Genomic DNA, 70425 nt, shown 5'->3' with positions numbered 1-70425 from the left:
TTAACCTTCCATGCTATTTGGCTTGATATCCGACTCCCTCCGAATGTGAAAAGCCGTGATAGAGATACCAGCAAAGGCACAGCAAGAAATGGTTCAAAATATTGTTCCATACTAGGCTTCAAACCTCAAGAATGGTATAACGATTGTTTTTCATCATGACACACGTTTCAGTTGGAATGCGGGTTTGTCCAACTCGTCCCAAAATGCCACCCCGTCGTGGAATCACGCCCCTGTCATGTTATTCATTGAGTGTCAATTTTTTCAAACAATCATAACACTATACTAAGGTGATTGGAGGAAGGTCTTTTTTGTCTCTTTGTTTGGTAGAAACATCAGTCTAATACTGGACTGCGCATCGTTAACAGAGCAGCAGAACAAATGATGAGTAATATTGTTTGTGGGTTTCGGTTTCGTATTTTTCAGTCCATTGCAATGGCTTTCATTTGTTGTTGACATATTTGAAGCATTTTTTTTGTTTTAGTTATTTTTGTTCACCTTTTTACATTATGTTTTAAGCTTCCTATCAATTTCAAATATTTTATTCAACTTAGAGAGTTGTTATAGATACATTTTAGTTCAGTGTTTCAATTATGTCAAACTCGTGGTTTTGAAATTCCTTGAATTTGTATCGTGGCATGGTGGGAAGTACAGGAAAAAATTAAGTAGACTAAAGTATTTACGATAAGAACAATAATAGTTTTTTTTTTAATTCATCGAAGAGCAGCCAAAATAACGGTCACAATAGTAAAGTATAGTAGGAAACGAAGGAAAAAAGCATACAGACGTCAAACAGACGAATCACTCCCAAAACGACCAAGCACGATCGAAGGAAAATTGCTAACGGTATATGACGCGGTGATGTGCTAAATGATGGCCTCCGCAGCCTACGTACCGTACGCTTCTGCAAACTGTACCGACTGTCCATCAAACGTATTTTGAAGCATTCGGAAGCACTGCAATATGCCCTCTGTTGAAGGAAATCAGCCCACACATGCCGGCGCTCCCATCTCCGCGTTCCCTGAGCATTCCCTGAGCATGCGGGAATATTTAACAAGGTGATGTTTTTTGTTTTTTGTTTTTTTTTTGTTTTGGGGAAAAAACGAACAAAACAAAACACTTTGCCCGATAGCTTCCCAAAACAATCAAAACAATAAATCGAAACTTTTTGACTTTTGCGCTGCAACCGAAGACGAATAATAAATAAAGCGGGCGGACGCCATCCCAGCGCTGCGGCGTTTTTTCACGATCATCTGCGCACCTCAGGGGACGACTGTTGGCCGCTCTTCTTCTCTTTCGCGTTAAGTTGTGCATACTGCTTGCTGCCCGTCCTGCCTACCGAACTTATGCAGGAAGTTGACCCTAAACTTGCTTGTGCCCCGGCTGTGGTGTGTTTGCGAAATGCGAACACATTCCGGGCACGTAGCGGCATAACAATCGAAAAATCTCGCCAACGTCGTCATTTCGAGCGAACAGTAAACGGCTCGCTGCCGGTATGCAACCCGCAGTACGCCGAGGGTTATTAATGGTTGGGGTGGGTTGGAGGGGAGAGGGCGGAAAGGCTTTTCTCGCGACAAGTCAGCAGTATTTAAGAGCCGTATGCCGACGACCTCCGAAGGCAAGAAAGGCAACCGCTCACGTTCGATGCAATCGTGGTACGATAAACTCAAGGCAGAAGACACTTAGTACGCTCGGTAGTAGAAAAATAACATCCTTCAGGTGATACTAAGAAGAAAGAGATATAAAATATTTCTATGAAAGAAGTGTAATCTGAGATAAAAAAATTCTTATAAAAGGTTTGACAATACAAACAGAAAATTCATTAAAAATATCAAATTCACCGAAACGACTGAAATCTGCATGACAAAAGTGCTTAATGTTTTTGTTTCACTGGAATTTGATTAAATTAACCTCTTTTTTATCACAAGATCAGAGCTAGAAACAATGTTTAAAAGTACAATCTACTCCGCCAATCCACAAACTCATTGAAAACTGCAATAATAACAAATTTGTGCTTCTGTTTCGATCATCGACAATCACCACTTACAGAGCCCAATTACAATCTCAATCCCTTACTGCACCCTACTGGATACCCACAGCAAGCACAACAATTCAATACCGTTCACTACAACCACCAGAGTCGTCCTGTGGTTTCGAAAGTTTCACTGAAAAACGCTGCACAAAACAGCAAACCCAAACGAGAGGGGGGACTCCACAAATCCGGTGTTGTGGATGTTGATCGAACATTACTTAACAAACAAACAAGTTCAAAAATTCCTCCCCACCATCTTCGATCCTTCCGGAGCTCGTCCGGAGTGAGAAATTTTCACTCGGACTGTCTTGCCATTCGTCTTCTTCACAGTTTCGGCACTGGAGCTGCACCTGAGCGTGTACACTGCTCACTGTCTTCACTGGTGGCTTGTGGGTGTGCTTTTTCTTATTGTTGCCGGAAATGTTTCGCTCGTCAGGCTGTTTGCTTCCAACCTTTCGCCAAAGGCTGGGAAAGGAAAAACGAGCGACAGCAAACGGTACCCTTGCCGGATAAAATAAGCCAACAGTCACGTGACGTGTACGCTGAAAATAACGTGAGCACCGACGTCCTCAATCTCTCGCTCTCGTCGAATTTCACCCATCAACACCACAGAAACACCGGGACGCCCACGTGTGAGCTTGGTTGCTAATGTTGCACCCACGGTTCCCAAGACCTGTCCCTTCTCTGTGCCTCTGTTTCGAAAAGAACCGGTAACCAAGCGAGTGGTGAAATTGCAATCGTATCACGTTTCACGGCTTCATTAATTGGTTATGTTTGCTTTCATAACCTCAAACACGGGCATCACCTCAAGAAAAGGGTGAACCGAACCGATCTCTTTCCCCCCGCGATCGAAGAGAGCAAAGTGAAACGAGCTTGCCTTTTTTTTTGTCGGTGTAGACAGGGAAGCAAACGCGCTAGACTGCTGTCGCCAGCATCCAGCTGGCAGCATCCTCGTCCTTAGCGTACGAAAGCCAAAGTTTAACTCACAACTTGTTTATGGCAAATCGGTGGCGGTAACTCGACAGCTAAGGGGCAAGTTTAAAATAAAACACCGGTGGTTCACGAAAACACGAAATAAACCAACGACGGTGTACAGTGAAGAAGGAAAAGATCGGAAGCAAAATAAAAATAAAGTATGCATAGAGAACAAAAAAAAAAAATACACCAAACAGCACCACAGCTGCATACGACGAGTAAAAAGTTGTACTTTCTTCAGCTACTGTCTAACAGCTGCAGACTGTAGGCACGTTCGATTCTTTACAGTCACCGTATCATGAGGTGATGGCAGCTAAAAAACGAATTCTCACGCGACAGTAAAGTTGGAAAACAAATCATCAGGATGCTCTTAAGGACGATGAATTGGAAAATATTTTTCCAGTGCGAATATTGATATTTTTTAAGCATTTTGACTGTATTGTGTTATTATATTACTTTCAAACACTATCTTCCAGCATTATTTTCCAATTGTTTTAGTAATTCTAAATATCCGATTACTTATGCTAGAATTCGGTCGTTTTTAAACCATTTATTACTCATTTGAAAATTACAGTATGAAAAGACCATGTTGACTATAGCACGTTCTTAACAAATTCAATGACAATTTAAATTTTATTTAAAATAAAAATTTCCTTTGCTCATAGTCATTTGTCATAGACAAAAGATTTCGCGAGAACTGTTACGCCCTTCTTTTTCTGAGTAACCAGCAATGGAAGGCCAACATTACCAATTAATAGTATTTTGACTTGAAAATGAACAGAATTAATTTAAATGATTTACATTTACAAAACTGATGAACATTAATCGATCGTTCCTATCCATTGCTGACCGGCAATTACAGTTTACTTTTTATTCTACTCCTTCTTTTTGGCTTGCTCTAGATTGAGGTCTCCAGATCTCCAATCCGTTTCTAGGAAACTCGGTCTAACCTTGCAGTCCTCCATCCATGGATGCATCAAATTTCCGCCAGATTTGATTCCACCAGAGGACTCGCTGTGCATTTCTACACCTCGTGCTAGACGTCCTGGTGATCCATTCTCCTTCTCGACACACCCTGACCGCACACTTCGTCATATACAGTCCTTAGCATTCGCCGTTCGAAAATAATGAGTGCACTTTGTCAGCACATTCCAGGACTTATACTTACCGTAGAGGATTACCACACATATTAGTGTGCGAAATATCGAGCATTTTGTGTGTTGCTAGAGTCTTCTAGATCTCAGGATTTGGTGCTTTAGTAAGCACGATTTCTTTTAACAATGCGCCTTTGGATTTCTCTGCCTACCAAAGAATAGATTCCGGACTCCGGAGTTGACGACTGACTCTTTGCACCGCTGCTCTCTTCTTATAAAAAAAAACTCTAGTCGTTCTTCGATCAAACGGTCTCGTATCTCTCTTTGAAATGTTTGCTAGAGTAATATTACGTTAAAAAACAGAAAAATCTGTCATGCATTAAGCAAAAACCAAGAAGCTGCTAAAGTGTTTTTTTTAAATCCAACGAAAATCTCAAATGCTTTTTAGATTTGGCAGTCAACCTGCTTACAGTTATTTTCAGTATTAACGAATAATTATCAAACATAATTTATCCGCTGTATCACGCAAATATGAATAATAAAAATAGAAAATTTATCAAAACCTTACCTATTAGATCTGTTACTTTCAAGTCTTGAATGTTTTTTTTAACCTTTTTATGATCGCCTTCTTATGTCAACCACTTGCAATCCAACAACAACCCCCCTTAGCGACAAAACTCATTCCGACAGGTGAAAATAACTGCCTTTTCCCTTTTCTACGCCTTGTGCAACCTGCCCTGCCTACACAAAGTGACTTTAGCAGCAAATGGCTACACACCTTATGCTTTGCACCGAACGTGACTCATGACTCTTAGCGCCAACGCAAGAAGTAGAAGAAGAAGGAAAAAACACTTCCCAGAAGGCACTGCGTCAGACCGGAGCAGACGAACTTGTTGATAAATGACATTTTCCAGTCCGGTATCTGATACCGTTTCGCAGCTGCTCAAATCCCTGTTATCCAACCACTACGGCGAAGGATGCACATTTGATCAGCCAAACGAAACTCATATTTCTTCCCATTTTGTCGAGCCGAACCGTCGATGCACTAACGCAGCGAAAGTTTGACTCGGTGCCGAATAGAGCTGGTGAATAAAATTCGATTAAATCTGCATACCGAGAGTGTGATTGTGCTCGCACCGGGTGACGGCACACAAAGCACAAGGGTAAGTGCAAGGGATTGTCGGGACGTTATGGGGGGGAGGGAGTAGGGCGGAATCGTTTTAATCCTGATAAAGCTTAGCTCACTTTATGCCGGGTAACGAGTCGAACTGCCAAGGTACTAATTATCTAAATCGCAATCCTCGGGGAAATCTGACTTCATTCCATTTAATTTTGAGCAATCTTGCTCCGGTTGCTGCTGCTGGTGTTGCCGCTGTGTCTCGCACCATCACGAGAAACCACCGTTTCTCAGTGCGAGGGCTGGTTCTGATTTCCCAGAGCCAGTGTTTGAAAATTGGAAACCAAACGAAATGATCCTGGGAGGGCTGAAGAACAGGTACCGGGGAACCGTAACCGATGAGGAAGTGTGCTTATCTGTAAATATGTTTTTCCAGTGCTTGTCCCCCCTACCTGGGAGGATGGGTGAAGCGAACGCACCTACACAAACACACATCGGCACGAATTGGTTTAAGTATTTTCCACAGGTATGGTGCAATTTTTCATCGGAAATATTATTAATCTTTCGATTGGATGGCCAATTATTGGCTTCGCAACGGTCAGCAAAAAGCGTAAGAGCGAGTGAATGAGAGAGTTTGGTGGAGCAAGTTATTGACAGCTGATTAAAATTAATACGAACAGGCTAATCAGCATGACGGGGCAAGCGTAAAGGTGACGATATGTGGGTTGTAATAAATCGATTCCGAAGCATTCCCGCCTGGGAAAGGATGATTTTTGAGGGGCAGGTGTGTTGGATTTTTCGATTGTAGTTCGTTATAATTACAGCAAACGCATAAAAGGTTCGGTTAACTTTGAGTATAGGGAAATGATATTATTTACATTTGAATACTTCACGCGAAGATATAATAATTTGCTTCATCTACGCAATAGCTCGTTAACATCAATCAAAAGAGTATCATGATAAAATTGCTCTGTACAATATTCAGCTCTGTGTTATTCAAACGACAATTTATTGAGCTAATTATGCGGAACAAACCAAAGAACGACCATAAAGAGCAGTTAAAAGATAAGTTACCAACGTTAAAGTTATTAATTTTTACTCTACCGTTGCATTGTTTTCTAACTATTATAATAAAGTCTCTCGTTGTTCTTGATCATTATCTTGTTTGTTATCCTTCTTTCAAACTCGTTACATATTAAATCAAACATTTTTGCCCTCTAAGAAATTTAAAATTATAAAAGCTTTTACGTGAAGTTCGAACAAATTTTTATTGATTCTAAAAGTTTTGTCCATATAAAAGGGTGTTGCGAACAACATGTTCATTTTTGACAGTTTAAAACACTTCCATCATCATGAAATTCTCATTACTACTTATGCCAGGATCCCCAGTTCATCGTTAAACATGGTCAAATTTAAAAAACCTAACGGTGTTAAATCTGCAAACCATCGGCAAAACCATCAACACCCTGAAAACATCGTTAGCTGAACAAACGATTTCACCTGCCATACGGTTGTTGGAAGTGATCCAATGCAAAATTGGGCCCAAAAACATACTGACGCACAAACACGCGTTGAAAGCGACCCCTAATGACAAAAACAGTGAAGAACCGTGGTTCCATTGCAGCTGGTTTGTCTAGCCTATTTACCATGTGATAAAAAACAGCAGCCACCCACCTTTGCAGCATAGCTTCTAGTTCAATGAGCTCCACAACACGGAAGTCTGTGTTAGCTTATCCCGCTGTGTGTCTGCGACTAAAGAGACTCAAAATAGACGATTCAGGTGTGTAAATTAATCATCTAAATTGTTATTTGATTACCGGGTGCATTCGTCCGTATGCACGGTCAGCGATAAAGAAGGAGTTGGCTTAAGGTAAAATGCAGCCTGGAGACACCCCAGAGCTTGAAGAAATATAAATCAATTATGTTTTGAAGGTAAAAATAAAGGTTTTTGTGCGTTTCTTAGGTCATTTTTCAATTGTAAACATCATTATAATAGACTATATTGATAGTTGCGAAAATAATCAGGGAAAACTTCAACTGTAAAGTGTTTGTTTTTGCATCCTGCTTACCCTTATTATGTCGTAAAAACTTCAAATAACCCTTACACACAAAAGTGTTCCGAGTGATATGATTCGAAAACTGAAACGACCCTATCAATTCCTTCGCCGCAAAAAAAAAAATTCCCAAAAATTTCTCAAACAAAAGACAACATATTCGAAAGGGAGCATTTTGGACAGTAGAAATAAAAATAATACACACTTCAGGGAAAAAATCAGCCAGCATCATCCGTCCATTGACACGAAATTCTGACGCATTTTGGAAACCCAACTGTGCGCCAAATCAAACATTCGATCTGCAGTATAAAGTTTTTCCACTTTTTTGTTTTTCTCTTCCTTTTTCTCACTGTCTCTATCTTCCTCTCTCTCCCTTCTTCTTTCTATACCTCTTGCTTTCTGTTCTCAATTTCATACAATTCTTCTTTCCATTCCAACCCACCATCCACCATTATCCATCGCACCATCGTTATGTATCGAGCCAGGACGCGTCAAGTGGCGCGTTTCTGGGACCGTATTATCATTATTAGTTTTGCGCCTTGTTCCGATCATGCTCACCTCGACTCTCGCCTCATTTCTGTACGGATGGCAGGCACGTGTACAGTGTGCCCAAGGCACAAGGATGATTTTTGCCTCACTTGTGTCTGCTTTGTCCTCCTCCCTGTGCACCACAACATCGCCTCATACATATGTGCCACGAGACTGGTTGTTCAGTGGTAGGTTTGCCCATACCTATGGGCACCATCATCATATCCAGGCAGACACGAGAATGGATGTTTAATTTCCATCCCAAACACACAGTCCCAGCGTGGTCAGCCACCCATCTATACAACCGCCACCATCCTTCGGGGTGCCAATTTTCCAACCATAGGCTATCCGGTTCTAAATGGGCTGGAAAAAAACGGACAGCACCAGCAACAAAAGCAGGAAAAGAATCGTATGAACCTTTGCAAAATGAGTTCAATTAAATTGTTTATTAAATAGGTTTGAATTGAATCAAGTGACAGGTCCCTACGATAAAAATGCTCGGTTCAAGCCGCTGCACCGTGCGTGATGGAGGTGCCATAAAGTGACCATCGGGCTGTTGTTTTATTCTTTAATCAGAAAAGCATAACGTTGTAGCACAAAACTATTGAATCGGCGCTTTTCGCCTTATGAAAACTCTCTAATGCCAATTTACGCAAAGGAATGTTAACTATTTCTTGTGTGCTTTCTCTGCTTTGTTCTAACACCTTCTGTTACATAGTACGATGCCGACCGGTGCCCTCAAATGCTTATTTAAATTGGTTCTGCTCTGTTTTTGAGAAGGAGATGATCTTTTTTGAGAGCGCCTTACCCATTTCGGTACAGAGCGAGCTACGTCTAAAAATAAAACTTACTGACAAGGGTCACTTCATATTGGACTTGAATTTATTTAGAGTATTTTGAATTTTTAGGGAACGATTTCAGGCGCATGTATTGTGTTTAATTTGGTTCGTCTGTTTTCCGTTTTCATTAACAACGACAGGAGGCTTACCAAAAAGGTGTCGAAATGAGGAAGTCGGACCTTTTCTGCCAGCGAACAGGGCAAGTAGCTTAGGATTTCCAAGAGCAAGAGAAGGGAAAAAATAACTTGCAAGTGAAGCTGGTATATGAATAAGGATGTGAATGAAAAAATGTTCATACTTTTGTTCATGTCAAACCTTTAGGTAGAGAGTTTTTTAGAAAGTTGAAGCTCTATTATCTGAATAAGTTTAAATTTTAATACTTACTTGAAATAATATAATGCAATAACAGTGTTGAATGCATTTAAACAATTACATTAAATCACATTAGTGATATAATCGATTTGAGTTCTACTCACAATCAGTTTGTAGCTTTGTTATGTTACAGTTTTGTAGCTCTGTAGTCATTTTGTAATCAAAGCAGAAGAACAGTAGCTCGTCAAAGTCGTAGAAGGGGTTAAACAACCAGCGAAAGATCAAATTTAAAAATCTCTTTTACAAAAAAAATTAAACAGATCTCTAACAGTCGACTATTTTCGAAAGAAAGACCACGAAGGAAAGCCAATTTGAAGTTGAATATGTATGGATGGAGGCGCCTAGTACTTGATTTAAACAAATTTAGATTATATTGCCTTCAAACTGTTAACGTTTTTCCCACCGCTTTATTAAATTAGCTTCAACCACATTTTTTTTGAATTAGTATGTTTGTTTGAATTGCGGTTGTTATTTGAACTAGTAGTATTAATTTATTACTTGTCCATTTCTTGTGGGTCGTTTATAAAAGAAATCCATCCTATAAAGCTTGTTGAACAAAACACACAATCGTCAACCTATGTTAGGTTAGCAGTTACCAATAAAGTCATTTTGATGCAAAATCGGTTGTAAGAAATCTTATTTATTTATTTAGTTATAATTAATTATGACGGTCCAGTGCCGTATTGTTCACACCTTGTGTAAACGTATTCACACACACTTCAGTTGAACAAATTCTATAATCATATTGATAAGGCATTTCCTCCTTATTCCTTGCCTTATCCCGGGCATACTCGGTTGTGTAAGAAATCTTAACTCTTATCTAAAATTATTTAACAGATGACTAAAGCATGTAAAAGACCCACTATTGCATCTTCATTAATCCCACCATCGAGTCAAATGGTAAAATTCATTCGTTCCTTGTACCCTAATGCATTGATGCGTAGCTCCTTAGACGTGCGACGCAAAGGGATCCAACATTTTTGACAACTCTTTTCTACGCATCGAACTTTCTGCAAAAGAATCTTTAACATCTTCAACCTACCCATCTCACGCTTCATTAATCACCGTCAAACTTTCACTTCCCCCGTTTCGAAAGACACCACGCTGCTGCCTCAAAAAAATAAATAGCCCACAATTTGCAATCAACGGTTTTTCGATTGAAATCGAACTTTTCTTACAACTTTAGCATTCCTTTTTCTTAACCCAACCACTTAACCGAATGCGGCAATCGAGTCCCGGTGTCAAATCGTTGTTATCGAACACGTCCGGGTACACACAGCAACCCCTTCAACAGCAACAAATACGGTTCCGTTCAATGTTGTGCTTCCAAGACGACCGTTTTGGGGGGTTTTTGGAATTTGAAATTTTTGGGGAAATGCACCCAGCAATGGCAAAAGCGAGCAGATACCGAATGGGGACGGGTAAGGAAATTAATTAATTTCCCAACATTGTCGCATGACCAGTTTCAATTCAGCAGCATCCACCGAAGCAGTGAGGCAGTACAGCACAACACAAACCAACCATCACAAGCAATTGCATTCACAAACCGAAAATGAAGTCCATCTTTTTCGTTACACACAAACGGTGCGCGATGTTCCAAGGCGCTCTTCCCTTTTTTACGATGCTGTGAAGAACTCCTAGCACTGTGTGTATTTGCAGTTATCTGAATACGAGTATGTGTGTGTGTGTTTGTGTGAGAGAGGGAGGGCGGTCCAAACCATTTAGCGAAAAGTGGAACAATTTTCGGATGGTGTTGTAAAATTTAAACTAAAAACTTTTAATTACCACCAGCAACAATCGGTCCGCACGGGAAACTACTACCCACCACTGTGGCAGGACAATGACAGCGACAGCGACAACGACGACGGTTTAATAGAGACACGAAGTTTGTCGTTTACAGTTTTACGGTGCCGAGCGGCTTGACGTTTTTGGGCAGCCCTTTTTTGGGATCCCACTAGCGAATCCCTGAAACACACAAAATCTCCGACTCCGTCAAGCATCAATCATTGTAATTTGGGTGTCGATTTTCTTCAATTTTCTGTGGTCTGTACGTGGACGGTAGAAAGTTCTTATGCCGGTAACTGTTGGTAATGTTTGAGTTATTGGTATAAAAATGCAAACTTTTTCCAGTTGATGGAACGACTTTCCATTAGTCATGTTCACAGTGTAAGGCCAGGGACAGGGGCAGATTAAAAGAAGTTTACTAAATTAAGGTTCTCACTATTTTGTACATATTAAAACAATTATCTGCATTACCGCAGATAGGTGACAACATTGTATTTTTAGTTTAACACAACGATAGACGATTTCAACGAAATGACTTTGCTCAACTGAAAACGAAACGTGGCTAATGAAATAATAAACATTTCCTTACAGCTGAGCAATACCGTAACGGGGAGGTTAAAGTACTTTTCCTTTTTAATCATTGCAGCGTTTTTTTTTTTTGTTCTGCCTCTGAACCCGAAAATGGATGCCACGATGCAGAAAGTTTGACATTCAATTACCCCAGCGAGACACTTCGAATGGTGTGGAAAGAAGTTTGGTTGAGGTCGAATACGAAACGGTTCACTGGATGGTTGGATGGTCAGTGTTAAAGCTTGACTTGATTATTGTGTTATCAACTGCTAAACTGTAACTAAATTGATGAAATTCACTACCGATAAAATTCAAAGAATTAAGATAGCATATAATCGAAGAACTTAATCAAAAGCAACCTCCGGTGCTACGAATAGGTAACCTACAACATAACAACATAAAACCTAATTCGAAAAAGGAAACACCATTAGATGCTATCGAACAAGGGTAGAATTTCAAAAGCTGTTTAAACGAACTGAACTACGCTATCCCACTGTGAGCATCTTGCATGCAAGCGTTAATACGTTGTTTGCAATACTTGCAACAAAGAAAAAGCCAAAAACTTCCGTTTGAGCAACGAACTGTTATGGAAGCTTCGGACATAATTGCGTTTTTTAGAACAATTTAGTTAAGATTTTTTTTATTTCGTTAAAGTTTAACTATCATGAGCTTTCTTCTCTTCTTTTTTGGCTCTACAACCTCAAGAGTGTTTGGCCTGTTATCACTGACATTCTTTTACTACGTTTTACCCGTTGCTGGGCAGTCAATGTTGCGCCTTATCAAACTTCCAATGGTTTTCATTTGCAACATAAAACATAAAGCATACAATACAAAAACTTTCAAGGCAATACTTTCACTAGTTTTTTACATTTTCTTCAAGATAATGTAATTAATTTAACAGTTATTGATATCAAACATGTGGTAAACCGCAAGGTACTAGGCGCCTCCATCATCCCAAATGATGGTGAATTATATATAAACTTGATGCAAAAATTTCCTTCAGCTGAAAAGAACAGAAAACTAATCACACGCAAACAACGTAAAGAATAAAATTAACTTCAAGTTTTTAATTCCAGCATACTAAAGATTGGGTAACAGCAAGGTCCTAGGCGCCTACATCGTTAGAAAGATCGTTATTTATAAACTGGATACAAATAAAAACTAACTTCATTGTTAATGAATGAAAATCATTAATGATAAAAAAATAAAAATAACAAAAATCGTGTTAGAAATAGTAATTAAAAATTCAAGAAAAACAACTAATGCGCGTTAGTAATACGACCTGGAAGTTTTTCAAGAATAAAACAAACTTTCTATATTTAAATACAGTAACTAGTTAATCTGGAACTATTGAAATGATGCATATAAAATTTCTTATACTGTAACCTTCCTTGAAATTATATTTGAATACTGTTTAACTATTTTAATAATCCACCTTCAAACGAAAACAACAACAAACGAAAATAACCCATTTGTCAGCAAAACACCGATTCCAAGTAAGCTCGGAAAAACAAACCCAGCAGCACCCCGACTGTCGTCTGTTAGTCTGGCTGATCTGATCCGACGGATTTACCGTCACCATCACAAACCTACCAACACCCACTGACCAACCGCCATCATTCGCTCTTCATTTGCAAAACAACTGTTCGCGTGACATCGAACACACACTCACACAGACGCTCACTATCTTCTTACGATCGTCAAACGACGATCACGACGGAACGTACGATGGAGTACGAGATCATTGACCAACTGGTCGGTGATGACGTCCAAACGAACCTGGGCCGGCGCTTGGGACACTTTAACCGAAACGCCAAGATCACCTCCACCATCCCGCCTAACCCATCCCAATCGGTCAGTCAGACAAAACGGACCGTATATCAAGCTGGGTGACAGTTGCTGCGACTTGCTTTCTCTCCCAGGACAATCGCTGGCCAAAGTCGCACACACGTCAACGTTCCCGAACGATCTTGGCCGGTCTTGGCCGGTGTACAATCTTCCGTAATTGTGTCTTTTTTGTGTACACGATGTTCAACAAACGTCACCATTTAAAAATATCACCATCTGGTAACCCATCGCTTGGTTGTACTTTTTTTTCTCTCTAGGAAAGCAACTCCAATCGGTTTTATTTTCTACCCCGCTGGTTTGTCAATCGCAAACCGATCGTTCGTACTAGCCAATGCAAAATGGTTGCGGTCAGTTTCACTGTCAAAACACACCGTGCTTGAAAAAACAGTATCAAGTTCGCACAGCGCGGACCCGTGTGCACGTTACGGTCACGATCTAAATGGAATCGTAAAAAAAAATACCCACAAGAAAGCTAGACGCGAAATTGAAAACGTTAGTAAAAATCGAGAGAAAAAAGTCAACAGGAAAAAAAGGTACAACGATAAAAAAAAATCAAAACTACAAAACATGCAACGTTTCGCGACCAATGGGGGAAACGTTAGCCGAAAACCGACAAGAAAAACAAGTAACTTTAAACGATTGATGATGATCGTAGAGGGATTTTCCCTGCCCAAGCGGTGGAAACCGAGACGAGCACCATCTGAAGATTTAAGCAACCGATCGGTTACACTGAAGATGATGAGTTTGAAACATATTTTTCCGGCCACTTCCTTTGTGGGACGCGAAAATCATTACAGTTCGAAACAACATGCAGAAGCTGATGCTTTCTGCTCTTTGCAGCTATGGGGTGGGTGGTTTGGAGTGGTGGAGAGGAAAACATTAAGGAAATGGAGTGGACACAGGCGTTTGTCGTGAGGGCACTGTTAGCCACCCACAAACTTGTCACACGGGTGGGCCATAAATCACTACAAGTAAATTGAGGAAACATACTGTTTGCCCTTTGTACAGTGACGTAAGGGCATGATGCGTCGTGAATTTTTCGTTTTACGTTTTAGCCTATTGTACTGAACAATTTACAATTTACCTTTTGTAAAAACGTTCACAAAAGGTTGCGATCATCCGTACATCCGTTTTTGCTGTTAAAAGACAAAAAAAGGCGCTGGAGACGGCAAAGTAGCGGCGACAAAGAGAAATTATTATTCTTCTTTCGACGGCGATGCATTCAGGAAAACGGTCATTTTTTCGTTCTTTCAATCAGTTTTCGAAATTAACATCAAAAGAGAAGCAATTAATAATAGAGCTGTTCCTATCGTAACAACCTGCCAGGCATGCTGTCCGTAAAATGTCTCCTTAATATATGGCTCCTTACAAGAGATGAGGTCCTTTATTGAAAGTTGATGCGATTTGTTTTACGATCATGTTAAGTTTTGTTCAAGGTAGTCGCAGGATGGTCGAACCACCATTGTTACTATCTAAACTACATCCACAATTTCGTATACTTCATGACAGGAATAAAAAAAATGTTTTTCACACAAAACTTATCAAAATACTTTTATATTATTTTATTTAATTAAATTAATAACACTGAATCATTTTTTTTTCGAACAAACTTGTAATTGTATGAGTTTTATCTGTAACTTATATTCAAGCAGCTGGGCCATTAGATCCAAATTGAGAAAAGACTAGCTTATCTTATCTTTTCAAATATTTCTTTTACTTAAAAAAAAAGTTGTTCATTGCTGTATAGCACTATAGTGTTTATTTAAACTTACTATTTTTCTTATTTTAACAATTCGACCAGTCCTTCAAAAAAGAATAAAAACAATATTGCTCATTAAGTAGATTTTGGGTCATAAATAATTTTAAAAAATATATAAAAAATTCTAAACAAAACGTGAAATAAAAAAACACCAAAACAATTGCATTAATAACACACGAACTCTCAATGCAACTCATCTACATCCATCGGTGTCCCATTTCGCGAACCGGCCGCCCCGTCCTTCGGCGATCATCATTTTCCACCGAAAAGGAAACAAACAATCGCTTCACACGGTTTGGCAGCTCAAGGGCACTGGCACTAATAGATGGCAATATTCACACGCCCGCGTCCGCAATTTGTGTTGATGCGTTCCCCATTCACGCTCCAGGGGCAAAAGCTAGAGAGAGGGAGAGGGGAACCACGTCCACGTGGTTGCTTCCCACTGCGGTCAATTTGCATACAGGCAGCAACCTTGGCAAGTTGGCTGGCGTTATACGCCTCTCCGTAAACGGTTGTCCTACTTAGGGGGTGGCGTGAGCGTTACACCACACAGCACTCATCCGTTCATCCGTCATCTCTGATCATGGTCAGTGTACTACATTCACCCAGCAGCACCGAGAGTCTTCCCGAGTCCGACCCGTTCTGACCTGTCAATAGTGTCGTCGGTAGGCGTTTGGTGTTCCGACTTCCGGGGTGACACGCGTACAATGTGCCGATGTTGCATGTTCACACACAAAAGTGAGGAAGAAAAAATGCAGGAAGGAATGGGTTGGCGTGTGCCATCGTTGTACTAATGCGGCAGCAAAGAATGTGTAGTACCAGTGTGCCTTACAACACAACCATGCGAAACATCCCAAGAATGCCCACCTAAATAAGCCAACTTTTGTCTTTGATCGACGCTAGGAAGGTTCATCAACGGATTGCACATTACATTGTGTCGTGCATTCCCTGACACGATGTATATTTAAAGGATTAAGATAAATGTTGTTTACTGTGCAAATTATGTCACATGATGATATATTTATCAACATGTTCAGTTGATCGTGAGCGATCAAGATACAAAAACGGGAAAATCAAATCTGGAAGACAAATTCAAACCAACGAACTTTCTTTTTCTGCTGTTGACGAAAAATCGCATCTTTCTCTCTCTCTCACACACTCTCTCGTGCGTTGCATTTTAAACCCGCTTCAACCACCACTTGCGGATGGATGTATGGATGGATGCAAATGGGAAAACCCACTCCCCCTGACAAGCGGTTTTCGGCAAGCACATACACCCCAAAATTCAAATCAATGCCAAAACAGCGGTACTCCACTGGGGCTACCTATTTTTAGCTAGCCGAGTCTACACACAGTCGAATTTATCGTAGCTGCAATAAATCGTACCTCGCCCGACTCAGACATCCAATGCGTTTTGATGTCTTCGGAGGTTTTTGGCTTGTGCAGCAGCAGCTTCCTCTGGGTGAAATCGAGCGTAAGTCCCCTTGCGCTAGCGCGGAAGGCAAGGCACCACCTCATTGGCCCGACTGCGGTAGTAGAAAGGTGATTTGAAACGTTTCTAAAAATACACCACCGCCATTACTCGATGGTACCAAAATCCTTACCCATCCGCATCTTGGCACCATCTTCACAGCAGCTTTACTACAATCTCGTAAATGTTTATCTTAAGACGCGCATCTTAACGCATCGTACAAGAAAAAAAAAACTTCACCAAATCGGGCGGGATGTAATTTCATTGAACTTGAAAAAAAAGGTAAAACCACGGTGAAAGGGCATCCATCGGGACGGTATGTTTCACTGCCAGACGTGCATCGATCGCGATCGATTGGCGTGTGTTCCGCTTCGGACGCAAGGGTCAACTCATGTCTGATCAAAGCCAGGTAACGCGAATGTCTGGCGGTGAGAAAGATCACGATCGATAGCAAACACCGGTTGCCGGAAGAGACGGTTCGATTGTTCCGGGAGTGGTTACTGAAATACTAAGGAAGGTATAAAAGGTTTTTAATAGCTGAAAAGCAATTAAAATGAAGATGTTATTCAACTTGCACGTTTCCCTTAACGCCTGAAACGTGGGAAAAATAGATCATCCCGTATAAAACCATAAACGTCCGTGCAATCACACCCAATTAGAACCGAGACAGCTGACAGGAAATCATCGTTTTTCTTTCCTTTTTTCTTGGCCCGTTTTTCGATTCTAATTTTTGCGAATAATAAATTTAACGCTCGTCAAAGCATCCAACTACGGTACTACGTTAGCTGGCAGATCGAGTTGAGCATTTGCCCACTATAAACTATTTTGCCTGTTGGCCTGCCTGCTGGGCTAGCTACCCACACGTTTCACACTACCCCAAAAACAACCGAAATTCGTGTATCTTTTGTTTGGCAAATAAATCGTGCCCCAAACTGTATGCTCCCACCCTACACGGAACAGCACCCTAGTGTTCACGTGTGTGTTGACAGGAGATCTTGAGCTTGTTTTTCCACTCCACACAATACACAATATCTATATTCTGCTCCAAAAAAAGAAGGTTGCTCTCCACCGTGCCGAGGAGGTTATTTTTAAAACTCTTTCCTTACATCCCCATTCTAGCACCTAATTCACTTCCAATCGTTTACACCGGACACCAGACGAGCGATACACTTACACTGCCTATGATTGGGTGTGACGTTGTGCGTCGATCGCCTAAATTACCAGACAACACAACAAGGACATTACTGGTTTGCTTTTTTTCCTGAAACAATTTAACGCTAATAACCTTCCAACATCCGCGTACAGAAGATAAACGAGCTACAACGAGGGCGCACGAGGAAAGCTATGGAAAACAGATGCAGAATTCTTAGAACCGTGCAGAACCTACGCAGGAAAACCACACGATGAATTATCCAAAAACCCGTCTCTCGTCTCACCAGCGTTGCGGGGAGTTTAAAAAGGAAATCACACAAACAAGGATGAAGTAATCAACTTATATTGGGTATATTTTGTTTCAATCAACTTTTTTTGCCATTTGGCCTAACACTCACGCTCGCTCACGTGCTCTTCTCTGCCCCTAACAGTTTCAGTGCGATTATCGTAAACAAAATAAAACTGAGGTATAGAAACAAGCTTCCCTTTTGGTTGGTGGGAAAACTGCCGACCGACAACCGATTACGAATCGGTACAGAAGCAACAGAAGTACGTGGTAGTGAGTCTGCTTAGCATTACCGAACAAAGTAGAATAAAAAAAAAATAGACGTATCAAATGGGTTAATTTTGTTTTTCTTCCCTGTCCTTCCCCATTTTCCCCACTTTACCTCCTTTTATCATTACATCATTTAATGAATTAGCTCTCTACGCGTACTACAACTCTCGAAGCTTCTCGCCGCGTTTTTTTTTTTTTTGCAATCAGAAAACAAACTGGCAAGCCTGTTTTCTATTATCAGCAACGGCGCGCTCATCGTCTGACGCAGGTTTGATTGTCGGCTCGGTGGTGGATTAATTGCTTTTTCTGTTTTGTTTAGGATAGGAAGGTAGGTAAAGAACCGAGAAGTAAAGCCAGTTCACTCTTAACACTAGAAAACCAATCTTAACAATCTCGCTCTAATCTGTGCATTTGGCGAGCGTGTAGTTGTAGTAATAATAGTATTAGCAGCAGCAGTAACATCTGTGCAGTATTAGTGGTAGTAGTAAGTAGTAGTAGTAGTAGAAAGTAGTTTTATCACAGGTTTCTTTCCCGACCATGGTGCTTATCCGCCATGAAGGGTGGAAATGAAGAGAATATGATCGCCCGGCTGAAGGATGTACTCGGTTTCACCCTGCGAGAAGGAAAAAGAAAAACACGAAACGGATGGAAACAGGTTCGTAGAACTTTAACGGCACAAGTTTCGATGTTCTTTGCTTACCATCAGATCCCAATCGGTATCGTTGATCATGACCAGAATGCCGGGTCGGACGGTGTGATCCTGGAGGAACAGATTCGCATCACCGGTCAGCAGATTGTCCCTCAGCCATCGGAGCATTTCCTCGAGCAATACTACGATCGGTCAAAGTAAAAGCAGCAAAAAGACGAAACATTATGCGTTAAAATTGCTAAAAAAATATACCTTCCAATAGCACCTCTTACGGATAGGGGCATTGAAGTGGAACACACTTACCTATTTTTGATCCATCCAACGGTACGATGTGTTCTTTCACACCACCGAAAAGTGTTTCCGCTCCACCACTAGGGTAGGATGTTGCCGTGTTCAGAAATGGAAAAAAAAACACATAAAAATGAAACAAACTCGGCCATGGTAATGGGTTGGCGGGGCGAAAAAGGTGAACAGAATATAAAAAACGGCAAGAAAAACACACGCGTAGGTATGGTTTTGGTTTTCAAAATACTACTGATACGTGCTGCTCGATGACGGCAGCAGTAACATTTCTTCTGTGACGCACATTACTCACCTGAACTCTACGGTAATGGTTGAGCCACCCGAAATCACCTCCTCGTCAATGGAATCGTCCATTATTCTGTTGCTGGCACCAATGGTGATGAAAGTACTCTACACTGGCCTAAACGTGTGACTACAACTGTTTGTTTTGCTTGCACACTTTACACTTCGTGCCACTCGAGATTTCGTACTGCTTCGCCGGCAAATCCGAGACCGAGAGTTCTCCGGCAAATTTCAACAAAATACCAAGCTGAAAGGTACTATCGTGCCGGATGCGTGTAGAAAACTGACTGCTATCCGTGCGAGCAAACTGTTGCTTATACAGTACTGCTGCGCGATCGCCGTCGTTTGTGTGAGGGAAAATTTTAACACCACCCTTGTAGAAGTGTTTGTGATCGTGTATCGATCGGGTAGAGTTTTCTGCCGATCTTGCGCGGTAAAGGAAATTTCTCGCTCGGCTACGATTTGAAGGATCTTGCGTGATCGTTCGGCACCTTTGATGTATGAGTAAGGGAAAAGTTAGCTTTTTTGCACAAAGAAATGATTAATTTCCCACAACGGATACTTACACCTTGGCAAAGGGAGAGAAAACAGAAGGAAAAAGAATTGTATCAGGTGAGAAATACAACTGAAAATAAACAATTTTGTACTAGTTTGCTGATGCAGCACCGCGTGGAAAAATACGTAAATACGCGGTTTGGCGATGACGTTTAGTAACCGGCACTGTTTGTAAACATTAACACATATGGCCGGAGTTTAATAGCTTTTTGTCACGTGTATTACATTTTCATCGCAAGAAATAATACGTGAAACTTTTATTTCTTTTATTTGTGAGTTCAATTAGCACGAAAATCGCTCAAATATTGTTTTTAAAAGCGATGAATCATAACTTTAAATATCACCTTTCAACCAATAGCCGTTTCTGAAGGGATGCGTGCTGTCATAACAAGTGCACCCGCTGTCAGCTGTGTTTATTTTTCGTTCCATTCGCCCAAAGAACCAATGAGCAAAAAGAAAGACGGAGAAAACGCAAAATTTGTGCAGCTGATAATGATAGGATAGGCGATAGAAGCAGCAGATAAAAGTGCATAATCTTCGCTCCGTCTCTCAGTCCCTCTTAGTCACAATCTTTGCACAGACAATCAGCCAGCTGCCCTAGTGCGTATAAGTACGTCCACAACTACGTCATCGCGTCACATCGTCATCAGCCAGCAGGGAGAACGATATTTATTTTTAAGAATTTCAATCGCAGAATCCCGTGCCAAGATGGGTGAAAGTGTAAGTTTTGAAAATTGATTTTCATTTATTTTTTGTGATATTTTACCATTTTCTTCTCCCTCAACCCCAACACCAGGTCGACTCTAAAACACGCCTCGAAGAGGGCCGAAATATACCGCCGGCGCTAAAAAAGATGCTCGAATGGGACGTCGTTATGACAAAACAGATCGTCAGCTTTATGCTGAACTTTGTGCCATTGAGGTCACTGCGAACGCACTGCAAGGTGCTGGAGTATTCGTGCCATGGTATCGCCTGGCTGGCGGGATGGTTGGCATTCTGCTGGATGATCGATAAACCGGAATGGTATCAGATGCAGGTGAACCTGTTTATCGGGCTGCTGACGGATATTGTAATGGTGGCGGTCATAAAGGCAGCAACACGTCGCCGCCGGCCAGCTATAAACGATGATCCGCTTTGCTTCGGTCCGGATAAGTTTAGCTTTCCTTCGGGACATGTTTCCCGTGGTGTGTTTATTACGACGTTCCTGATCGTACTGGATCCGGTGATGATTGTGCTGTGGCCCCCACTGCTAGCGTGGACTGTAGCGTTGTGCATTTCTCGTCTAATTCTCTATCGTCACCATATTCTGGATGTAATCGGTGGCATTGTGCTTGGACTTTTTAATGCGTTGCTGATTTCGGTCCTTTGGTTCGATCAGGAGGGCAGTGTTTGGCTGATCAACTGGATCACGGACGAACGTGTGGCTGGAGCGGAATATGCTGTGTAAATGCTGCTATCAAAAATGTACAATCTATTTATGAATAAACGACAAGCTTGCTGTCACTAAAAAAACTCGTAATTCGCTTCGTTCCGTTCGGTTGTTTATTGCTTCTAGAAGGTAAATATTTCTACAGCCTTCGGCACCAACGTTATCCGTACGGGACGCACCTCGTAAGCCTCATTGTCGATGGAGTAGTACAGTTCTGGGTCGCTTTCTTCTACCTTTAACCGTTCCGGCAAAAGTTCCACCGTTCGCACGCTGATGCTATCCTTGGCAGGATACTCGAAGAATTTCCTACTCTTCACACGTCCCCAGCTTTCGCCAATGAAATTGAAGCTTGAATCAGCCTGCTCCCCAACGAGCACTTCCAGCTTGGTGGAACCTTCACCCTTTTCGTTCTCCTTTTCTTCAACCGCTACGTTGCCAGTTTTGATCACAAGTTCCGAAGGATCCACCTCCAGCTCGTGCCGCACGGAGCATCTGTCATTAATAATTTTAGTATAATCCGTCTTCGGAACCGTTTTCGAGCGTGGCACAAACACCGACCACCATCGGCGTGGCTGCTGTTCCTGCCTTTTAGCAGCTGCCCATTGATCGTCCATATCCTTGTAGCAATTGCTGCATCCACTGCACGGTTCCGTGTAGGCGATCTTTGCCTTACAGTTCCATGTGTGTGCTCCATCGAAAGCATTGAACAGGAAAGCAGTATAATCTCGCAGCGAAGCCGTATACCAGTACTTATCCCTCAGTGCGAGAATGTCCCGGAATGCACCCCACTGCAGTGCACCGACGGCGTACACCGGTTTCTCGGGTGGAGTTTCATCCGCCACACTTGGCAGCACCTCAATACGCATAACATCGGTCTTTTCCTTCTTGCCAGCAATAACCGCATAAGCCGCATTTGCCATCGTGCGAACTTTTTCCAGATCAGAATTATTAGCCCCTTCCGCCCAGAAGAGTTTCATCGCGAGCGTATTGGTACGACCGAGCGGTAACACTCCTATCGGACATTGGGCACCATCTTGGCGACGTTTCATGCCGGACACGGCCTCGGAAAGAGTTCCATCACCACCGCCAACAATCAGTGCATCGGGAAGGTTTGCCAGCTCCTCAACGTACCGGCGAGCGTGTCCTTCGGAATCGGTTTTTACAACATCCACCTCAAATCCAGCAAGATGAAGAATCGGTTCGCAGTACTCGTGAAACTGAAAGAATGCAAATAAATTACAATTGAGAGCCATTTTAATCTATACTATCAGGATACTTACATCTTCTTCAGAAGATTTTCGATTTGCGGCCGGATTGAGAAGCACCAACACTTTCGGTGGTCGTTGGTTTAAGCCTATCTTAACATCTCCGTACCGTGACGCTTCCGTGCAATAGTATCGCATTAGCTGTTTGATTCTGCAATAGAATCATAAAGCGGTACATCCTGTAAACTGAAGCTTGATGCAAGAAGTCCCTAAAACTTACTCATATTTCTCGTTCGAATACGACACGCCGTATGCGAGCGCGCTTGCGAAGACGGTCGATTTCTTCCAGTTGTTCCTGACGGCTTTAGCGAAACGTATGACGAATGCCATGTTTTGAGTCGTTTTTATTGAATTATACAGATGTAAATTGAGGGCTTTTTACCGGTAAAACATGTTATTTAACAAAGTGGTGTACCATCATGGTTATTTTAACTGTAGCACGAGCATCGGAGTAAAGTGACAGTTGGTTGTGTAAGATGTAAACAAAACCGCTGAGTCCCTTCGGAAACGCATCGCCTTCAAGATGATGTCTATTATCGATATAAAAACTGCTTTTTCTTGTATAGCAATTCAAAATAGAAATGAAAAACATGGAAATAAAGAAAAAAATCGATTTAATTGCATTTTCAATGTTTATTACTAATAGCAAACACTTTAGAAACGGTCTTTTCAACATTGCTGAATATTCAGTACTGAACGCCATCTTATATACCCATCACTCTTCAGCAACAAAACTGGTTGTTGTCAAACAGCAGGAGCAGCAAAGTGCATAGATATTCTGAAAAGTTCATAAAATGTTTGCTGTTAATTGTTCGGTGTGTTATAATTCGCGGACATTCGCCTGCGTTTTTGTTGTCGATCAAGCGGAATTGAAATGTTAGTTTAATCGTGCGCCGTGACCAAAGCATCGCTCCGTGACGGGAAAACTCGGACATCTTGGCTGCAGCATACGGTGGGGTGGCATTACATCGGCCATCATCGTCATTGTTGGTTGTTCCCCACACCACATACACACACTCGCTGGAAGCTAATTCCGCTGCATCCGGGGGCAATTGATCGTTCTCGTTCTGTGGTTCGCGATTGTAGATCGAAACTGTTTGCTCAAACGAAACCCCCGGTCTTCTGTTTCTGTGAAGATTTCACGATGTCGATCGATCGCTAAAAGTTGTTTTGGAGGAATTGTAGCCTTCTTGTGATTCTAGAATGTGTTGTGAAGGAAACCGTGCTTTGGTGTGGTGAAAATGTAATCGAAGACGGCTTACAGTGGTGCTGGCAAAATCTCGGTATTAATCGTTCCATGTAACACAACGCGCTTACTCCAAAGTGATCATTTCCGTTGCCTTTTACGTCTGTTCGTGAAATTTGTTCTTCCCCCCTTTCCCAAAAGGGTACGCTATCAAGTTTTGGTTAGTGTTGTTGCGTTGTGTAAGATAATTCCGCATTTATCACACGTTATCGAGTGTGTTTCGGTTCGACACACGCCCCGGTCTTCTGCATCGTTTCCGCCCGGCGTATACCCAACCGTGGCCGTCGACTGGGCTTATCAAGCTAGCAAGTGTCTCCATACGCTTCATCGCCCAAGCCCCAGAGGGATTTATTGCATCGATCGCCGCAACCCTACCGACAGTGAAAAGCGAACGAACGGAAAGGCATTCTCGGTTGGTGCCTTTGTGTGAATGCGAGCCTTGTGTCTGGAAAGTGGTGATTGATAAAAGAATTCATTGTACTGAGACGGCAATTTGTTTGTGTATGCATATTTAGCGCATGAATCAACAACAACACCACACAACCATCCCAGCAGGTCTTGCAAATCACCGCCATCGATTGCTTCATCGCCCATCGCCTACTCCGCGGACGAGCATTGGAAGTGTAGCAAAAGGGGGAGATTAATCGCCAGAACAAGATCATCGCAAACAAATCGACCTGTTCGCCCTGTCCTCGGGTGACGATGATGGGCGTGGACGACAGCACCCGGCACTAGAAAATAAAGCCTTCTTCCACACTGAATCCAACCACAAAAACACACATACACACAAAGTGCCTGTAGAAAAAGCGAAAGCAACGTGCAAGCGTCAGAATATAAAAACATAATTATAATAATGTGGTCGCGGGCATTCGATCGATCGTCGATGGTGGTCGTTTAGAACGAAACTATCAGCTCTCCCCCAAAGCAGACACCCGAACGACGCTCACCTCATAATAGAAGGTGCGAATGAGGGGACAATCCATTCTGAAAGACGTAATAATCGAAAAGCAAAGCAATAGTATCGATAGGAAAGAAGAGGCAACGAAGCAAGCATTTCGTTGTCCAAATGCAGCAACAGCAAGCAATAGAAGTGGTGACATCCCGAACATCTTGAAGGCGACATTTAACAGGCAGCTCGCCAACCCGCACTAAGAAGAACGTGTGAAAGCAGAATCCGCAGACAGCAGCCGGCCACGGTTTCGCCACTGACACCCTACACTATTGAGGAATTATTATCCTCGACGCGCAGCAAGTGAGGCCAGATGGCGACAACGAATAAAGAGGTCTACCACGAAGGATGGCTCATCAAATCGCCACCGACGAAACGTATCTGGCGTGCGGTGAGTCACCAGCATATATTTATTATTCGCTTGCACATCTACCCCCCATTCTCCCCTTCTTTTCTACACACTCGTCTTTCCAATCGCAATCACAAACGCAACCCCCATCCCCCCCAACGCTTTTTTTTTCAATTTGGTCGATTCGCGAGGATTCGCACGCCTCCGGGAATATGGCAAATTGTACCGACCTTGACCGCACGCGCGAGTTCCACGGTGTGTGCGGTACAAGACTCATCATGATGATTGGAAAAAAGGTGGCTGCTGTACAGTGTTGTAGTTTTTTTCCTTCCTCTAGAGTAGGCGCTGCTGAGATTAACGCCATGGTAAAATCATGGCAAGCGTGAGGTGATCGCTCGATTCGGTAGGAAACGATCTTTGCCCAGCTTCGATGCTAGAATGTGAAGAAACATGAAAAGTGTCATTTAATTTTTCATTGCTGGACGATCATAAACAGCTCTTTACATCAAAGGGATGCTTATATTTTGATGAAGAGATAGGGTGTTGCCCTTTTACATGGCTCATGAGAGAATAATGAATTGGGCTTTCAAATAAGTTGTAAACTTTTTACAACACCTTGGTGTTTACCTTGGTGTTCGCACCTTGGTGTGCTGCTAAAGATGCAGTTTTTAGTTGAAAAATTGGAATAAATGTTGAATGTGGAAAAATATTGATAAATTTGTTTTTAATCCAACACTTTCACTCAAAACAATCGTTCCTTTGGGACTGTACTTGATTGTTGTTTAAGTTACTAATGGAATTAACTTGCAATGCTTATAATCCTGCATTACCATTTATACATTTTTCTACGTCTTGCGATAGAGAAACTGATCCATTTCCGTATGAGAAACTCTGTTCTTTTGCTACGATTTCTCTCGATGGGATCAAGTTCCTAATTTTCCCACCATCCTCATCATCCAACTAGCCAACTCTCAATTCTATCCAATCTCGATCCAGCTCGCAAAGCAGCAAACCCATCTAATTAGATACCCATCATAATATCCGTGTATTTAAGAAAGAAAAAAAAAATACGGGAGAGGAAACACACCCCACAACATTGAAGGTTGTCGAAATACGAGAAACGATCACGCAGTGAATCTCCCGTTCCTCCCCGTGTTCTTCGCTTGTGCGGCTTTTACGCCCTATGATCTTGGCCGCCCGGCTCTGCCTTAGCTCTGGTATGTGGACCCCGTTGGGAGATGATCCTCTCTCCCTCGGTGGTGATCCGGTTCGAATATTCTTCCGTCGATGGTGGATGTGGCCCACCCAGGTTGAGAAGTACGTTTGCGTGCGTGCGATGGAATTAGAGGGAAGAGTAAGGCGTGAATGTTTTTTATAAATAAAAGGCAAGGGTAAGATCACATCAGTAGATCTAACCTTATTTTGCACCTGTTATCAAAATCGATAAAAGATGGAACGCTTAAACACGTAAATGGACCTGTGTGCCATCGGGATTAACCTCATTCGATGGATGAATGCATTTAACTACGTTGACTGACCTGGACGAACCAGCTAACCGGAACTCTGAAAGTCCAATGAAATAGAACCCCCTCCAGATGCCGGATCAAATGTACACCAGACATTCGATACGTGGATTAGATCTCAACGCGTCATAGTACGGGCGCATTAGCGCTAGTTCAATAACAAGCCGATTAAGCTCCGGCTGAAGCTCTTTTTCGATTTATTGCCTTATTTATCGAACGCACACAAGTGGAGCAAATCAGTGAAGCGATTTGTTGAAGCGTCCCCCGACAAGTGATCAGTGGACGGAGGACTCATCACCATTTCAAGTGTTGCATATGTCTCGCTAACTCGCCAACACAAACGACAAACGTTGTAACGAGCAGTGTTCGCCTTTTTGTGCGCCATAATCCCGTATCGTTGGCGTCGACCGGCGTCGGCCGGCGTCGTCGGCACACAATGATGAGATGAATCTTCCCCGTCGTTGATGATGCTATCGCGACGATTGCCTACAATTGCTGTGCTCTTCTTAACCGTCCTTTTCATTGTAAAAAAAAATAAATAAATACTACTGGTCTGAAGGTCTGGTCTCATCCTTCCAGCGGCACTAGCCCGCATCGAACCTGATAACGGGCTCAATGAAAAGCGAAGCTCTTGACAACATCCCCCTCACCAGATCACTTGATGATGCTTGCTCAAAGGTTCGGAAGTCGGGAGATGCAATTCCGACGTTCAACGCAATTTGCGACCCCCAATGAGAGACCGACCTCTGGTCGAAGGGAGGGGGAGGGTGAGAACCCGGTGTACCGTAAACAAACGATCGTTTTGTTCACAAGTTCACTTTTAACATTATATATTCAACGCAATTTTTCGAGGCGTAGGAGAAACGAACGACGCATTAAATTTCGATGACCTTTAAACTAATATTGTTCCATTTTACGTGGGTTAGGTTAGTCTGCGTATTATTTTCAATCGTTTTTAGTTTGAAAAAAAAAAACTGTTATGTCTAGAAATTTTTGGGTAATTAAATAGTGTTGATCAATGTTGTAAAATGGTGATTGATGGCATGAATTGTAATTAACCTATTTTGTTGGTTTAATTAGAGGTCTCAATTAACCTAATTAGCGCCGTTATGAAACGTATTTTAATGTGTTTATGGTTCCTAGTGGAGGGGTTTCAGGAGGGATGAAAATTTGAATGCATTTGTTTCCATTTTTCATGTATGGGTGGTATATTTGGGCTCAGGGAGCAAATCTCATTGGGGACTGTTCCCCCGGAACGACGAGGCATGACTATACAACTACGTAGTCTTGCAAGTCGAGTAAACCATTAGATGGCCGGCGTGGCTTAGAAGCCAAAAAGAAAATTGGCATAATTCTAAAATAATACTCTAAACTATTGTATTCATGTGTGTGTAAAAATGTGTGATTTTATCCATCTATTATCTACTTAACTATCTTATTAGACCCTTGTTTGCCTCACATCAGGTACGATAGCGAACAATCAGCTCATGATGACTTGACGTTGATTAAGCAGATGCTCAACTGACTGAAATGTCATGGTGTTAGATGATGTTATTACATTGAGCATAAAAAAAGCTCTCATTTTGAACGCCATATAATTTTTTTCTATTTTTCTTTCTCCTAAAATACCCTTTTTTGGAGACCTTTTTAATATAATTTATTTAAAAAAATTCAAAACAATTTTGTATTATTTTGAGTTTTATTTTCTTTTATTCGACTGTGACATAATTGTTTTTACTATTTGCCTTCGTTAAGATAGTTTCGAGAGGAAAAATGTTTAAGTTAAAATCTACAAAAACATTTTTCAACATTTGTCTGATGAAGATTAGCTGTAACAGTGAATCTTTAATTAAAATTGAACTTTCTTTCGACAATGATACTTGTTCCATTCATTTGTCTTCGTACACTGCATGGAAAGCCTATATTAATCACTTGTTTCACAAATTGCTTTCGATTTAAGAACAAACCGTTGACATTCGTTAGGCTGATCTTATTCTCGATCAACTGCTGCTGCCGAATGCTACCCGTGCCTTTAATTACGAAACGGGACCAAGCCGTCCAGTGCCAGTAAGATCATCCAACAGCAATCATCGTGCATCCGCAAGTATAAGCTTGTATGGGTAGGAAAGACACCCAATTTGTATTCTTTTTCGGAACCCGATGCTCCATTTTGTCAAGCACGGATCAGCTTAATTAGTAGCGAGACGCGCGAGTCGTTTGGTTTCTGCTGTCCCATCATCAAACCCAACAGGGAATGTGTATGTGGAGGCCGTTATCTTGCTTTTCCAATCGTGTCTACATCGTTTGATCCACTCAATTGCAATTGGAATGCTGCCGTTACTGACGCTGATGATCGCTGATCATTTGCCGGAGGGCAGATCGACTTCATCTTGCTCATCCATTCATCCAATCAGCAGCTGTGCTGATGTTTTTGGAAATGCCACATTGCCTTGATGCATGTTTATCCACGCGAGTTTCCCTTTTGCACAGAAGATCGCTGGATCTGAATGATCCACCCGGAGAACTGACCTCCCGCGAACTAAATGTCCGATCTCAACTAAAAATAGCTCCACTTTAGACTATCCCACCCTCAGTAGGGTTTGAAACGTGCGCTTTGGGAAGGGATCGGTTTTTGGGTTTGGGGGGTTGACAAGCAGCTGGGGGACAAGTACGCGCGCGCAAACTGTCGGGGTTAGGGCGTTAGCGCGTGTGTTGTCCATTCACTTTTTCAATGCTGCCGGACTGTGTGTCTCGGGCTAATGAAAGACAGTTTTCGCCGTTCATTCAAGTAAACGGTTCGCTTCGGCTAGGTTCATCGACGCTCGGTCGTCGCACACTCACAGCGCGCCTGCTCGCCTGTTGGTCAGTGTTTGATAGGTGAGGGAACTTCGCATACCCACACACACACACACACACACATAGACGTATGTTGTGTGGGGCAGGTTTATGCTGATGTTGCCGTCTGATGTGGCGTGACGGGGAGGAGGTGGTAGAGATAAAGAGTGTCGTTTGTTGTTTCAGTGAATACGTTCGCGTTGTGAGCGACTTTGTTCGTGTGCCTTCGATAGCTCAGTTGGTAGAGCGGTGGACTGTAGAAAGATGTGCGTGGTGTAGAATACAGCCACAGCATAAAATAGTAATCCATAGGTCACTGGTTCAAATCCGGTTCGAAGGAGAGAGTGAAAACATTTTTTTATTACTGTGAAACAGTAAGCGTAAACATCACATCATAGGTATGATTTCTGTGGACGCCAGGGGAGAAACATAATGTGGTCAGTTCTTTTTAATGTTCTCAGTCCTCACCGGAAACGAGGAACAGTTGGCAGTGTATAGGCTTCTCCCCATATTGGATGATTCATTTCGCATTCTGCTCACATCTGTCTTGCGTACAAAGTGTGTTTGTTTATCGATTTGTTGTGATGTTGTGGTTGGTTGGTTGAGTTGGTTGAGAAACAAGCAGGCACGTTTTCCCCGTTTCACCGAATCTGAACAGAAAGTCGCAGAAATTATGTCATCGCCGCTATATGCCGTTGTTCGAAGAGAAACAATCCACAAGTTTCCGGGGAGAGATACCCGATCGGGGGTGTGTGCCTCCCTCCTATTGTTCACCATAAATATGTCACACTGTGGACCGCAACCTACATGCCCATCCGATCCACGATCCATTCATTCTAGTCGTCTCTTTCTTATGTTGCTTATTGTTGGCTCTTCTCGTTTCTGCTTTGTCGACAACAGCGATGGCGAAGGCGTTGGTTCACGCTCAAGCAGGGTGAGCTGCCCGGTCAGTTCTTTCTCGAGTACTACACCGACCGCAAATGCCGTAAGCTGAAGGGCATCATCGATCTGGACCAGTGCGAACAAGTGGACGCTGGGCTACGGCTCGATCGGCAGAAGGAAAAGTACGCACACATGTTTGACGTGAAAACGCCAACCCGCACGTACTATCTGGCCGCGGACACCGAGGAAGACATGCGCGGATGGGTGAACTGTATCTGTCAGGTGTGCAGCCTGCAGGAAACGCAAACCGTCGACGATCGGCCATGTAAGTAAGGCAACTTGCCCCTCCCGATATGATCTTTCTGCAGCTAAATGATATTGGTTCGGGATGCTTTTTTATCCATTGTTTTACTTAGATTATAACATCGGCGCAATCAATATGGCTGAGGCGATCAATATGGCGGACACGGTAGTCGAGACGAAACCTCCGGGAAGATCAACGACGAGCAATGGCGCAACAGCAACGGAAACGGACGTGTCAAACGAAACTGAAACAACCATGCTGAATCATTCGGTTGCGGGTGAAGTAACTGCGGAACAGTCGCAGCATCAGCAGCAGCAAAAGCGTACGCCAGCAGCGTACAATCCGTACGGCACGTATCAGAATGAGGAAATGATGGGCTTCCGTTCGATGGATTACACCAACCGGGAGACGATCATCTGCGAAGCGAAGCTCGGCCAGCCCGCATCAAATGCGGCCGAAGCGTACTCGAACCTGGACGTCATTATTGAACGTTCCCAATCGTTGCGTGGTAAACCGTCGTGGACGAAAAATGGTGAACCATCATCATCCGCTTCGACTACCGCAAATGGTATCGGGTCAGGTCCCATGGTACATCATATGCGTACCCAATCACTAAACATCGAACAACAGCAGCAGCAGCAGCAGCACCAGCGCAGTGGAAAGAAGATCCCGGAAAATCTTAAACTAACCGAACGTACCCCATCGACGAGTGCGTTCGATAGTGGACCGGAACAACCATCTCCAGCGTTGAGCACCTCGTCCGGCCCGTACATACCGATCAGTGAATGTTACTCGGGCAGTCCGGTAACACCGTTAAACTCACTTGATCCACGGTTCTACGAAACACCGCGCAGTCACACCAACATTGGCTTCAATCTCGTCAACAACGAGCAACCGTACTCACCAAAGAGAAGCAATGTTGGTGGTGGAGGACAGCTGGCAGGATCGTCCGGTGGCCCTTCATCGCTTGTAATGGGTTCGGGAGGATCCGTTGCAAGCAAAGCGGGTGCTGGACTACCAATCTGTAGCGGTAAATCGAGTCCATCCGATTCCGAAAGCGTATTTACGGATGACGAATGGACCGCAGCTTCACCGGGGGAAGGGTCGCGCAGTGGAAGAGAGGGTGCGAATGGGAATCGTGGTGGAGCTGGTGCGACGGGTGGAACGATCGACCGAAGTACCCGTCCGTCGGATAGTTCGATCGAAAACGATGCCGTCGGATGGACGTATGTGCAGCGCTTTTCCAAAGTTCCCAACACGTCGGAGGAAAAGCCTCAGGTTCAAGGTGGAAATGGGAGTGTACCGGGACCGGCCGGTGCACCACCGAGACCGCCGAAACGGGCGAGCATGAACTTGGAGGGGATTGAAAAGTGAGTTCGATTGGAGGAGGATGGACTGTCTTTGAGTGGGATCGCTAATGAAGGACATTTTTCATTTCAGAACAAAGGATATTATATCTTCCGATACGGAGAATGTGTCTCCTGCCATCGGGCCGAGAGAAGCTAGTGCGGTAAATATAGTCGAATATTTTCATCTTTTCGAGTTTCGAGACGATCTTTGCGAATATAGTGACTAAATTCTATTCTTCTTTCTAGCACATCGAACAATTCTACGATATTCCACGCTCCCATCAACATCCGTACACCGGTGGTAGTAGTATGCATCTGCCCGATGGGGATCTGCTGTCACCGCTCAGTCAGTGTGATCTGGTCGCCTCCAGCACACCGAACCTGATCAGTGAGTTTGGTAGTCAGGCGGGCAGTCAGTGTGGAACGCTCGGACGCCCCCGGCCCCATTGCTACACGAACGCTGCCCCGACCAAGGTGGAGGGCAATGTGTTTAGATTTGATTTCAGCGAACAGGTATGTATTTTTGGGGAAAAAAAATTAAGATCAAGTTCGTGATTGTCGTTTGACGTTTTGAATTGTCGACAATTGATAGAACTTTTCCTTCATTTATATTTTACTTTCTTCCTTTCTTCAGCCTGATTCATCAGCACCGGCCATCAATCGTCGCTTAAAGCCACGCTCGTCGCTCGATATTACTAAATCGATCGAGTCCGTGACGCAGGGTGTTAAGCAGCAGATTTCACTCGGTGGGAACGGTTCGACAACGCCCGCACCGGCCATACCGGTTTCCAGTGCGGGTAGCGCTGTTGGTCAGCAATCGTCAGCTAGAAGCCCTCCGACGGTCGATCGTACCCGGAAACCGGCTACTCCAAAGGTAAGGAAAACTGCGAGATGAACTGCGAGATTGTAATATTAATTCTGTCTTTCCCACAATTTCTCATCCTCCTTAGATCGGTACCAACTCGATGCGTCGAAAGGGTGGACCTGTTTCGCTAAATCTCGCATCGAATCAAACAACCGAGAGCACGTACGGCAATACCCAGGATGCAAACATTTCGCTGGTAAGTAAAGGATCGGATGGCTCTTTCTTGTCCTTGTTCTCACTGCGTTTTCCACATTCGCAAACAGCTGTCGGTCATATCACCACGCGCTGCCGGTAAAAACGAGGATCGCCTGCAATATCTCGATCTGGACCACTCGAACAGTCCGCAGAAAACGAACCAAAACTCGATCTACTCATCCGGTCCGAGCAGTATCGGTGGTGGTGGTGTTGGCGCAGCCGGAAGCAATTCAAACCACCACAATCATCATCCGGTGGTTGGTTCTAGCAGTTCCCTAGTGCATGATATGGTTGGAGCCGGATCATCTCGGCACCATCATCATCTTCATCACCATCGGGATGGTGATGCGGCCCTCACGAAGCCAGCTGTTCAAACAAGCCGCACACCGTACACGACAGTTGATTTCGTTAAAACCGATGCGTTCAATCGAGTGCGGGCCGATTCAGAGCTTACGCGCGCTCAGTCACGGCTGAAGGATCAAACGTCCTAGACTCTTGGTGAAGGGCGTTTTAAAGGAAAATCCCGTTCGCGCAATGTTTTTATATGATACGTGCTTATTCATATCTACATTTGATCGTGTCTTCCGAAGTTCATTTATTGTCTATCGATTTAATAGCACACACTCATTAGCCATTGTGAACCGCTTTTTGCTGCTAATCGAAAGAGTATAAACCCAGTTAAAATCTGGGGAAAAGTAGATGAAGTAAAAAGAAAGGTAAAACCCCCAAAATAGACGAACGAAAATGAATCATACATGTTATAGCCAAGTGCAATTAATGCAAGCTCTGCCTTAACGTCTCTTCCTACTTTGTAAGCTTATAGCATTGTTATACAAAACGACACACATACTACAAACGGCATTTATGTAGGAAGAACAAGCAAAAAAAATGCTTTTAGGAATTGAAGCGAATGACTTGTTGTGAAGCGTTATTTTCACATACCACGCTGGGACACACGCCTGTGATTTCGAAGCAAACGGTGGATTGTGGTAAGGAAAAAAGGAAAACGGGGAATCTTATTACTTGACGTGAAACAGTGAGGGCTTTTTATGTGTTTTTTGTGAACGAAAATATTTACCAACACACGGGGCGAAGAGAGAGAAAGGTATGGACAAACGAAAGCAATTAGAAAGGTAAATTTTGCGCCGTAAGATTAGGACATAAAACAATTAGCATAATGCCAATTCGAAAAATGCTACTCGGCAAAGAAAAACACGCCTAAAACAAAGCAAGAACATATTTGCATGACTTTATAGGAGTAATCTAATACAAAACTGATATAGATCTAACCGTTGCTTCCTACCAAAATAGAACAAACAAACAAACAAACAAACAAACAAAAAACAATTTCCATTAAGCTACTTCTAAAGTGGTACGCGTTACTGTTACAGACTGTTTCTTCTGCATTTTAAGTTTTTTCTTCATATATGGCTTTTATATCTTGACTATATCTTGTATCTCTCTTTGTTGCGATACTCCTTTCCAAAACATTTTTCTTAAGAACACATTCTCTCTCTCTCTTTTTAATACAATACTGTTTACAGAACATTTTTACATACGCACAAATTACGTATTACTATGCATTTTCTTTAATACCGTTGTTTATTAACAAAACCTTTGTATGCGTTATACTGATTAGGTAGTATTTTACGAAATGATGTTTCCGTTTACGTTTTAGCGAAAATAAAACAAAAAGCTAAGAAAAGTAGTGAAATTAGTGCCTAATTTACTTGTTCCCGTACGATTTGCTTTCCAAAGCTCCCTCAAATGGTAGAATGAAGTCATTTGAACACGGAATAGACACATTGGATGGCTGCCGAGTTTCAGCAACGATTTTAAGACATTTGAAATCGTGTTGATGGTCTATCCGGGAAATACTCATCGTGCAACGTGGTACAGAAAATTTGGGATATAGAAGAGTAATCACCAGCTAGACCCGTCGCGACCGTTGTCTATAGATCCTCGACACTTATGCTTTCTATTGTCTCTGCCATATGACGTTCCTGTTGGGCTGAAAAAAAGTATGATCTCTTCAAGCTCAGCTCTGGCAGCTCGAAGCGTTATCTCCTGTTCCGACTACAGCCTTTACTAACATCAGGATGGATGGATACATCAGTCTAATGTGGCGCAATTTCGGATTGGCAGACGACGTTGATCGACCTCTTGCAGTTTGTAGGACGACTTTACGAGACATTGTTTCTAGAAGGCGGAAAATTCTAGAAACAAAACGAAGAAAATGTACAAAACATATTTGATATATTCCAGACATCATTTTCAATAATGTCTGGAATATTCCAGACATCATTTTCAGGGAACTTTCACGAGTTGATATCGAATTGTATTGCATTGAAAACACACTTCTATATTCATTGTTAGTACTAAACATTTCTTTCAGATTTTTGATTTATTTCTTTCAAAACGTCCATTCATAGTCCATTATCGAATACGAGAGAAGTAGATATACGTGTAGAGGGAATGAAGCGGATGGGTCTGTGGAATGCGACACATTTTCGTTCCCTACATGAATCTGAGCAGCAGCTCGACCTACTCTGTCGCACTTGTCTACTGGAATGACATCAGGACGTTGCACAATATCGAGGGAAATTGGGGAGAGTTCTACCACTAAAACGAACACTGCAACTGTAATGCAGTGCATATTTTTTCGAGAGTGTTTCGAAACAGATACATTACACACTAAGGGACTGTTTGAATATATACGTAAACGATCTGCTGTCTGTTGTACCACGATGGTGTTGATAATGTCGGTATAGATCTGGCAGGTAACAGGCGTTTGGTTCCTTCTACCTTCATGTACTAGAATTTCTCTCCTTCCTTCATTTGGTAATTTTCTTACGCACTATAATATAGCATGTGTATGTGAGTTTCAGGTTCGAAAAATGAGCTCATCCCCATCAAGGGGGACTTACGACGACTCACTTAATGTAAAATGTAATCCTTCAGAAAGTCCTGCTGCACATTGCTGCAACGAAAGCAAATGGCGGTGTTGAAGAATATGGCTGGCGAAAAGGAACAACTTAACAAAACTATCAAACACAACCACACAAACTAACGGGTGTACGCGCAAAAACCAGACTATTGCTAACAGGAGTCCTTAACCGATATCAACAAAAGGTTACAAACAACAAAAACTCAACACTCTTGCAAACACCGGAAGCCCTACATAACAAAAATTGTCAAGAAGCGGCGGGAAGATTCAGCATTCAACAAAGCTTCCTGTTCTTGTACGCATCACTAGCTACTTCACTTCATCATTTCAAGCATCATTTTTAGCATCTCCTACATTCTACTTCAACTTCAAACCTGTGTCCTTCACCGTCATATCTCTTCTCCGTGTATTTTTCTCTGGTAACTGCACCTCCCTCACCGTTTTTTTCTTCCTGCCTTACCACAACTTGTTGTGGTAGAACTTCAAATCAAAGTGTCCACCACTGCCACCACCCGGCTGGCTTCCATTCGAGTAAACTGACTCATTATCGTCGTGCAGACTACCCCGCGTACCAGACTTCCCAATCGGCCGATTGATCTTCACCGACCCGAAACCTTCGTTTTCCTCCTGATCAAACTCCATCTTGCCGCTCGGCATAACGGCCGCTCCAACACCGAACGATATATTCTTCAGGCCCGTATGCTGCTTGGTATACCGGGCCGGCTTTCGTCCACTGCCGATACCACCCATCATCCCGTAATCACCACCACCGGACGGATGTTCCGGTGTTGCCTGCTGGCTGACAGATTGAGGCGATAAGGAATGCTCCCGCTGTGAACCACCACCGTCCGTATCGTCGTGGTGCAGCTCGAGATGGTGCGGATGAAAATCGTACGGATCCGGGTCTGGGCCCGGCTCGGGAATGTCTTCGTATGGTAGCGTTTCCGGCTGATCGGCAAACTTTACTTCCAGCGCGTGCGCGTGCGATGGTGCGTTCGGCGCATCACCACCGGTACCGATGCCGGCTCCGACCGGGTGCAGTTCGATGCGTTGCATCTCATCGGCCAATCGTTGGTCCATCCCATCCTCACCACCACCATCGCCACCATCGATCGAATCCGTCTCGTACCGGTGCTGATGATCGTCGTCATCATCCGCGTGACCATTGTTGCTGCCATTAGCGTGCCCATTAGCAGCTGCATTGGTGTTAGTAGTAGCGGTGCTGCAAACAGGGCGCGGGGCGAGCGGAAAAATAGGGAAAAGAAAGCGAACCATTTTTCACCGTGCGACCAAACCGCTACTACACACTACTGGGTGGTTTTTTTTATGTAACTTATGCACTACTACACTACTACTGCTACTAAAGGTGTATGTGTGTGAGTTTATGCGCATAATGAATTACAATGATGACGCTCTTCTGTCTGCGATCGGTGAGAAACATGCGTTTAATGCCGATTTTACTGAACAAAACCTTAAACGAGCGAAGAAAATTAAACCGAAACACATAGAAAACTGTACTCAAAGAAGAGAAAACCATACTTACACAAAAACAAACAGACAGAGGATTAAACAAGCGAACGAATGTGCGATTTTATTTTACTTCTTTTGTTCTTGTTCCAATTTTGAGGATTTTCTTATTTTACGGAATAACTGAAACATCATTAATACGTGTAGAAGGAAACGAAAACCAAACCGGTCGGTTTGTAATAAAAATCGGAACCGAATCAGCGGAGCGAAAACCTTTCGGAGCAGCTCTCGGTGACAGAAGGAAGGAACGGGAATTTAAATAAATTATGTTAACAATTAATCCTTCACACACGATCGAGAATGAAGGTACAACGGCCAATTTGCTTAATATTAAACAAGGAAACATTTATCTTAAGCTTAATCTCATCTCGTTGCGTGTCCTTTTTAAGAAGACTAATTTAGATCCAAATTTCCGAATTTTTCTGCATTAATTAATTAGTAATATACGTGTACTTTAACACAATAACGAGAGAGAGAGAGACTGAGAGAGTGAGAGTTTGTGGGTGTCCAGGTATCGCAGTGCGTCTATTAAACGGTAGACGAAATTTCAATACACGAATAAATCGACGACCAAAACATTGGTGGAAGTAAAGGTACATCATAATTTATAAACTAGCCAATCGGTACCGTGTGCCGGTTTTAGGTAAAATTGCTGAAAAGAAATTGAAAAATAAAAATAAACATTTAAAACAACAAACAAAAACAAACTGAAATGCGATCGAAAACCAAGGTGAAAAGCAATTCAAAGAATTCGCCCTTAGTGTGTATGTGGTTGGATGTGAAGGACAAAAGCGAGATAAGAAAGCGATATATGTTGAACTCCTTGCTAATTTAATGTATTTTAAAACAATTTGGTGCATGAAAGCTGGGGCCGTCCTGTTGCCACTAGTGTTTTACCTGTTCGGTTCTGTTGAAACTGCCGTGGGACTGTTGTGAATTATCTGTAAATAATGGAAGAAGGTAGTTAGTTAGAAGTTGGAAAATGCTTTAAAATGTCAAACATACTGTAAAAAGTAATTTTTTGTTTATTTTCATAAATTATGGAGGCGCATGGTGTTTCACAAAGCGAATTGCATAGCTTAAGGCGCTTTAAACAGATATCATTTCAATTTGGTATTTTGGTTAGTAGCTTGCTTCTTTTCCTATTATCATTAAACAATGTCACATTAAGCAGACACAAAAGCAAAAACAGCACAGTAAAGTACCGCTAATGGAGTAGTTAAATGCATCTGCTTGTGATTGCTTTATTAATTTACTACCCAACACTTAGCCGTTTAGTGGTGTGTACTGTCTGTCATGGTAATGAAAATAGACTCTGAAAACGAGAGCACAGCAGGATACAAACATCCAACGCCATCGCGTGACCTGATTAAAACGGTGCCTCTTATGAAAGTGAAATGGGGCTGTGCCATATTTTGTGACATGTTTTGCTTCTGTAACTTCGAAAACAACATACCGATGGTGCATTTTTGTGCTTTTTGTGTTTTGGTTTTGTTGAGTGGTTGTTGCATGCAGTGCACCACTAGCAAAGAATGCAAATCAAAATTAGGTTCTTCTGCATCATTACATGTGATGGTTTCACGCGAGAGTGGTCACGTATCCATATTCAAATTTTCAAACCACGAAAGCTCGAAGAAAGGAGGTCAACCGCTTTAAAATGTCCAATCATAAAATGACCAACGGTTAGATTGCATGATGAGGTGTACTTTTTTTTCGGGCAAGATGATCACTACAAGACTGCTAATGTTCTTTTAACAGTGGAAGAAAATTTCAAGAGAATACACCGTAACAAGGACATTCATTTTTCCTTCCACACATCAAAGAATGTTCCATATTCTCGTTTCATTTCGCGTGCAACAATCGATCATTCAGCTTTTTATTCCAAGAAACTGAGCAATCAATCAGGTAATCTAGAAATCTGCGGATCGACCGAACCTTTTTCCGTACGAGTTCATTAAGATTTCGCCGTGAAAAACAAGCGCAATTACAGTCATTTCACATGCCCCTTAATTTAAGACCCTACGGCATGTGAGGTGTGTTTGCTTGCTTTGCACGATATCCGATTTGATCGTATCGCACAACGTTGCAGCACGTTGCAAGCCACGATTCCTAACACCTAAGTTTCAGCACTGTTTCGGAACTGATGGCCGCTTGGTTTCTTCTAATGGTGTTCTTTAAAGTGAACGTCCTTCGTACGATGGGTAGAACGATTGCACCCGGGGAAACACTGGACGGAACGACGATTTATTGCAAAGAAGGCTATCCTACCGGCCATCACAACTGGGCGTAGGAAGGTAATTGGATGCAAGCTAAACCCTAGAGCCGCGAAGTGTTGTGGGCGTCTAATTGAAACCGAAACGAGGCGGACATCCTACCGGATAGGTGAGCAGGTAATCGATTGTGTGACAGCTTTCTTGCGCGTAGTTTATAGATCACGGTGCGATTAAAGAGTGCAATTAAAAAGATGAGGTATAAGCTTATCGATACCTTGAGACGCGAATAACCTATCCTTGAATAAGAGATAAATCAGAAATAATACGATAAAAAGAAATTGATTTACTGTGATAGTATCTCAAGAAAGGAATGCAAGTTGAACAATGCACACAAGCCTATTTTGAGTTAAAATCCGATAAACAATCTAATAAAGAATTCAAAATGGGTTATATGAACCTTAGCACCTTGCCTAACAATTCTTTATGCTCCAAAAGTAAACATAAACTATTTATTTAAATTGTTCTCCATCACCCTTCTACGAAAGTGCCACAAATAAATTGTTGTGGAAACATTCCCAGATTTCTTCCAGCTTAGCGTGATTGCCGGCGGTTAAGCGAAACATGCAACAATTTCACTCAAACGATGACAGTAATGACCGTAAGAAGTAGGAGAATAATTTTTAGTGAATTCTTTCCTTTTCTGAGCACCAAAGTAATCGTCCCTTTTGAGAAACTAAAGGTTTCGGAAGAGCAGTTTTTGGAGCTAGGTATAATTCCATTTCTTACTTTTCACACGCAATCGTTGGCAAACAATTGTTTTAAAGGGTATTTTTGCTGCTGATCTAATCTCACTTCCTGCATTTGTTAGGCGATTAATGTCACTCACTCTGATGATGGTAGCGTAAAATAATAAGCACAAGCTAAGCTAAAGTTAAAGTGCATATATTTGAAGTTATTACGCACGCAACATTTAAATCCTGGACCACGAACATCATGTTTGTACGCGGATCATACACGGGATAATTTACCTGTGCCATGCTGCAGGTTGGCCGTTTGGCCGCATACCGACCGACGGGGGGTTGGGCGATGATCGGCATCGGTGCAACGTTCGTTCGGGTCTGCGAGGTCGATCGACGTCTTTCCTCCGTCGTCGTGAACGTTGGCCCGAACAGATTTGTGTTAGGACTGCTTCGTTATCACCATGTGCATCACCCGTAGCGTATGTTTTTGGGGTAGGGAAAGGACAGTTAGGGTTTAAGGGTTATAGGGTTAAACAGGTGTCGATAGCGTGTGAAGAAAGAGAGATGATATTGAAGTGAAGGATTAATACCGACGGTTTTGCTTTAGCCGAATGTTAGCTAGCTCCCGCTACCGCGTCCCAATTTTAATCATGTACTGATTAATCCAACCGTTAGAGGGTCCTCCTTTACGTACGTATTGGGGATAAGGCGCCTCAGGATATTTTTGAAGTGAAACTTACCTAGCGGTAATGTGCATGCGACGTCCATCGATATCGGAAGAATTTTGAGCCTTGCTTGCGAAGAAGCCTTCGTACACGACAAAGTTGTTCATCTGTGGAATCTTCTTTGACAGTCCTGTGAGAGAAAATAAACAGACATGAGTTACTACATTGTATGAACTAATTCAAATTAGTTCTTAAAATTGCAGGCAAGCTTACTGATTATTATGCCCTCGAACAATAAAAAAATATTTCATGTTATATTAATAAAATCCTCTTCTGTAAATATAACTATTAATATCTAGAAATACATTCTCCATTCCCTAGGTCAAGCAGCCGTCCTTCTAAGGCCACAAGATCTATTACCGCGGAAATGTATTTATTCTACGTCCAGGTGCTCTTTTCGCGTGTCCGCGCGTGATAGCGCAGTGCAGCGAAGTCGCGTGATTTAAACGTACCACCATGAATTCCAACCTACTACACTACAACCAACCAACCCATCTAATCAGAAAGAGCGCCCTAAAAAAAGAATCGGAAGCATGCGAACAAACATTACACACGCTGACTCGCTCGATAAGCGTTCGCTCTATATCGGTATCCCGGAATTACCGTAATGCTTCTGCAGGAAACCGAGCAGCTTCTCCGACGGCCGATCGATGGCCAGCTCGTCCGGCTGTATGTTTTCCTCGCGTAACATATGCTCGAACAGTTCACGGCCGAGACCGCCGCGTTGGCGCGATTCGTGCACGTAAAAGTCCAGCACACAGGGTGCCGTCACGTTGACCGTCTCGCCGGACGGATCGAACACGTACAGTGACTTGCGGCCCACCTTCAGTATGCCCACGACGAGACCACTGCAAAAGGGAGGTAGATCATAAAGAGCGCGATTAGTACAGGAATAAAGTAAGGAGAAAATCAAGGGAAAAATCAAATTGAATAGTGTGCTTACTTTTTGTCGTTTGACTCAAACATCAGGTAGATGTGATGGTCCGAGTTGCGCAGCTTCTGAGCGGTCGTTACCGGTACGGATAAGCCCTGTGCCTGAGCCGACATCGATCCGACCGTGTTAATGATCTCCGATATCTGTGCCGTCGCATCGCTGCCAAATGGAAAGAAGTAAAAGGGAGAGCACTTTAAACACTTAGTCGAGAAAATCAATCTCAAGATTTGCACAAATTTCATAATCAACATCACATCCCCCTCCCGGAAAAGAGTAATAATCGAATTTTGATAGCCCTTTCGCCAGCAAGAGTCGAGGAAAAAACTAACACCTACCCCGTGGCGGTGCTTCCGGTGGTCATAAATCATTCGCCACCATTTCGAAGGGGCTTGTGATAGGTTAAATTTTCAATCGAAACTACACGAAAAAGTGATCGCGATCTTATACACGTGGGCTTGGCCGGATTGTGTCGGAAACAGCCGTCGCATGTTAATGCTCATCAGCATGCACAGAGCAGGAGGGGGGTACCGTGGTCATTTCCGAACATCGCCCGGTGGTAGTTGTGCGTACTAGAGAACGAGGTGTTGACGTGAGGGTATAAGCCAAGTCAGGTCTTCCCTACTGTGTGGGGTGCGATTTGATTAATGGAGCCGCTAATTTTGGAAGTGGGCAAATATGGTCGCCAACACGTGTTTAAACTGTACGACGGGTACATACGTGCGGCACGGTAAGAATAAAGGCGGCTTAGCTTGAGAACGTTTTTCGATCGATTGTTTTATCTTTTATGGAAAACCTAATGTTGAATGTGCAGTAATTATGGCAATAAATATGGAAATAAGTGGGACAAAAGTGACTAATATTTGTACAATGAATTATGTTCTTACAGGTATGCCATTTAATTGCAGGCAAATAATGTTTGGCTATCAATTAGTAACAGAGAAAAATGTCTGTATAATTAAGCAAAAACTACTGACTTAAAAGTAATCAAAATAATATATGTTACACAAGGGAAAATTTCTACAATTATAAATTATTTTTTCCAACCGTGCATGGACGGGAGAAGGCAAAATACTAGAAGGAAATGCCTTGAAAAATTTGTACAAAATCAGCTCAAGAATAGCTGTGAATATGACACCAAGCCGTAATTCTCAAACTAAAAATAATAAATAAATAAAGAATTTCTAAGATTTTGATCGCGAAACAAGCGAAACAAATGTGAAATTGATAACGTAAAGGGTAACTTGAATGTGGCAACCGAAAAATATATAATTATTACATAGCTCACGTTTATTTAGCACTTCTTCTGTTTGGCTTAACAATTTGGTAGGTCACGCCGGCCATCTAATGGCTTAGCTGGATAGTTAGTCCACATAACGGGCAAACGGTCCAGATGGGATTTAAATTCTGGGCCTGCCAAACAGGTCTCAAGTTTATTAAACTTCCGTTGCTCTCCACATCCTTCACGGACTCTTAGTTTTCCTCCACCTTGGTTGAGGCAACACACAAAAGACATTGTACATTATACACAAGGACTTTTAGTCAATTTATCTTCAAGAAATCCTCATGGAGCTGCTTCCATTTTAATGTATTGACTGATAAATTAACAAGCTAATAAATTGCTCAATAGACTTTATGCCTTTTGCCTCTTAGTACACTAGAAAATAAAAATAAAATGCCTAAGATACCTTAAATAATCTTCTCAGACTCAGAGGTTTTTATTCAATAGCATAAACCAAATTATCAACAATTGTAATCCCCAAAACCAAAAATGAATTTGATTGGGCGGTTTATTGTCGTATTCAAACAAGAATGAAACGAGAAAACGTTTTGCACTTTTGCCAAAAAATAACTTTGCCCACCAATTACTCTACTTTCCATTGTGTCCCAGTACTTATAAACATCAAATCTCCTGCAGAAAAACGGCGATCGTAACAATGGAGCAATAAATCTAAACCCATTTAGGTACGAAACAACGGGCACAACAAAGCAAAACCATTTCGCACTAATGGCGTATAATTTTCCCATATTTTTTCTGCACGTGCCAAACAAAAACCCTCAAAATTGGAACCGATGCCGAAAACAATAGTGAAACATTATTGACAGGCCGGCAGGTAATTTGTGTTATCGAGTTGAGGAAAGCCAACAAATGGACAATGAAGACACAAAGAGGCCAATTTTCATCCCACACAGATCGTTAGCTTCGTCGGCGTTCCAAAACTATGAGAGATTAACCTCCCTGCTTGTCCGGCGATTTGGTAGATAAGCCAAATAGAAACTAATGTGCGATTTAAATTTCCCAAATTTCTACTTACAGTGCAACACGGCGAGACTGTGCGGTGAAGCCGGTCGGCAGCAGCGAGTTGTTTATCCGGACAATCCGCGACCGGAACAGCGGATGCATGTTGAAGCGAAAATCCATGATAATAATGTGGAATGGGTTGTTTTCTCACACGCTTTTACTAAACTATCACTATTCCCCACGGAACGAGTGGATAAATTTTGCACTTCAACTTTGCTGTGATTTAGAAAGTGTTGAATTCTTTTACCACTTTTTTTTTACTTTATCACACAGCACAATCACACAAATCACCACTAAAGATCAATTCACCAATTGTTTCAGTAATAAATAAGTAAATAAAATATCACAAATAATTGCACTCCGATTGCTGTACCCGTCCAGAGCCCAGTTAACTCTTCCGGTTATGCTAGTCTTGGTAAAACTTCGTATCAAATTGAATCCTATCCACACTTCACGGCAAATGGGAGCTGAAATGAAACCGAGAAAAATATAAAAGAAAATAAGACTTTGTGGTCACTACCGTTTGGTGGAAATGGTAAGGAAATGGAAAACGGAGGAACGAGAAAGAAAACTAATAAAAATGTTATTAAAGCTTAGAAAAATGAGTTTTTCCTTCCACTTTCTACAGCACTCCGGCATTCAGGTCCAATCCAAGAAAAAAGGGTCTCCACACAGCCATACTGGTGTGGGTCTTTTTACGACCAGCGCCAACCACCCCACGACGAGCAGGAGTGAAAGAGTGAGCGACTGTGCACGTGAGACGTTGTGCTGTATTTTGCTTTCGGTTCGTTGGTTTTTCCATTGGAAAGAAAATTCACCACACGGAAGAAAAGAACCATCAGACCTACGGATGGTCTGTGCCTGTGTGTGAAGGTGTGTGTGTGTGCGCGAGACCACCTCAATCGTGCCCGCGTCCATTGACCCGAATTTTCCTCCAACACTCGCGTACCCAACACTTTCCGACCACACATGCGAATGGTGACATTCATGAATATTTCAGGCATCGATTCCAACCGATAGAGTGATATCATCGTACGACAAAGGGGACCCCTTCGTATGTGAACGTTTTAATGGGCTTTTTTTATAACGAAGTTGCTTTTTTTATTGTTGGTGAATCTTTAGATGGAAATGTTATTTAATGCTAGTTAAAATATCCATTCGACGGGAATGAATTACACATCCTAAACAAGCATATTTTCCCATAATAATTGTATTGACTCGAGCTGTATTACGCTTCCATTACCTGTTCCGCTAATGGCGTGATAGATTAGACCTTCTAGATAAACCCATTTGAAGGCTCGGCAGAAGGAAAAGTACGACTACAATTCTGCTTTTTAAAAAATCGTTGAATTTTTCATTTCAAAGGTGCAATCGCTCACAGCTGGTGGAAAATGAACAACGGAAAAAAGGGAAAGTTTGCCTTTAGCGATGGTCACGACCGCACACGAGACACGATCGACCGACCGGTCCCGCGCTTCGATCATCTGCCAGCGGTAAATGATGCAACGGTTTCCACACGAGTAAATATGCAATCGTGCGGCGAAGAAGTGTAGCGAACTTGAACTCGATTGATGGGGGCCTGATGATACAGCTGACAGCCGGCCAAAAGAAATGGAAATTAATTCAACTTTCATTATATCTGCTGGAGCGTATTTTGAATTTTATTTCCTTTTTTTATATTAATATGAAGCATTAGATTATTAAACAGTGTTTAGGTTTGTAAAAAAAAATGTGAAGAAAGTAAAAAACTTTCTTCATCCAAAATATCAACATTTAAGTTCTCAATCCAGTTCTATGAGGAGAGCCATCTCACCAAAAGTAGTCAAGTTGAAGGAACTATTGCTCCCCCTTGAGTACACGCCAGTACAGAGTCAAGTTGAAGGAGCCGAGTTTTTACTACCATTTAGTGTTCGGAGGGTTCATGACGCAAAGAAAACATTCTACGACCTCCCAAAGGTCCCTTGGTCCCGGCATTAGTTTGCTACATTAATCGATCTCACAGAAATTTTTGGCACCCTCGAATACAGGTTTCCCTACACACTTCCCTGTATAAAGCAAGCCCTATAGCGATCGATAGACTCCCCTCATGGTGAGTTTATGTTCTGAACAGTGAGGGAGTAACTGTGCGAAGCAGGGCACCGTTAAGTACATAAGTAACCTTCCAAAGCAAAGTCCCAAGCTCCGAACAAGTCACCTCACCCGGAGGAACGGATCGATGGTGATGGATATGTTAATTAGTATCGCAGCTAGCCTCAACGAAAATCACGTTCAAATTAGTGGCTGTTTTGCTAGTTCCAAATACAGTCAAAGAACCATAAATAAGGTTTGACGAGAGACACTGATACCGCCGCTGTTGAGCTACGTTTTGTATGCCCTACTGGCAGGAATTATTCCAATTTTCGTACCGATGGTGAACGGTAACAGGCTTTAGTTATCAAGCTTTGAAATGCATTATTGCCATCAGAATGGTGTCTGATTTGTTCGAGAAAGTTCTAGTAGTCGTTCCTCATTTGGTACTCATCCATTTTTTTTTCAATTCATGTCAGTTGTAGGGGTTTAAGGCAAAAACATAGAAACAGCAAAATGAGGTCGTGTTTCAATACCAAACAAGTTCAACTGAACAGAAACTCAAAAGGGTCACTGTTGTGTGTTGGAAAACTGGAGAACAGATTCAGAGCACGGAACACAGAATTGAGGTTGATCCTCTAGATAGGTGTTTCGTAGTACAGATGCACGTTACCGGAAAAATGATATCATTTACCATAAAAAAAAGGAAGCGATCCATTAATTTAGGCAATTGGCTTTCCGAGAGCGCTCATAAAAGAAACCTTTCCAATTGATTGAACACATTCATCTCGACCGACGTTGGTAAAGGTTTCCACTCAATCAATTGCTGATCAATCAAAGACTCAGACTGCCTGTCTTTGCTCAGCGATCCGGAACGTGTTGCAATCGCGATCCGCATGGTAGCGGGCACAAACCGCAACCTGTCGTCTTGAGTTTATGTGTACACACTGTGCACCTGATGGCTTCCTTATAAGGCCACGGCGTTCCACCCGGTTGCACAGCTGCTTCCGGATGGATGTAACGGAGCTACTACTGCTGCTGCTAGGTTGTTGCAGATGTATCATGGTTTATTAGAATGCATTAAGCATGCATTACCTTACTCGGTAGCCCGTGAACCGTACCGGTATCGGGTTTACGTGGCTCGATCGTGGTAGGTGAGTATGCACTTGTTTGAGAGTTTCATGGACTTAATAGGAAAAGAAAATAGAATGCTTGAGGACTTTAGCTACAGCCACTTGAAATTGCCCACTAGCAAGGGTTTTGCGATAGATCTCGGTTCAATCCACCGCACATCAGCGCTATCTAAAGTGACGAGCAGACGCCATCCACTTGACCAATATTTGGAGCAGATGTACATACTCAAGATGTTCCGTTTTATTTTAATCTTCACATTGAAGTGTTAACATGCAGCAAAACATGTCAGAGAAGACTGACAGGGCTTTTCATTTGATGAAGACAAAAGATACGATTCGGAAAATATTTGATGCTGAAATGTACTACTCATATTGGTAATCAAAGGGTAATAGTAATTGAATATACTTTAAAACTAGCTTTACTAGACCTTTGATTCGTCAAAAGGGATGAACTCAAAAAGTTTAATTATAAATTCAACATTGCCTCCAACCACTATAGATTGCAAGCCCCAAATGTAACTTAATAGAAGTTTTTAAATACTAATCAATTCATTGTTTAATTAAGCCAGTGAAAAGTGAAAGTAGAGGGCGCTATTTTATTTTTCCAATTTACGATCGCAAGCCGCTTTTTTGTTTAAATAACATTTACAAACTTCCACGACCTTTCCTACTACCGTATATGCATAGATAAATTGCACCACCTATCGTACTTTCCTTATCATTCATCGAAACTGAAGCTGTAACTTCATCATCCATCATGGCGGTCCGTATCGTTACAATTTAGCTACGGGTCTTGATCAACTGCACCTCCTCTTTCGCACAATCTTAATTACATCCCAAACTGGCGGTCTGTTATAATCTGTACCGTACTCAATACCGGTAGGGAAGGTGTAACGCTTGCGATTGGTATATCGGTAGCTCTCTCTCTCACTCTAGATTGCCTGCAGGCACGAACGTAAGTAAGCCAACGCCGCAACGGTAATGAGATGACGGGATGAGATTTTCTTCCGAGATCTTGGGATCTTGAGGAAAACTAGCGAGGGAAGAGAATTGTTCCAGAAAGCGCATATCGCCCAGCATTGTTTTCTTCTTCTGCCTGCTTGCTAACATTATGCTGAACTTGTTTTGCACTTCCAACGGCTTTGTGGGGAGGCAATGATAAACGCGGCGCACAAGACTCGCCCGGTTTGATAGGTATGATAGGTATGGAATTTCACAAGATAACGGTGTGGTTGGGTTTGTTTGGGTTTCTTTGCGCCCGCTCATGTCTGTCACCTTCTAATGGATTTTGTGTGCAGATGACGTGGAAGTTTTGCAAAAACCTGCAGTATTACGTGAATATGTTGCCAATACATTTTGTCCATCGGCAGCAAACGCCCTGTACCGCAACTGTAGTTTACTAAACTAAATGATTTATACGCTACTGGAGCGTGATTGCATGACCGAGTGTCGTAGCCGCACGTAACTCGTTACACGTTCCGCTCTTGTACCGGCGGCGTACACAAACCGACCAACGCTGTCAAGGCACTCCGTAAGCCTAGGCCGATGATTCACGGCCTACCGTGCGTGGTGGTAAGGAGTCTATTTGTTTGATCCAACAGACGATTTCTTCTTGGTGCATGAGTCACTGGCAAAGTCCTCTTTTTTTCACCGTCAGTTAGGGAAGAAGTTATTGTGATTGAAACCCAATACCCGAGGACCCTGAAGGAACTCAACTTCTGCCGGGTCAAAATAACAACCACCCATTCCATCGCCGGGCAAATATGACCCGCCATCAAACATTGCGCTGGAGACGCAACACACAGGGGCGAGGGGGGAGCACAAATTCAAACACACATAAAAATTCCAACTCTAACAACCATTCATCGTTTTGTCAGACCCCACGTTCAGGAACACACAGGCCACCAATATAGGGCGGACAAGAAGCCAGTGAAAAAAAGGAACAGAAATGCTTCAGTTTTCCACTCGAACTCGAACGAGCCACCAGAGTCGGGGCGAATTTTCCGTCAACCGACCGGGGGATTTTGGCGTTGTTGCTTGTTGTGGCAACAAGAAAGCGATACTCAACTCAACACGACCACAAACACCAACACAACTGAACGCGAATCACTTTAGCGCGCGTGTCACACAGCCACACAGCAGCATAGCAGCGGGGCAACGGTGTGGTTTTGTGCAGCTTTTGTTTTCTAATAACCTTTGTGCGCTAAACAATTGACTGTGGGCGCCGCTGTTGTCGCAGCATCACAAAAGCAATAGTAACACTCACTGGACAATTTTTGCACGGAAAAAACGCACTTCAAACCACAATGGTGACACTTTGTGTGTTCGCTGCTATGGCGCTTTCTAATACACGGAACCGCTAGCGCCAAGCGCCTACTAACCTTTCCGTTCGATGGCTCCAAGACATTTGAGCGAAAAAATAGTGCGCGGCCTCCGTGCCCGTTCGACGCGTAGTAAGGGAGCGTGGGGCAAAAATGCTTGGGGATTTTTTTTTGCAACAATAAAGTCTAGGAAGCGTAAATATAGTATAGTTTTAAAAATTTTACTGAAAAATGGAAGCAACATTTTTTTAATTTTATGTGTATTATGTGATTTTGCTTGATTTTTCGTTCTTATTAGTGTAACACTCAAACATAATTTTTTACATGAAAAATAAATTTAAATTAAAAAATTTTAAGGTCCAATAAAACAATAATTTTATTTTCCAATGTAATGAACACTAGGTAAAAAGGTATTAAAAATAATACATAAAATCTTCTCAATGCCCTTCCTTCCTTTTCAACACGCTGTAGGCATGAGAGCTGGAAGAGAGAAAGATCTTTCGAGGGCCCTCCCAATGAGAGAAGTTTGGAGAATTTATACCCCACTAAATCCCTTTTTCAAAGAGAGTCTGAGTCTGTTTCTCTTCTAACAATTTTCTAATGCGAATCTGCGCTCTGTCTCTCCCTTTCTGTGTGAATATTAGTGTTTCGTAGTGGAGCAATTGAGAGCGTGGGCTCCAAAATAACCTCACACACATGCAGCATACTTTTCTGTTTTGTCCCATTCTTTCTTGTGGTTTTACCCTCGTGCACAGCTTCCGTTTGACTAATCTTTTGGAGCAGGTAACTGTTTTAGTGCTCCACGTCCCGTCGGCATCTGATGGTGGCAGCTGATTTTTCGACACCCCATTCCGTTCACCCCCTGCAGCAGCTGATCAAATCGGACTCACCAACACTAACGTACAAGTCTGGTTGCGAGTGAGAGAAAGGGCTGCTGTGATGCATGGAGCAGACGAATATTTGAATGATTTTTAATCGAAAATCGAATGAGAAAACTTTATTCAAGCGGAAATTTTTAGTAAAAAAGTTGTATTGATATGGAAAAGATTAAAAAATGTACCCAGAATTTTCGAGCTACATTTTTTTCCAGTAGACAGTAAAAACGATAGCAAAGGCTTTTTTAAAGTTACAATGTTTAATTTATTTGAAATTGTATTGTACAATAATTCATTTCTAATTATTTTAAAAACAGCAATAGAAAAATTCATTTGAAAAAGTTAAATTGCGATAAATTGAGCTAATATCATATTTTATCTCCGTAAACAGTTAATCAAAAAACAATGTACAGAAATGAAAGTAAGCCACGCGATCATACGATCGTGGGCAACTGATTCATGCCGACATTAACTTTGCCAAAAAAAAAATTAACCACAATAAAAATAAAACAACTCACAAACCAAGTGGGACGATGCTTCATGAGCGGAACCTGGCCCCAGTGAAGCATAAACCGGTATCGTTAAACGTTCACTGATTGAGCGCGAAGGTTACACTTACGTCATTGTTGTTTCGTTTATGTGATGCAAAAAAAAAAATGAGCCTATTGGCTCAGAGAAGAGAAAGACAAGTCCAAAAAGCAAAAACCCTACCGTGCCCACATCTTCCGTTGTGTGCCTGGTTTGCTGCGGCACAAACTAGCCGGCACGTTGCAACCGGTTTACATTGCATCTCTCACCCGTTCTGGTCACGATTTGTAAGTGTCCTGATGAGCAAACCGGAAGAGGGTAAGTTTGAAGGTTGGGATACATTTGCCAACCAAAAAAGTTTCTTCTCACCTGCAAAACAGGCCAAGGCCAAGCCACACAGGTGTACCACGTGGCGAGGTGCATCTGTTGCGATGATTCAACCAGAAGTTTTGTTTACTAGCTTTGATGACTTTTAGCGGGCAGAGATGTAGAATTGTTTCCATCAAATATGGAGTTGAATTGGAAATCAATGTGGTAGGATTGCGGTGGGACGTTCTTGTCTAGACTTATCGATCGTCCAGATTGGAATCTAACTACACAGTCAAGGGAGAGCAATGAGAGCGTCCAAAGATGGCCGCTTTGGACAGGTCTCCGATTCATTACATACGCCTATGTAGTTTCAAAGTATTAAAATGAACATTTGGACTTAAAACGCTCCGTAAGAATGCAAATTTTATGGGAAGCCTTTTTTGGAACAAGTTATACTGACCAAATATGATAGCGTATTGTCAACAGGTAGATAAATTCAACAATGAAATTCTTAGTTATAAATAGGATTCATCCGAAATGCTTACATCAATCAAAAGTTGGTACAAAAATTAGTTCGACAGCTATTTAGCGTCTGTTTTATAAAAAATATTTTACCCAGACTTTGTGACTGATTAGAGTGAATTCCGCAGTCTTTAAACTATTTCAATGGTGCTTGAGTGCATTCGTTACCAATAAGATAAATTTACTAGAAACTTCTCCCACACGACATATTTCGATCGTGCCGCGATCTTCCAGACAAGGTAAACAAGCGATGCAGTAAGCTTTGTCGCAAGGAAAGCGCTACATGTAAATATGCACGACTTCCACACACCATGATCGTGACGTAGCGCAGGAACCATCCTTCATGTTCCGGATTTATCTGATACTTGCTTTAAATGGGTTACCCGGGTGGGGAAGACCAAACAAATCTTACTTCTCCAAACCCTCTCCTCACGACAAGACCTTCCTCGGACGGAATAGCAAACTAGCGTCGATCGGCAGAAGGGTCGGACGGTTTCAAGAGCAACCGCAACGCCATATTTGGCATGGCTGAAGGTTCGCGGAAGAACTCGTCATGTTGCGTTGGCGCGGAACTAGCCTAACATGGCCATTTCCAGGCGTGAGTGTTTCGAGAAAAATCCATCGAAACGACCCGGTGTCGGGTTGGAGTTTGACGAAAAAGAAAAAAAAACGACTTGTGTAATTAAGATTCAAAGTGGCGTGAAATGCGCAAAAAAAACTCCATCTCCCTCTCCCTACCTCAAACACTCACTACACGAAGTGACATTTCTATCCATTTGTCGAAATGAAATTAGTTTCCAGCACGCACGCACATCGGGGAAGTGGTCCGCAACGTTTGCTGACGCTCGGTTTTGCGAAAAAATCGATACCCATAAGGAGACCCAGACCCAGACGCCTGAATACCGGCAAAAAAAGCAGCAGAGAAGATATGGCACGTAGTAGGCATGGGCTGATGTGTGCTTTTTCCTTTAGTTCCTTTTACTAGCTTTTTTCTACCATGCAGCATCCAAGCGTGCTGTGGAAAATCTAACATGGCTGCTGCGTTCTGTTGGAGCCAGACAAGAGCAAAAAAAAAAAAAAAAAATTGCGCGCACTGAATCTGGTTCTGTGGGTAGAATTCTAATTGTTTCAAAAGCATAAAATGTGCTTACGGTGATGGGGAAAGGGAAATCTCACAACTTTTGTTCCCTTTTATCTCACTGTTGGTAAAAATATCCCACCGCACTGGGTGGAATATTTGATGACGAATGGAAGTGCATTCCGGATGAAAGAATGGGAACTACTTACATGATGCTTCGTATTTTCCTGAGTCGTGTTCTGGTGTTGTATTTGATCCTCTTTGATGATTTTATACACTCTTCAAAATAAAACACTTCATAAATTCTTTTCCTGCTTACTAAAACAGCAAACTATGCAAAATACGCTCCCAGATGATGATGTTTGATGATGGTGATGATGATGTCACGGAGCAACACCATATACGCACACCAGAGAGCGAGCACAACACACGCGGAGCAATTGATCCCTCACTTCCACGCTGTGATGGAATGATTTTTCACGCCTCACGCACTAAACTGTTTTCCCTTTCACCTTTCACTAGCACGCAGTTAGGGGAGCCAGCTGTAGCACAGACAGACACACTCACAATTTGGGCAGTTCAAAATTCACAGGGTTAAACATGCATCACTTGGCGGTCTTCGAAAGGAGCGTAAACAGTTTGCGTCCGCACAGTTCACGTTGCAGAGAAAAACTGACGGTTGCGTGAGAAGGGCTCAAGACATTCAGTGCGGTGTATCTCTTCGAAGAACTAGTTAACCTTTCACAACACACGAACGACGGTAGGGTGGAAAAATAAATCAAGTTGAGATGTTGTTTTTGAATTTGATTAGATAAATTTCTTATCGTTTGCATTAAATAGTTCAGAAAGACATTTTACAAAATAAAAAAAATGTAATTGTGCTCCATATGTGTCCTCCTACATAATATTTCAAGAAGTTATTTGATTGAATGGAAAGACACATTTTTTTATTTCCCGATTGATTTAGTTTTCTTTTTTAATTATACAACAGTTTTCTAACTAAAATTGTAAATAACTATTTTAACGAAATCAAAACCCCCCGTTGCGCATTGTGCACGAGAAAAGAACCGTCCTACGAACGCTCTCCCTTGGTTATGTTGCTCGCTCATTTATTGTAGAGAACATTGGCGCAGAACTTGCAGGCGAGATTTGTAAGAAGCTACGCAATTAAACCCAGCACTTCCACTACTGCTCGCTAGATGGCGCTCTCTCAAAAGAAAATCGAACAACTCTTAACATTTTCGTTTTTGTTATTCAAATTCAATTTTATTGTAGAAGAGTTCTTCTTTAAAAGGTAAAAATTAAACAATATTAGTAAGTTGCATTAATTTTGCAGTTTTGAAACCCGTATGCCTCAAATACAAGCAGAAGAACTTTGTGAAGAAGAGGCAACGTTTTGATATCCTAGTAGTGCTATCCTTTGTACTATCCTTTGTACTATCTTTATAGAGAGAACGAGAGTTTACACGCATACTTTGAAAAGTGCTGCCAGCAGCATCGTTCATTCGCATAATCTAGCTTCAGTACCGTGTTTAATTCGGCGTCTCATAGTGCTTGTAGAACTCGATCAACATCTACCTGTTTCCTGTCCTTGTGATTTGTGTCGAAATGGCCGTCAACGTACATTCCACCGCTCAAACGACCGAAAATCTGTCCCGCATTGAACTGCTAGCCTGGGTTAACCGTACGCTGCTGTCCGAGTTTAGGAAGGTGGAAGAACTATGTACCGGTGCCGCCTACTGCCAGCTGATGGACGTTCTCTTTCCCGGGTGTCTGCCGCTGAAGCGCGTCAAGTTTTGCACCAACGTTGAGCACGATTTCCTTAACAATCTGCGCATGTTTCAGAAAGCCCTGGTGCACCTGAAAGTGTCCAAAGCGGTACCGATCGATCGGTTGGCAAAGGGTCGCTTTCAGGATAACTTTGAGTTTTTGCAGTGGTTTAAGAAATTTTTCGACGCCAACTACGATGGCAAAGAGTACGATCCGAAGGGAGCCAGAAACAATGCACCCATGGGGTACGGTACACCGAGCACACTACGACCAAGTCAGCGGATGAACACCGGGACAACTGCTTCGGCTGGTCCGCGCCCGCTAAAGCGTGCCGGCGATACGAACGGGTCGTCAACCCGGCTACAGTTGGGGGACAGCATTGATGCGGTAGCTGAAGGGGATGGTGGTAAGCGTACGATTTATCTGTGTGTGATTGCGTGAGGCTACTTGGATGGCAATTGTTAAGTGGTTTTTGATTACAGAATTGCGTGCCGGCAGAGGTGAGAAACAGATCGATCGTATAAGCTGGCTTAGTGAACAGATTGATGATCTTGCGATCAAAATTCAAGATGTGGAGATGTCGCGTGAATATTATTACAACAAGCTGTTGCTTATTGAAAATTTGTAAGTATTGTCGGAAGTGTTTTATGTTCATCGGTTAGTTTCGTAGTTTGAGAAGAAAAGAATGATCTTTCTTTGTTTGGTTTTAGTATCAACGAACATCCGGAAGACACTCATGATGGGCTCTGCGAAAAGGTGAAGGCAATAATGTACGCCACTGAGTGAAAACATACCTTTCTCTTCGCATTTGTTTTTAATGTGTGCTCCACAGTAAGCCTTTTTTCATTGTTGTTTTAAACTATGTTAGTGTTTAATATGCTACCACATCCTCATGCATGTTCACTTTTGTGTTAGTAAGATGTTAGCTAGATGAGATGTTAAATAAATCGTAATTGAGGTTGTATTAATAACTCTTATTTTTATTCATAACTTTTCCTTAGCAAGACAATATTCATATTACATACCTTTACATACAGGATTGTTTAACGTACTCCAAAGCAAGGTTAAAATTATCCCTTTTTTAACTCTTTACTGTACAAACATGGATTTTGTCAATGGAAATGTTGGTTATACCTTTTTGGATGCTTTTTCGAACATCGATCATCTGGACATTCAAACTCACATATTTGTTGATAGATCATTTTTTGTTTATTAAAAAGAACGAGGGGATTAATTCATAGTGACTTAAGTTAAGAACTAAAATGACTGTTCTTTACTGCGCGCATACTAAACCACGGCACCACGGCTTGACAGCTGTAGCGTGCCCCATCTGATCCTACGAGGACTTCGAGGACCTTATTTCATTGTAGAGTAAGCAGCTCGTAGTAGCGGGTGAGGCAGAGAAACGGAAGCTAAATCTTATGCACAAAACTATAACAAACCGATCCTTAATCAACCTATTGAACCCAGTACGTACGGGCGCACGGGGATTGTTGTCACTTCGTTTGTGCAGTTTCGGGGGTATTTTTTTTAAAAAAAGTACTTAAGAACAGGGGCGTTGAAAAATAAAAATTGCATCTGCTCGCAAACAGCAGGCCCTCCCAGCAGGGACGCACACCCGTTTTGCTCGATAGCAAGCGAACTTGGACTTTTCAACAGAAAACTGTTTGCACCACCGTACCCTACTACGCACGTTGCTACTACCATCTGACCACTTAGAACGTAAAGAAGGGTATAATTATTTTCAATTAAAAAAAAACTACACGCACACAACACATACATACATATTTGTATGTCACGCAGAGAGAGTTCCCGTGGAACAGTTCGCTTGTTCGTTCAGTTCGTTCGAGTCGATTCGTTCGGTACGTTCGATACTTCCACAGATTGGTCACACTGGAACGCGCGAGTACGGGTGGTCTCGCGGTCGTGTTCATTGGAATTTTGGGGACATCGTCCTACATATTTCTCGCTTTCGTTCTCTCTCTCTCTCTTACATTCTCTGTCTGTTTTTTTTTTCCTGGAAGCGAATCACACTACTGAAAGTATTTAATGGGATATAGATGGTTACGCTACAGCCCTATAATATTCACTAACAAGTCCTAACTTCTATTCGTAAACTTGTAAAACTGAAACGTTTCTCAACACCACACAGCCTTTTAGCGATGACGATGGCAAATGAAAAAAAAAAGAAAACACATTCACACAATAAAAGGATGTAAGAAAACGAAAAAATAAAACGAGCCAAAACAAAAAAGGTAACCTAACACTAATTCCAGCCTTCGTCCAGGGTACCGCTATTATGGTAGGTTTGATTTTCCATGTTTATCTTTGCATGCGCTTCATTGCTTGACGAGCCCTGACATTCAGTGCGTACTAAATCACGCACTTCTGTAGAACTTTTATCTCTCTCTCCCTTCATTCGGTAAAAGATGCTGGCCATTTACGCTTCTATCGTTCAAGATAATAAAAGGGGGTAAAGGATTGCAACATTCATCTGCCATACACCGAAGTGCCGTTTACTATAAACCCTTGCATCGGTTGTCTAAACATCGAGCAAATGATGAACTGAGTCTTCGCGTAAGCCAGAACATAGTACTCAATGATGTTGCTGCTACTACTTCAACTACTTACTATCGCTACTACTCCTACTGGATCGCTCGCTCTCTCTCTCTCTCTCTCTTTCTAAATATATATAATCTGCTACTATTACACAACGCACACTTACACACACACACACACAACATGGATCACATGGATAGTAGTGAGAAAGAGCTAAAGAGAAGTTTTGTAGAGAGGAGTCTTATTTTATAAGAATGGGACATTTTGATTTTTCCGCCCCGACAAAGGACAAACGACACTGTATTTTTTTTTGCAGCTAGCTTCGATTCTATATTCATGTCCCCATTGTCTTCTTTTTCATCTTCCTCTTCTTTCTCAGACATATCCCCCAGTTTGTGACTTCCGCATCCATTTCGCACAACAACCGACTACGCTTCAAATCCAACCCAACTCAAATCCGTGTCATTCGGCCTTGACTAATAACTGATACTGACGAAATCTGAATCTGCCGACGATCAGGACCTTCCTCGCTCACTTTTACAGATAAAGCGTGCCCTGCTGCCGATCGAACTGGTGCAGGTAAAGCTTCTTTTTCGTCTTTTCCGATGACGATTTGTGTGGGCGCAAATCCCACACCAAATTGGACAGGCTGCGCGGTCTGCTAAGCCGGCGCGACTTTTTCTCCGGCAATTTGCCCGAATCGCCCGACGTTCGGCCACCGCTGCGTGAAGAGTCGAGCGTACCTTCACGCACACCCGGACCAGCGGCAGCACTGGCTGACTTGGATAGCAGATGGTTCTTGTCCTGTCCTGCCCCCTTCGGGGAGGGTGAGATCGGTGTGACTGGATGGGAGTCCTGTTGGGTTGGTGTCGTTGCGGCTAGTTGCAAGCTGCTTAAGCTTTTATACCTACAAAGAGAAAAGACAACATCAAGCGATCAGAGACAAGACGGTGGAATGAGGAATTCGGTGGAGTGTGCGTCCTCATACTTACCGGATGTGAAATAGCGGACTCTGAGGCTCTACGGCGATCTCCTTCGGTGTGATGGCGATCGGTGGATGATGTACCACACCGCCTCCATTGGCACCTCCGTTGCTCAGCGGACTGATGGCGGTAGTGCCCGGCGTTGGACTCTTCTGATGCATGCCGATGCTGCTTTTGAAGTACAGCTTCGGAAGGGTAGGCCGTTGACGCTTTTCTGGCAGCTTCTTGCCCGGAATCGTCTCGATCGGTGGTGGGATCGGTTTGTGATCTACCACCGCACTGTGGCCGTTGTGGTTGTTGTTGATGGCATTGAGGGCCGCACTGGCATGCTTGGATGACGACTCGAGACTGTTCGAGGCGGTGTGCTGATGATGGTGCCCCTGTCCCTGATGGCTGTGGTGATGGTGACCGTGATGGTGGTGATGGTGCGAACTGCCCAGCGGTTGCTGGGGCTGTTGCTGCTGCTGCTGCGTATGATTAGAGTACTTGATAATGTTGCAGTAATTGTTGTTGCTAGTGTCGTAGTGATTGTTGTTGTTGTTATTGTTGTTGTTGAGGGCGTTCGATTGGGCCGTCTTCATGTTTTCCACCGTCTTGAGGCTGTGCTGATGTGTGGCCGGACCAAGCATTGCGTTCGAAAGCGGCGTACTGGCACCGTTGGTCGTGGGCGAGGATCCACCCGGCGGTGGCTCGATCGCTTCGAACTTGTACAGATTCTTCGGCAACGGTGCTAGCCCACGCACGTAATCGTAGATCTGATCGATCTCATCGTACTCGTCCGCGATCGAACCGTTCTGACTGCCTCCGCCACCACTACCAGCTCCCACCATCTCCGGTGAGTAGCGGTTCGAATCACAGCTGTTGCTCTTCTTCAGCACGTACCCGTTCGCCGTCAGCCCGGACAGTGTGGAAGCCATCGTTTTGTGGGCAGCCGCTACCGCCTTTGCCGAGTCCTTCTTCTCCTTGTCGGTGAGCTTCAGATCGATGATCTGCAAACGATCGCGCGCATCCACCAGCAACCGTTGCGCCTTGTCCAGGAAGCGCGAATACTCGATAAAGTGATCCAGCTGCTCCATGTTCTTGGCCCGCTGTATCTTGATCTTTGCGTTCAGTGGCACCGACACCAGATCCATGTCCTTCTGCAACGGTAGCGCAAATATCCGATCGACTTCAACGCACCCGAGCAACCGGAGCTCCGGTACGAACGGTTGCTTGAGACCCTTGGGAGCTGCACCATGCACCAATCGTACTGTGACCGGCATGCGCTTCTGCAGCAAATTCCGTACCGTGTGGACACCGCTAATGCTGTCCTCCTTCGCGATCGGGGAGAACTTGGCTTTGGCTTCTAATGGCAAACTGACGAGCTCGTCCTTGGACGTCCGGCACTGCAGGTACTTGCCATTGTCTGAGATCGTGGTGAGAATTTCGCCTGCGTGCAGCGACTTGCTGTTGTGGTTGCATCGCAACGTCTCGCGCACCAGCACCCGGAAGTTGCGCCGCCGGGACAGCTCCAGCACACTCTCGATGCAACGCGTCGAACGTCCGTCCTCGCTCAGCAGCTCAAAGTAGCCCGGGTACGTCTCGGGGATCAGCACTTTCGGGCCAACGTTTGTGTTCTTGCGACCCTCCTTGATCTTGATCGGTTGTGCTAGAATTTGATACTTGCGGCCTGCATTCAAAAACAGTGCCGTACTTTGTAGCGACGGGTTGGACAGGGTCGGTACGCCCAAGCTGTAGTACTGACCCTTAACGATCTTTCCCACTGCCGGCAGTTCGCTCTTGGCAAAGTCGCGCAGATACACGGGCGGTGTGTCCGGCGCAAACCGGGACGCGGCCAGTATGATCTGCCCATCGGTTGCGGCCATGTTGGCGGTGGTTGGGGCAGAGCTGGTGGCGACGCTTACCGTCACAGAGCTGGCCGATTGGTGCTGGGACAACAGCCGTGCGTCGTCGTCGTCGTCGTGGTGGCTGCCGGTGCCAAAGCTACAGCTGGCGGAGCTTGCTAGCGGACCGTACGTGGCGGTCGGCCGGTGGGCGCTGCTGCTGTTCGTCCGGTTGCGGCTACCGGCGGTGTCCGGTCCGTGCTGTGTGGTGACTGCGTGCGACGAGCGGCTGCGCCGGATGCGAAGAAAGTAGTTCGCTATCTGCTGCCCGATCGAGGTCCGTCCGTCCGCCGCGGTTGGGTCTATCACATTTTCGACCGATTTCGTTGACGGCGAGGGCCCTCGTCGATGCCGCCGTTGCAGGATGATGTTGCTGCCGCTGAGCGCCGTTTTCGTCGTCGGGACCGGTACACCACCGCCACGTTCCCCAACGGTCGCTGTCGTCGTGGTCGTCGTCGTCGTTGTGGCTGTTAAGATCGCGCTATCCGATCGCTTCACCCTCTAGAGGCACGTTTCAACACATGACCTATGTGAATGAAATGGAAGTGATAAAAAATGGGTAAATTAATATGATGAACAGCAGTACGGTAAAAAAAACCAATTGCCACCAGTTGCCAATGGTGCGGACTTCTTCGTTAACGACATGGAATTCACACATCCAACACAATCCATCCGTGGGTGAAATGTGTGAAAGTTCTTCGATACGCACCCCTAGTAAAAGCGATGGAATCACTCCTGTCCCTCTCTCCTTCTCGTCCAGAAAACAAACATGTGCGCAAGACATTTACCTAATTATCCACAAATAGCGACCCAAAACCACGTCTCACTAGTATCTCGCGTCCCACACAAACGCGCGAGGATGATGATCAAGTAATGACCCACATTCCGGATCATATAAAGAGGTGAAATTAATCCACCGGTTTCCGAAACGTGCTGCGGTGCTTTTGAAGGTAAGGTGGGCGCGTGTTTTTAATACGTTAATTCCTATGCTTGGTACACTTGTTTTTCCGCAATCGTAATGGGTGAAGTGAGCCAACGCGGTGTCATTTATTAGGAATGCAGGAAGCATCATATGATCTTCACGTGGTAAAATATTTATTTGTCCTCGTTAATGATATGCATCACTAGCCTCAATTAGGCTACGATGGACAGTTATTCCCATTTAATTTAAAAATGCTAAAAGCTGTTTGGTTCTCTCCATGTAAGTTTATTTAAATATCACCACTTGAGTTTAGTTTCAATTATAAAAACACTACTCCCCAATGAATAATTTTGTGCGCAATTTAAAAACAATCTTTTTTACCACCCGCCCTTTTAATGCTCTGCACAAATACGACTTCAACCTGCTAGCTGCAGCAGTGGTAGCAATCCCGCAAGGGCTGAGAAAATTACAAACTGCTTTGTGCAAGTTTTAGGCATGTTTTATGTACGTTCTATATTTTTTCTTTATCTCTTTCTCTCGACCACACTCGTTTCACTCTATCTCTCTGCCTCTGCCAGGACTTCACCGAATGTCCGGAAATTGGAAAGAACCAGCTTAAGAAGCTGTTCATTAAAACCATAAAGTCAGCCCTGGTTGAATCCTTCTGCTTGCGTTCCGCTCCATGCCACACTAATGCTGTTCCACAGGTACACAGATACCAGGCATAAGCTCCACGTTTTGGGGAATGCTGGCAAGAACTCACAGGGATACTGAGGAAAAGGCATTATTTGTGCGGTTTTTCATGAATAAAAATTAACGACACTGATAAAGCCCTTCCTTTGGCGACGGGGAAGGTGTGCCAGGATATCCTGCGCAAAAGAGGAAGAAGGAAAAAACCGGACCTCTTGTGGTGGATTCTTCCATTTTCTTTGGACCGGCTGGGTAGCGGGAAAGAATTTCTTTCCAACTTTTTTTTTCCTTTTTTCTCTTTTGCTGTGGACATCCATTTCCCGCCACAGGTGCTTGGAAGGTGTCATAAAAAGAGCGGCCAGCAAACGGTTCTAGGTGCCGTGCTCGGTGTGTTTTATGATGGTCCTTCGCCAGGACGGAACCGGAACCGGGTGTGGCACCCCCGGGAAAGGTTGGGGTAGGGCAATGCATTAAACTTCTCCGGTGAGCGTCAGCCAGAATTCTACCTACTATTTCAAGATGTCGAACGGGGATCTGGTTTTACGAGGGCCGGATAGTGTGTTCGCATTGCCCTTCGCTGGGCAGGGAACAAATAATGCAAAGCGAAGGTGTGATAAAAACGAACCCACGAGACAGAAATTCCATTCGCTTCGGTTGAGCAAAAAGAAAAATGGCTAGAATACCAGGAAGGCCACTATTCCGCAGCGTGCTATCTTTCCCGGTTGAACCGGTCCTTTCGTGGTTCCCTGGACGGTGTGCGTGCGCGTGTAGTCTGCGATGGTGCTAAGCGGACATCAAAGCGGACACCAGCGTGAAAGAATTCGTGTCTTAAGAGCGTTTCTCTAGAGTGCGACAGCAGCAAATGGCGACGACTGTAACGCTTCTGGTGACGGTGATGATAATTATTAATTATCGTCGTGCCCAATCCAACTAACCTGCGAGGAAAAGAAAGAGCGAGAGCACACGGGCGAAGATGCGTATGGTTACGGAGAATGCAAAAACTGACCGAGAGGACATCCCCGCCTGTTGCCCGTGGCACCAGGAGGTGAGCTAGGTAAGCCGAACCCAGACTAACTTTGTTATCCTTTATCGGGTCGATCAGGGTTTCGTGAGAAGGGAGATATGGGGTGGTGAAGAGTTTGGTTTACCATCTCGACCACAAATGAAGGATCCTCGTACAAAGTGAGAATACAAGTATCCTAACAAGTACCCGCGTTTATTTGCGGTAGAAAAGGGAAAAAATCTCAGCCTCAGGCTGTGTGTCTATAAGGTGCTCCGAAAGCCCCAGGAAAGCTAGGGAACGAACCGGATTCTAATTAAAGAAAATGCGACGGACAGAATCACCACCACCGCCAGCACCACCGACAGACACAGCGTGCCGTGCGTGCCGTGTGTTTTTTTTCCCCCTTTGTACACAAGAACGTACATACCGATGTTCGTTGCTCACACCTGTTTGTCGCTTTGATACAACAACTTGCGCCAGTGCCGATTGGGGGGAGGAAATGGGAGCGAAGCAACCGACGTCCCAGAAATGGTCTGTAATTAAAAGTTCTTCATCAAGACCTCCAGGCCACCCTTGGCCGTACGACGCCCAGAACGTGTCACACAAACCGTGCCGGTGCCCGAACGGAAAGGGGGCGAAAGTTTCTGTGACAAAGGGAGTGGAAGTGTCAGCAGCAGCGTACACAGGGTTGACCCTTATTGCTGAGCGGTGAGAGAGGTAATATAAGGACTTTCTTGTAGGCTTTTATTCTTTCGTTCCGTGTATGTCTGTCTTTACAATAATTTATTTAATTCGCCCAGAAAGTTTGATTTTCTTCTAGGTAATTTTTGTTTAAGAAAAAATAAATTTCCGTTTAATCATGCAAATCATATCTACTGATATTCGTCTGCATTTGAATCAATAAAAAATAAGACTATTTTGAATTAGGCTATTATTTCTTTTTAAACCACCCTGTAAAATAGGCGATAAATGTTGGAATACTAAACCAAGGGCGAGGTTAAGTCTTGCTTTGATTTATAGGACGCTTTATACGACCACCGGAGTACAAGCTCACCCTCCCATATAGAATTCGGAATCCCCCACAAACTTAATAGCGGGGCTCTTGGGTTGTTTTGGGTTCCATTCTGCCTTCGGTACAGTTTGCCCATTCAACCAATTCGTCGTTTGAACGGTTTACTGTACAATGTTCTCGTTAAGCTTAATGAGTAACGATGGATCCACGGAAACACAAAAGAGAGTGTGGAAAAAAGGTGAGTCCCTAGGGACACCTGGTCTAGGAAAAAAAAAATGAAGAGAAACAGGACAACTAACTAAGTGTAGGGGGTTTTTGAAGTAATCAACGTTACCTAAGGTTGTGTGTTTTCTTTTTTTATAGCGAGCCCTCCCATTCCTTCCCTTCAAAGCCAGGATGAACGAGTTGAGGAATTAATTTGATTCACTTCTTTCTTTATGGGCGAACACAATTCGCGCTGTTACAGGATGGTAGAAAACGATCCCGCCTGGAAGTGGTATGTAAGTTTACGGTTATGTCTTATTGTCTCGCTACCGGATCGGCTGTCATTATTTGTATGTATTAAAAAAAATTAACACCTCATCCCCCATTAGAGCAGGTCGTTAGTGTAACAGGAACATTACACCCGGGAGGTTTGGTAATGAATCTGGAAAGGAAGGATTTTATCCTTTCAAAAAGGGGCAAACATTTGCTACCCACTGTAGACAGACAACTGTTTCTGCCCGACTAGCGAAAATTAAAAACCAAATCAAGTTACGGATTGGCACGTGACACAAGGTGGCAAGTCAAAAAGGAGTCTATTGCATTGGCCGGGAACGATGCAATAAAGCTCATAAAATTTTATCACAGCTCCCAATCAAAAGCTGCGACGGCTCGTACGAAAGTTTTTGCTGTTGGCCCCGAGTAACGAAAAAGTCATTCTACCTGTCTGCTTATCTTTTAAAAACTGTCCAAAGAAATGTGGCAACAAACCGTCTTCGTGTCACATTAAATGAAGCGTAAGGTAAGGGGTTGGAGTAGGAACGTAAGAAAGTCATAACGGCTAATGATATTGCCATTCATGGGCTGGGGTTTGGAAAGGTTTGGATACCCTTTTTTTGATATGAAAATATTAAAAAAGGCTTATTGAAAATGAGGTCTTGGCATTTGTATGCATACTTTATTTGCTTCGAGAATCAAAGCGCTTTTTGAACATTTGCATCAGTGAAGGATGCATTAAAAATTTCCCTTTACATTTAGATGAAGCTTTTTCGATAGGAATTTGTGAAAGAAAACTTTTAAAAATATGCTTCAGATGAGGCATCTTCAGATTGTATACAAGTTATGTTTTCATGTCGCCTCTGGAGAGGAAGCTTCACATTCGCATGAAGTTTTGACCGAAGGCGGCAAATATTACTTAACTTTATGCTGATTTTCGCCGATGTGTGATACACGACGCCTTCAAGACTAAAATTCGGAAGCCTTTGTTCTAGAACTCCATGGGATTTAACTTCTATCATGTGCTTAATCATGTGATAATTCAAGTTTAAATATGGTTCCAACAGCACATTTAATTTTTACGCATCGCATCGCAACCAAGAAACGATTCTAAGTGTCAAGAGTAAAAATAGAAAGTGTATTCATTCATTCGCCGAGAACAGAGTTTTGTTCCATCCAGCTCGTGGTGATAACCTAAAAATTCGGCAACACAATTTATATTGATACGGTTCATTGTCAATTTCTTCGTGCTTTAAGTGTTAAAGAGCAAAAACCAATCCATTTTGATTATAAGTAGCCAAAGCAACCGAGAGTGGAAAAATGCCCCAAAATAGCACCATCAGTGAAACTATGTTTTATTTTACGATCAGTTTTAGCACCCCATTTAAATCAATTAAAATTGCTCCACCTCATCTTTTAATGACTCTTGGCACCCTTACAGTGCTGGGAGTGAAAATCTATGCCGTTTTTTTACTCTTTAAAAGTAGTATAGTTCTCTGTTCTACGAAAATACTCTGAAAGGTCATATTTGCAACAAAAAGTATTCCCTTATGGTTCACACTACCCACGAAGGATGGTGCTTCGTACGAATGGTCAAAGAGTGCATGAAGAAGTGTATATAAGCCACTCCATGCGGTGCCAAATTTGTACCAAGAGCACGACGTTGGGTGGAGGTTTGTGAGCAGTTTTTTTTCGCATGATACAACTCCGATAACCGGTCAATACTGCTTGTCCTATGGCTTGTGTACTATCCGGACCGGTGTACACTGCTTAAAAGCACCCCGAAATGCAGATGAGCAGCACGTATGGTTAAATAATAAAGCTCGTGCTGGCTGTGTAGTCCAGGATTCTTGTACCAGATGATAGAAGAGAGTTTCTAAGAGCTAAATTGGATGTTGCTATACCATGTCCACAAAGAGGCAAAAACGTGTACCAGATATGTATTGCAGAGCAAAGTTTCGACTACCTTCAAAGTGTGTCGCTGATGTCGACAAATTTTACTGAAACTCTAATGTTAGACTTTTTTCCGAAATTTTTCTCCATAAGCATTATTTTCAATTTTTAAAGTTCTAAGTTCTTTTCGTACAGAACAACCTTCGAGCAGGAGGTACCTGAACTGAACCAAATAATCGGGCACCTCGCGTGCTGTTTTCCCACCCTTCTGATCCTGTATCTGGGCCGAGATGTATAGCTTTTCATACCATAATCGTTATCCCGTGTCCTTTCTCTGCTAAGTACCCAGTGTAAAGCAACCGAACCAGTACACACCGGGTTGATTTTCCGCTTGATGTACAGTTGATCGAACTTGACAGTGGCGGTGTAAGCAAACGTGAACGTTCGGAACAAACGAGCAAAAAAAAAGGTGAACAGACAGATGAAGGCAGAAAAAAATGCGTAAAGCTCAATAGAACAGATGAGAAAAGGTAAAAAGGGATACAGAACCAATAGAAAATGTACCAAGGTTGAAACGGGCGGATATAAAATCGCATTGAAAACAAGACAGAACAAATAAAAGTAACAACAGACTACAGCGAACGCTGTAGAGCTGAAAACGGGGAAAATAGTATGCGCCTGCATCGCGATACTATAGATGGGCATTGCTAATGATGCAGTTCTGAAGCTGAGCGTTCTGGCTTCAGCGAAGGCACCAGCATGCAATTCGGTACCGCGGGAATGTGCCGTGCTGACGACGCAACGAACGAATCGCTGACGGGTTCGGGTGTTCAGTTCGTTCGTTGCGTCGTCGATCCGAGCGAGAAGCATACAACATGCTTTTTAATGCATGCAAATTACGGCTTCAGCCCCCAGAATGGTTGTGTCGTGGCCGTTCCGTTCTAATCCCGGCCAACGACAGACACGGCAGGTAGGTAGGTGATGATGGAGGCCATTGTGCTTATGCTCTATGCAAATTGTTTGTACGTAAGAATATTTTGCCTCTCGTCGGGTGAATGTTTCGGGAAATCGTTTCCCGAGCGTATTTTATAGGCTTTTGAGTGTTTTTTTTCTTCTTTCATTTATTCCATGTGACAAGGGCACTAGCAGGGAAAGGAAGCGGATGGGAAGGAAAAAAGGGAAACCGAGAGCCCTGAATTTTGATAAGAACATTGGCGAGGATTTGGAAATGAAGGTACCAACGCGCACACGAATGGGTGATGAGAATTTATGCTGCCTATGCAAATGTACGTTTGTTTTCGAATACTTTGACTCATTCGCTGGCCTGCTTGCTCGATAGTGTATCGTACCTGTGCTCCTGGTGGCAGGCAATGCGCATACCTATTTTACTGATACAGTAAAACAGGGGGAAGGTCATTACCGATTATAATGTTGACGAACTTGATGTTGATGATGATGATGATGATGATGATGAGGATCATGGGGATGAAAATACGCATCGAGAAAGGGAGCAGTGGTTGTAGTAGTTGGATGCTTGATAACACTATTAACCGGAGTGGTTTTGCGTCCTGTGCCCGCCAGTTCTGTCAGTTTCATTTTCTGCACAAAGTTTGAACGCTCTACCACGGTACGTTAAGCTGCTTGGAGGTTGGGAACTTAATGTCGGTAGAAGCTGCCACACGCACATACACATAAATGGGGATACAAATTGTTCCAAACTTTGCAGCACTTGAGCAGCCGTTTAGAATCACATTTGAGATTAGAATACAGAAGCCATGTTAGCCATGTCAAGGCATCATGTCGAACATAAACACGTCACCAGACGACCATGCTCTGCATGCTGCAATACCTAAACCGACCGGTTAAATGTTCTGCAACGCCATGCCGGAGAACATTTTTAATATTCCCCATAAAGAGTTATGATGGAAAAACAGACGATAAAATCTGTTCGGTTTTATAGGAAATCGTTTAATACCCGGCTATCTCGGCAGGCTCTAGGGCAGCTTCGGTTTGCGAAATACAGGAATAAATCCTTCGTGTGTATGTGCTGCTTTTAATATGAAAACAATGCAACTTTTATCACCCTGGACAGGCTTATGGATGGCGCTATGTGGATGCCATATGCAGCATCCCTTATGTGTTCTTCCGCTTAAGCGACGGGAACAGTGGAAAATCGAAAATATTACTATTTTGTACAAGACGGAGCAGCAGTAACGCGTTTGATCGCATACAATCATAAACATTGTCGATGACGCTGTACAGCCCGTTTTATGATCGTGCTTTTGGCACAACCGGAGTAAAGCACTTTTGGCCTTTACCGCGATGGGAGAGTGCTTAAACGATCACAAATTATGGTTCTTGTGCTTTGATCTTTGGATCACTGGAAATACAGGGTTTTCCTAGTATTTATTCTCCATTATTAGAGCTATTCAAATAAATGATTGACAACCGAACATGCTCTGGATAACACAAAAAATAAAATAAAAACTAGGAGAATATGTTTTGAGAAATTTGTGCAAAATCAGCTCAAGAAGATCTGAGAATATGGCACCAAGCCGTAGTACTTAAACTAGAATAAAAAAAATGCATATGCATGGTTAATTCTACAGGCTATATGACTTCTTTCTTTAATATAAAACGAACATGAACAACCCTTTCAACCATAAGAAAAGCCTTTGAGAGACAAAGAACTGTTCCTTAGTGGTTTTTCTACTTTAGGCCTTTCGGTATTGCTGTACCTAACTGTTCCATGGTAAATACTCCATACACATAGATGCGATACGAACAGTAATCACCAGGTACCGAACGCGAAGCTCAAACGGTAGCAAAAATGATGACGGAGGATAAAAAAGATACAACATGCCCCTCCCGGTTATTGACGCGTGGTCTAAACATGTCGCATAAACACAGATGCTTTCCCGGATTTATGAATGCAAATATGGCTTCCACAGACAAACGCGCGCGTTCCTCCTTCGGACATTAAAACCATCGAGTGGGGCCCGTGTTATGTGCTTATCAATTTATGCTCCCCGGGCGAGCATAAAGAGGAAATTGATAGGCTTGGCGTATAATATTGGCATATTAGCGAAAGTCGTGAGTATCGCGTTAGGGACGATAGGTACAGGAGGAGAGCTGAAAGACAAATTGGACAAAGGCCATCCGTAGCGATTGAAGCGGCACTGAATGTAAATGAAAATCTGAGCACAATAAGGTTGTAAAGAGGCAAGCGCATCGAAAAACCAAACGATATACATAGACGCTCTATTACTGAAAAAAAAGGAAGTATTTTACATGGGCGTTGTTTTTCTAGACGCATTGGATCCCGGTTATCATTACATTGAAGGCAAATAACCGACGGGGCATAATGATGATGTTAGTAAATGATGATTGTGCGTTGATAGCCGATACTCTCGGGACGCTGTTTGATGTCGGCTCGTCCGTTTGTTGACCTTTAATAAGTTCTTAATGAATCCTTTAACCATCTCCTTGGGATGAGATTTCTAGATCCCACTCATACACAGGCTCTAATCCGCTCTGTAGCAGAAATAAACAAACATCTCATCCCTTCTGGAGAAGATCATTTCTTGATGAATGTTGCATGTTCAGTTGTTGGCCTTCATCTCTGGACGCTAATCCCTTTTCCAAACACACAGATATACACGCTCACCCTAAGGACACTGCTTTCCAAGATCCAGGCATTACGAAGACATCCGGCCAAGGGCACAAACCGGACGCTAATACCCCATCCGTACCTTGGCCAAGCGCAGCCCATCCGTTTGTTTGGCGCAGAGGCAATTAATTTTTAATTATAGTCATTTAGTTCGGATAAAATGATTAGTTCATAATTTATCACTCTGCAAAGACCCGAGAATACTCCGGGTGAGCG

At 43.0% G+C, this 70425-nt stretch overlaps 7 protein-coding genes and 1 non-coding gene across 8 annotated transcripts; 4 read left to right on the top strand and 4 right to left on the bottom strand.

Annotated features, from left to right (window-relative positions):
• Positions 1 to 18645: 18645 nt before the first annotated feature.
• LOC126563360 (ubiquitin-related modifier 1 homolog) lies at positions 18646 to 19487 on the bottom strand. Its single transcript, XM_050219996.1, has 4 exons — positions 19394 to 19487; positions 19102 to 19169; positions 18850 to 18980; positions 18646 to 18762 (listed from the first exon to the last, which is right to left on the bottom strand). The coding sequence occupies exons 1-4, from the start codon at positions 19453 to 19455 to the stop codon at positions 18694 to 18696; spliced, it is 330 nt and encodes a 109-aa protein (XP_050075953.1). The 5' UTR covers positions 19456 to 19487; the 3' UTR covers positions 18646 to 18693.
• Positions 19488 to 20617: 1130 nt separating this feature from the next.
• Positions 20618 to 21397, top strand: LOC126562975 (polyisoprenoid diphosphate/phosphate phosphohydrolase PLPP6). Its single transcript, XM_050219583.1, has 2 exons — positions 20618 to 20658; positions 20735 to 21397. Exons 1-2 carry the CDS (start codon positions 20647 to 20649, stop codon positions 21383 to 21385), a joined length of 663 nt encoding a protein of 220 aa, XP_050075540.1. The 5' UTR covers positions 20618 to 20646; the 3' UTR covers positions 21386 to 21397.
• Positions 21398 to 21480: 83 nt separating this feature from the next.
• On the bottom strand, positions 21481 to 22978 carry LOC126562260 (acylglycerol kinase, mitochondrial). The gene is made up of 3 exons (XM_050218718.1): positions 22853 to 22978; positions 22648 to 22783; positions 21481 to 22584 (listed from the first exon to the last, which is right to left on the bottom strand). The coding sequence occupies exons 1-3, from the start codon at positions 22960 to 22962 to the stop codon at positions 21490 to 21492; spliced, it is 1341 nt and encodes a 446-aa protein (XP_050074675.1). The 5' UTR covers positions 22963 to 22978; the 3' UTR covers positions 21481 to 21489.
• Positions 22979 to 25135: 2157 nt separating this feature from the next.
• LOC126561572 (protein daughter of sevenless) lies at positions 25136 to 33643 on the top strand. Its single transcript, XM_050217803.1, has 8 exons — positions 25136 to 25218; positions 30435 to 30741; positions 30833 to 32090; positions 32161 to 32230; positions 32316 to 32582; positions 32704 to 32943; positions 33020 to 33130; positions 33198 to 33643. Exons 1-8 carry the CDS (start codon positions 25141 to 25143, stop codon positions 33618 to 33620), a joined length of 2754 nt encoding a protein of 917 aa, XP_050073760.1. The 5' UTR covers positions 25136 to 25140; the 3' UTR covers positions 33621 to 33643.
• Trnay-gua (transfer RNA tyrosine (anticodon GUA)) lies at positions 29758 to 29874 on the top strand. The gene is made up of 2 exons: positions 29758 to 29794; positions 29839 to 29874. It is a non-coding gene; the product is annotated as a tRNA-Tyr (tRNA).
• Positions 33644 to 36532: 2889 nt separating the features above from the next.
• On the bottom strand, positions 36533 to 44655 carry LOC126563622 (alpha-tubulin N-acetyltransferase). The gene is made up of 7 exons (XM_050220267.1): positions 44528 to 44655; positions 42225 to 42374; positions 41885 to 42129; positions 41297 to 41411; positions 40845 to 41001; positions 38501 to 38544; positions 36533 to 37298 (listed from the first exon to the last, which is right to left on the bottom strand). The coding sequence occupies exons 1-7, from the start codon at positions 44632 to 44634 to the stop codon at positions 36533 to 36535; spliced, it is 1584 nt and encodes a 527-aa protein (XP_050076224.1). The 5' UTR covers positions 44635 to 44655.
• Positions 44656 to 54939: 10284 nt separating this feature from the next.
• Positions 54940 to 55903, top strand: LOC126563679 (microtubule-associated protein RP/EB family member 1-like). Its single transcript, XM_050220323.1, has 3 exons — positions 54940 to 55523; positions 55600 to 55741; positions 55828 to 55903. Exons 1-3 carry the CDS (start codon positions 54956 to 54958, stop codon positions 55901 to 55903), a joined length of 786 nt encoding a protein of 261 aa, XP_050076280.1. The 5' UTR covers positions 54940 to 54955.
• Positions 55904 to 58213: 2310 nt separating this feature from the next.
• LOC126561713 (uncharacterized) lies at positions 58214 to 60559 on the bottom strand. The gene is made up of 2 exons (XM_050218019.1): positions 58669 to 60559; positions 58214 to 58583 (listed from the first exon to the last, which is right to left on the bottom strand). The coding sequence occupies exons 1-2, from the start codon at positions 60522 to 60524 to the stop codon at positions 58214 to 58216; spliced, it is 2226 nt and encodes a 741-aa protein (XP_050073976.1). The 5' UTR covers positions 60525 to 60559.
• Between the last annotated feature and the right edge of the window lie 9866 nt (positions 60560 to 70425).

Source organism: Anopheles maculipalpis, chromosome 3RL (assembly GCF_943734695.1).
Source record: "Anopheles maculipalpis chromosome 3RL, idAnoMacuDA_375_x, whole genome shotgun sequence".
Lineage (NCBI taxonomy): Eukaryota > Metazoa > Arthropoda > Insecta > Diptera > Culicidae > Anopheles > Anopheles maculipalpis.
This window is presented reverse-complemented; position numbering and strand designations above follow the sequence as displayed.

Coding starts and splice junctions, on each gene's coding strand:
- LOC126563360 (XM_050219996.1), bottom strand. CDS start 19,455: ATGGACGATTCCATTGACGAGGAGGTGATTTCGGGTGGCTCAACCATT. Junction 19,170..19,393: donor ACCATTACCGTAGAGTTCAG/GTGAGTAATGTG, acceptor ATCCTACCCTAG/TGGTGGAGCGGAAACACTTT. Junction 18,763..18,849: donor ATACCGATTGGGATCTGATG/GTAAGCAAAGAA, acceptor TCCTTCTCGCAG/GGTGAAACCGAGTACATCCT.
- LOC126562260 (XM_050218718.1), bottom strand. CDS start 22,962: ATGGCATTCGTCATACGTTTCGCTAAAGCCGTCAGGAACAACTGGAAG. Junction 22,784..22,852: donor TATTCGAACGAGAAATATGA/GTAAGTTTTAGG, acceptor ATTCTATTGCAG/AATCAAACAGCTAATGCGAT. Junction 22,585..22,647: donor GAAAATCTTCTGAAGAAGAT/GTAAGTATCCTG, acceptor GCATTCTTTCAG/TTTCACGAGTACTGCGAACC.
- LOC126561572 (XM_050217803.1), top strand. CDS start 25,141: ATGGCGACAACGAATAAAGAGGTCTACCACGAAGGATGGCTCATCAAA. Junction 25,219..30,434: donor CGAAACGTATCTGGCGTGCG/GTGAGTCACCAG, acceptor TGTCGACAACAG/CGATGGCGAAGGCGTTGGTT. Junction 32,944..33,019: donor GGAAACCGGCTACTCCAAAG/GTAAGGAAAACT, acceptor CATCCTCCTTAG/ATCGGTACCAACTCGATGCG.
- LOC126563622 (XM_050220267.1), bottom strand. CDS start 44,634: ATGGATTTTCGCTTCAACATGCATCCGCTGTTCCGGTCGCGGATTGTC. Junction 42,375..44,527: donor CAGTCTCGCCGTGTTGCACT/GTAAGTAGAAAT, acceptor TCCATTTGGCAG/CGATGCGACGGCACAGATAT. Junction 42,130..42,224: donor TTTGAGTCAAACGACAAAAA/GTAAGCACACTA, acceptor TCCCTTTTGCAG/TGGTCTCGTCGTGGGCATAC.
- LOC126563679 (XM_050220323.1), top strand. CDS start 54,956: ATGGCCGTCAACGTACATTCCACCGCTCAAACGACCGAAAATCTGTCC. Junction 55,524..55,599: donor GGTAGCTGAAGGGGATGGTG/GTAAGCGTACGA, acceptor TTTTGATTACAG/AATTGCGTGCCGGCAGAGGT. Junction 55,742..55,827: donor CTGTTGCTTATTGAAAATTT/GTAAGTATTGTC, acceptor GTTTGGTTTTAG/TATCAACGAACATCCGGAAG.
- LOC126561713 (XM_050218019.1), bottom strand. CDS start 60,524: ATGGCCGCAACCGATGGGCAGATCATACTGGCCGCGTCCCGGTTTGCG. Junction 58,584..58,668: donor AGTCCGCTATTTCACATCCG/GTAAGTATGAGG, acceptor TTCTCTTTGTAG/GTATAAAAGCTTAAGCAGCT.